The 62,276-nt window shown below is 34.4% G+C and overlaps 7 protein-coding genes across 7 annotated transcripts; 5 read left to right on the top strand and 2 right to left on the bottom strand.

Moving 5' to 3' along the window:
* The first annotated feature begins 2,223 nt into the window (after window positions 1–2,223).
* LOC147277278 (uncharacterized) lies at window positions 2,224–2,764 on the top strand. Its single transcript, XM_086255344.1, has one exon. It carries the CDS (start codon window positions 2,260–2,262, stop codon window positions 2,632–2,634), a length of 375 nt encoding a protein of 124 aa, XP_086111470.1. The 5' UTR covers window positions 2,224–2,259; the 3' UTR covers window positions 2,635–2,764.
* Window positions 2,765–11,743: 8,979 nt separating this feature from the next.
* Window positions 11,744–12,310, top strand: LOC147277277 (uncharacterized). Its single transcript, XM_086255028.1, has one exon. It carries the CDS (start codon window positions 11,778–11,780, stop codon window positions 12,165–12,167), a length of 390 nt encoding a protein of 129 aa, XP_086111154.1. The 5' UTR covers window positions 11,744–11,777; the 3' UTR covers window positions 12,168–12,310.
* A 2,998-nt stretch (window positions 12,311–15,308) lies between these two features.
* LOC147277276 (uncharacterized) lies at window positions 15,309–15,839 on the top strand. The gene has a single exon (XM_086255396.1). The coding sequence runs from the start codon at window positions 15,371–15,373 to the stop codon at window positions 15,743–15,745; it is 375 nt and encodes a 124-aa protein (XP_086111522.1). The 5' UTR covers window positions 15,309–15,370; the 3' UTR covers window positions 15,746–15,839.
* Window positions 15,840–25,630: 9,791 nt separating this feature from the next.
* On the top strand, window positions 25,631–26,192 carry LOC147277275 (uncharacterized). Its single transcript, XM_086255372.1, has one exon. It carries the CDS (start codon window positions 25,659–25,661, stop codon window positions 26,028–26,030), a length of 372 nt encoding a protein of 123 aa, XP_086111498.1. The 5' UTR covers window positions 25,631–25,658; the 3' UTR covers window positions 26,031–26,192.
* Window positions 26,193–29,990: 3,798 nt separating this feature from the next.
* On the bottom strand, window positions 29,991–32,364 carry LOC147277274 (uncharacterized). Its single transcript, XM_086255207.1, has 5 exons — window positions 32,139–32,364; window positions 31,910–31,993; window positions 31,612–31,700; window positions 30,915–31,117; window positions 29,991–30,167 (listed from the first exon to the last, which is right to left on the bottom strand). The coding sequence occupies exons 1-5, from the start codon at window positions 32,333–32,335 to the stop codon at window positions 30,087–30,089; spliced, it is 654 nt and encodes a 217-aa protein (XP_086111333.1). The 5' UTR covers window positions 32,336–32,364; the 3' UTR covers window positions 29,991–30,086.
* A 5,663-nt stretch (window positions 32,365–38,027) lies between these two features.
* Window positions 38,028–39,761, bottom strand: LOC147277273 (uncharacterized). The gene is made up of 5 exons (XM_086255617.1): window positions 39,466–39,761; window positions 39,242–39,325; window positions 38,579–38,661; window positions 38,226–38,428; window positions 38,028–38,120 (listed from the first exon to the last, which is right to left on the bottom strand). Exons 1-5 carry the CDS (start codon window positions 39,759–39,761, stop codon window positions 38,028–38,030), a joined length of 759 nt encoding a protein of 252 aa, XP_086111743.1.
* Window positions 39,762–59,238: 19,477 nt separating this feature from the next.
* LOC147277272 (uncharacterized) lies at window positions 59,239–60,694 on the top strand. The gene has a single exon (XM_086254849.1). It carries the CDS (start codon window positions 59,346–59,348, stop codon window positions 60,492–60,494), a length of 1,149 nt encoding a protein of 382 aa, XP_086110975.1. The 5' UTR covers window positions 59,239–59,345; the 3' UTR covers window positions 60,495–60,694.
* The last annotated feature ends 1,582 nt before the right edge of the window (window positions 60,695–62,276 follow it).

The following is a 62,276-nucleotide window of genomic DNA, read 5'->3' as shown; positions in this document are numbered from 1 at the left end:
GAAGAGATAAGAAAAAAACTGGAGATGGAGAAGTCACGGGGGAAAGGAAAAGGAAGGAAAAAAAAAGGAAAAGAAAAAAGGAGAAAAAAAAAAAAAAAGAAGGAAAAAAAAGAAAAGAAAAAAGGAAAAAAAAAAAGAAGGAAAAAAAAGAAAAGAAAAAAGGAAAAAAAGAAAAAAGAAAAAAGAAAAAAGAAAAAAAAAGGGAAAGAAATAATAAAAAAGAGAAAAAAATTAAAAGGTTTAGGGTTGATTGGGGTTTGAAGCATTTGGGCAATTGTAAAGAAAAAAAATGGTTTTGAATTTTTTTTTGACCATTTTGAAGTTTCGTTTAGTTATTTTTAAACCCTAAATCAATAAACTTTAATATATTTCTATATAAAAAATAATTAAAAATACCATAAAGGGTCTAAATCCTAATATCATATACCATATCCTAAACAATATAGAGTATAGATTATAAAATATATAGGGTTTAATGTATAGATTATAGAGTATAAATAATATACTAATTTCATTTATTCATTATACTAATTTTATTTAACAGTATTTGTCTCCAGCGCACATTATATTCATCTTATATCACATGAAGCCTACTATATATAATTAGTTTCTTCAATGTTTTTTATCAATTTAGTAGATAATATGTTAAATAAACATATGGTAAAGTTTCATTCAAAATTTCCGTATTTTGATAGTAATTTCCATCGTTTCCATCTAATTTTTGTCGAAATTTAAAAATCTTCGAAATTTCCGTCGAAATTTCCATCGAAATTTCCATCGAAATTTCCTCGAAACCCGAAATTTTATTCCTTGCTTATCCTTAATTCAGTCACTCGATTTGAAAAAAAAAAAAAAAAGAATAATTCTAGTTTTTGCTCATTCTTGCACTAGTAGATGTTGGAAAATATGGTGGAGTAATTCATAAATTATTGGGTTATGTTTTTCCAAAGTCTAGTTCTTAAAATAAAAGGATAGATTGTCGTGATAAGTCGATTTATTTTAATGAAAAGCACACAACATAGAACCCATTAAGCACACGTGAACAATAACGAACTCTCAGCACTCCACATCCATCCGCATTAATCAGATATCTACAAATCAGAGCACATGTTGTGCATGTGGAAAGGCATTTCGTTATCTACTTATATTTTTTCAACTTCTTAATTCTTTATCAATTTTCCAATTTTTAATTTTCAATTTCCATAAAGCTGGAGAGAACCCGTTTGCTTAAATTTGTCTCTTATTCACCAACTTTAAGAAAAAATAAATTAAAAAAAAAAAAGCAGAAGAATCTGCCAGATCAGCTGTTATGTGCGCTGTAAGAAAACTAACCGTTATACGCTTTACTTTACATCCGGGCATTTTAACCGTGCACCGCCAATTGGCCGAACCGCACCGGTAAAACACCGTAAAAAACCGTGTTGACAAAAAAAAGCCAACCCCGCAAAGAAAACCGAATCGCACCGGTTCCAGTTCCACACTTCATTTAACCAAACCGCACCGCATAAATAAAACAAATATATATTTTTATATTTTATACCATTTTTATACATATATATACTATTTTTATATACTTTTTATACATATTTATACCATTTTTATATACTTTTATACATATTTTTATGTTCATTAACTTGTAGTTGTAGTCACTGATTATATAATTGTATTTATTTTTAACTTTTAAGTTTTAAGCACTAAAACAAAGTTTAATGTGTGAGCCTTTTTGGTTAAATTTATTGAATCAACTTGTAAACTTGTTTTTTTTTTTGCCAAAACTTGTTAATTAGGTTGGGTTTGCATCATTAAAATAATTGAGCTTAGGCTTAAAAAAATAAAGTTGAACCCCAAAAGTGCTAAAATGAATAATAACTCATTAAACCCAAAATCGTAGTGGAGAACCGCACCGCACCGCACTTCGAATGGTTTGGTTTGATTTTGTTTTTCTTCTCCCTTTCCGATTTTTAGCACCAAACTACACCGTATAGGAATGTCCGACGCGGCGCACGGTTTCGAGAGTGACCCGGGCCGAACCGCACCGCGCCCACCCCTACATCCAACGGCCAGACAACCAAGCCCACTACCAAAACCACGTTTTTCCAGAGTCGGTAACACGCTTTTTAACCCAGTCTTCTAAGCTACCTCCCTCTACAAAATAATAAAAACCCCCCCTCTCTTCTCCTTAAACCCATCCTTCGCTCGCTCTCTCTCTCTCTCTCTCTCTCTCTCTCTCTCTCTCTCTCTCAACTTTCTCTCTCTAAAATGGCTCGCTCCAGCGCTGTCCTTGTGGTTCTAATGGCCGCATTCTTGGTGGCCTCATCAAGAGCGCAATCACCGGCATCTTCACCAGCCAAGTCGCCGTCAGCGGTTAAATCTCCTACGCCGACTCCTGCACATGCTTCTGCGCCTTCTCCATTGAAGACTCCTCCTGCAGCTTCTCCTTCTCCACTGAGCACTCCACCAACTGATGCTCCTTCAACGGCCCCCGTTGTCGACTCTCCGGCCACTCCTCCCTCTTCCCTCTCTACATCTCCTTCGGAGGCTCCTGCACCAGCCAATAACGGTGCCGTTTTGAGTAGGTTCACCGTCGCCGGATCTCTGGCCGTTGGGGTTGTGGCTGCTGTCCTGGTCATGTAGAGTAGACTCAGATCGACTTCTAATTATTTATTCATTCCATTAATTTAATTAATTAATTAAATTATGTAGTATTTATTATTTATTGAATTATTACATTTAAATTTGTAGCAAACTGATATGGGAATATAAAGAGGAGAGAGTATTTCAATAGTTATTAGTTTGCCCTGCATCTTTCCTTTGAGAAATTTCTGTTGCAAATCTGAATACTAGGAACACAATACAAGGATTAGAAAACTCAAAATTAATCTCAATAGAACAACTTATCAGATGGTGGCTGAAGCACGGTAGTCCGTTGTCCTTAAAACCGATTTCGCCCCCTCAGGTTCTTGAACCGATGCAGCAGGGTGATGGCGTCCGGTCTCCAGGATTCGACAGCCCACTCTTAGATAAGGGTGCACACCCAATATCTAGTCGAGTCGAACTTAGCTTGAGCAACTACACACCAAATCTGAATGAAAGTAATGTAGAGGATAGGAAGAAAAGAAACTCTCTGTTTTTTTTTTTTTTTTTTTTTATGAGTAGCTCAACCAGAATATATAGAAGTCAGCCAAAGAGTTTTCCCGTTGGATTGAAATCAGTCACATCCACTAACCCCCAAAAATAGCAACTGATGGCTTGATAATATCTTAGTTAGTGGCCCTTAAAAGTAGCAACCAATAACTTTGTAGATAATGGATAAAGAAGTGGTATAACAGAAACTTAGAATCAGTCAACAATACTGAATATAGGAAAGCAACGACTAGACCAATACAACTGAGATTAAAAGAAATATATTGCTGGAAATTAATTTGAATCAACCCAACAATATTCAACAATCCCCCACATGATTCAAATTTGATGTGAATTGAATAACTAAATTTATGTGCATTAATGTTGATGTCTTTTGGACTTGAATCAACACTTAGTGTAAGCAGACAGGATCTACAGAAAATGGGTGAAATAAATTTCTTGAACCCAATTTCTTTTGAGGTAAACCACTAATCATACCACACACACAATAAATTTAAAACTCAGCTAAGTTCTCGGTTTGATGCGTTTAGGCCATGCATCTTATCCTGGATTTTCACAAGTGCTCTAGAGAATTAGCCAATTTCTCATAGAAGGCGGCCCCACCTTCACACTTGAATAGGTGGATTCCATCAAGTGTGTACTGCAACATCACACACCACCAAAAAAAGGCTATGGATCCATTAAGAGTATATTACTCAACCTTACACATATTGCAGTTAGCACTATCTTTATATATATCATATACACCATAGGAAGGGACAAATAAGTAGTGCATATACTTACCATTTAAGTGACTTGTTAGTACCCATTGAACCTAATTCATGGGATCTCCATTCACAAAGGTTGGGTTGCTGCCACAGATGGTTCATTCTAGTGGCTTAAGTACCATTCCCCTCGATGTCTCTTCAATTAGCTTCCTTGCAAGTCCCTTTGTTAAAGGGTCAGCTAGATTCTCTTTTGACCTCACAAAGTCTAGAGAAATCACACCATCTTTAAGCAGCTGCCTTATTAATTTATGCCTCAAGCGTATATGTCTGCTCTTCCCATTATAGATCTTGTTTTTTGCTACTGATATAGCAGCTTGGTTATCACAATGAAGAGCAATTGCTGGACAAGGTTTAGTCCATATGGGTATGTCTACTAAAAGACTTCTTAACCAATCTGCTTCACTTCCTGCCATATCCATAGCAATAAACTCGGCTTCCATAGTAGACCGAGCTTTAATAGTTTGCTTAACTGATCTCCAAGATACAACTCCACCACCTAAAGAAAACACATAGCCACTTGTGGAATTTAGTTCATCACTATCAGAGATCCAGTTAGCATCACAAAAACTCTCCAACACAGGAGGATAACCAGGAAAAGTAAGACCAAAATTAATTGTCCCTTTAAGGTATCTAAACACCCTACACACAGCAGCCCAATGATCCCCACTAGGATTATGAGTATATCTACTTAATCTGTGGACTGCATAGGCAATGTCAGGTCTTGTGCAATTCATTAAATATAATAGACTCCCTATGGCCTTAGCATATTCAGATTGAGATATACTTTCACCCCTATTCTTTTTCAATTGTATACTAGAGTCATAAGGAGTTCTTAGAGGTTCACTTTCAAGATGACCGAATTTCTTTAAAATTGCCTCTACATAATGTGATTGGGACAAAGCAATGCCTTCATTTAGCCTTACTATTTTAATTCCCAAAATTACATTTGCCTCACCAAGGTCTTTCATATTGAACTTAGAAGATAAAAATTGTTTAGTCGAAATCACAACATCCAAATTAGTTCCCATGATTAAAATATCATCAACATATAAACACAAAATAACATATGCATTATCACATGTTTTACTATACACACATGTATCACCATTATTCACAATAAAGCCATCAGAGAGAAGAACTGAATTAAACTTTTCATTCCATTGCTTAGGTGCTTGTTTCAGCCCATATAAAGATTTAACTAATTTACAAACTTTATTATCCCTTCTAGGAATATCATACCCTTCAGGTATCTCCATATAAATTTCTTCATCTAACTCACCATTTAAAAAAGCTGTTTTAACATCCATTTGGTGAATTATAAGTTTATGTACAGATGCAATAGCTAGCAGCACTCTTATTGTGGTAATTCTTGACACAGGTGAAAAAGTATCAAAATAATCTATGTCTTTCTTTTGAGTAAACCCCTTTGCCACTAGTCTAGCCTTATATTTATCTATGGAGCCATCAGGTTTTAATTTCCTTTTAAAAACCCATTTACTACCAATAGGTTTTGCACCAAGGGGTAAACTAACAATTTCCCAAACTTTGCAAGAATTGATAGAGTCTAATTCATCTTTTATTGCTTCTCTCCACAAATTAGCATCACTGGACGAAATAGCTTCTTGAAAAGTTTTTGGGTCATCTTCAACCAAGAAAGCAGTAAGAAAATCATCCCCAAAACTTTTTCCTTTCCTGGCCCTTTTACTCTGTCTAATTTCAGGTTCTTTGTTTTGGTCACAACTTTGACTAGTTGAACCTTCAACTAATTTTTCCTTATTGTCAAGTTTAGTTTTCATTGGAAAAATATTTTCAAAAAATTCGGCATCTCGAGACTCTACAATTGTATTAGAATCATATACCTCTGATTTAATAACTAAAAATCTATAAGCAGCACTATTAATAGCATAACCTATAAACACACAATCACTAGTTTTAGAGCCAATTCTTTTCCTTTTAATCTCAGGTATTCTAACCTTTGCAAGACACTCCCACACTTTTAAATATTTTAGACCAGGTGTGTAACCTTTCCACAGCTCATAGGGTGTTATATTTGATTTTTTACTTATCAATCTATTTAAGATATGACAAGCACTTAGAATAGCTTCCCCCCACAAGTTTGTTGGTAAACCTGAACCAATCAACAAAGAATTCATCATTTCTTTAAGTGTTCTATTTTTCCGTTCAGCTATTCCATTTTGTTCAGGTGAATAAGGTGCAGTAGTTTCATGTATTATTCCATTATCTTCACAAAATTTTGTAAAAATTGCAGATTCATATTCCCCACCTCTATCGGACCTTAACCTTTTAATTTTTTTATCTAATTGATTTTCTACTTCAGTTTTATATTTGATGAACATCTCAAATGCTTCATCCTTTGATCTTAAAAGATACAGTTTGGTGTATCTAGAAAAATCATCTACAAAGGTGATATAATATTTTTTTCCTCCTCTTGTTATATTACTTTTAAAATCACCCAAATCAGAATGAATTAAACTCAATAAAACAGATTCTCTCTCTATAGCTTTGAAAGGCTTTTTAATAATTTTTGATTCAACACAAGTTTCACATTTACCAAAACTAGAATCAGAAAAGTCAGAGATTAGGCCTACATTATGCATCCTTTTAATTGTCTGTGCATTTGCATGTCCTAATCTATTATGCCACATGCTTAAAGATTCAGTCAAGTAAGCAGAAGAAGTACTGGCATTTTTATTCATAACAGAGAGAACATTCAGTACAAACAAACCATCACTACAATAGCCCTTACCCACAAATTCCCCATTTTTTGTGAGTACAATTTTGTCAGATTCAAATACCAATTTAAGACCCACCTTATTAAGCAAAGAACCAGAAATCAAATTCCTCCTAATTTCAGGCACATGATGAACATCATTGAGTTGGAGGATCTTACAGGAGGTGAGCTTCAACATAACTTTACCCTTACCAGCCACTGGTGAGGTTTGAGAATTCCCCATGAAGATGTGCTCTCCATTTTTCATTGGTTCATAGGAAGAGAATAGACTCTGATCAGCACAAATATGTTTGGTAGCTCCAGTGTCCACCACCCAATCCTTGCCATTGGAAACCAAATTGACCTCTGAAACAACAGCTGCAATTACTTCTTCTTCAGACTCTACAATGTTAACTTGTGGCTTTGTATAATCTCGGGTCTTCCGATGTCGGCACTCACTTGCATGGTGACCTGCTTTTCCACATACAAAACAGTTTCCTTTCTTTTTTTGTTTGAAATCAAAGGTTCCTTGTTTCTTGAATTTTGGCTCAAATTTCTTGTTGGGACCATTTCTTGAATTGAAAGACTTATTGGTTTTGGATTCCACGAGGTTGGCTTTTGTAGTGTTTTCTTTGGCTTTTTCCTTGATTTCACGAGTTCGGTTGGTTTCCTCAATTCGGATATGGACAATGAGTTCTTGCAGGGTCAATTCTTTCCTTTTATGTTTGAGGGAACTTTTATATTCCTTCCAAGATGGGGGTAATTTTTTGATGAGGCCCCAGCCTGAAAGGTTTCATCTATAGTAGAACCTTCAGATAATATATCATTGACAAGACGCTGATACTCAAGGATTTGGGCAGAAACAGATTTTTCATCAACCATATTAAAATCCAAAAAATTATCAATAGCAAATTTCTTGGTGCCAGCGTCTTCAACAATATATTTCTTTTTAAGAGCATCCCATATATCTTTAGCAGAAGAGTAATTATAATAAAGATCATAGAACTCATTGGCCATACCGTTGAGAATATAGTTCTTACAGAGATGTTCAGCCTTGTGCCATTTTTCAGCACCATATTCCTCATCATCTGGCTTTGGTTGTGTCAGCACAAAATCAACATTCATTGTTTGAAGGATGAACAATAGCTTGCCACTCCATCTTTTGTAGTTGGTTCCATCAAATGCTTCCAATTTGGTGATGTCAGGAACTTGAGTTATGATGTTGCGTTCCATAGTCGAAATCGGTTTTAAGATTGTTGCAAATCTGAATACTAGGAACACAATACAAGGATCAGAAAACTCAAAATTAATCTCAATAGAACAACTTATCAGATGGTGGCTGAAGCACGGTAGTCCGTTGTCCTTAAAACCGATTTCGCCCCCTCAGGTTCTTGAACCGATGCAGCAGGGTGATGGCGTCCGGTCTCCAGGATTCGACAGCCCACTCTTAGATAAGGGTGCACACCCAATATCTAGTCGAGTCGAACTTAGCTTGAGCAACTACACACCAAATCTGAATGAAAGTAATGTAGAGGATAGGAAGAAAAGAAACTCTCTGTTTTTTTTTTTTTTTTTTTTTAATGAGTAGCTCAACCAGAATATATAGAAGTCAGCCAAAGAGTTTTCCCGTTGGATTGAAATCAGTCACATCCACTAACCCCCAAAAATAGCAACTGATGGCTTGATAATATCTTAGTTAGTGGCCCTTAAAAGTAGCAACCAATAACTTTGTAGATAATGGATAAAGAAGTGGTATAACAGAAACTTAAAATCAGTCAACAATACTGAATATAGGAAAGCAACGACTAGACCAATACAACTGAGATTAAAAGAAATATATTGCTGGAAATTAATTTGAATCAACCCAACAATATTCAACAATTTCCATCTAATTAAGTGGTCATTACGCTTTACCCAACCAGTACTAGCTATTGCTACCTTTGTCATTTGGTACGTTGAACCTTTTACTCGCTTTAAAGAAGCTATGCTGCTATTTATACCCTTAATTTCCTCACCTTATATCCTTACTCTTTACACATCCATGTTACTTTTAATTTTATACAATTTCTCTATACACACTTCCTAATATTCTAAAAATTCCCTTAATGTCTCTTAATCAAAGCCAAAAACTCGATTGTTCGGCCAAAAAAAACTCTATATGAACTTAGCTTGAACCTGATAAAGTCCATGGCCGTTCAAACATGAAATATTTTAAATGTGCATTGGGCCTAATACTTTTTTAACAAATCCAGCCCAAAGCCCATTCAAAAATTCAACTTTTTTTTTCGATCATTTTTATTTACAATAGTTTTTTAACCATATTATAAAAGTAAAAAATAATTATTTTTTAATCCAATATTTACAAAAGTCAATAAGAATTGTTTTTAAAAAATATATTTTCCTTGTTGTTTTTATTATTATTATAATTTTTGTGTTAACTATGCATCGACAAATTAATAAAGCATGGTCGGCCCAAAACCAGAACCTAAAATTTTGGGCTTGATCCGGCCCGGCCCAACCCATATTACATCCCTAAACCCCCAACCCCAAAATCATGTGCCACAACCTTGATTGGTAGAACAAATGTTGTCATAGTTGATGGACTTGTCGAACTTGCTGTAATCAACAGTTGTTGGATCAAAGTTCTCTCAGTTGGAGCTCTCACGCATTTGTCATTGATAGTGCTACTCGCACTTCCATATTTAATAGAGTCCATTAATTACAAGGTACTGACAATCTTTTAAATTAACTAAAAACACCCAAACAAAAATAATTACTCAAACCCCACCTTCTACTTACTTGTAGCCCACCCTCTATAAAGCTCAACAGAAAACACGTGACACAAAGATAAAAAAGGACACAAAAATGCATAAGCCTACAAAAATTAACTTCCAGGTAATATATATTAACCCAAATTTCAACTTTAAAATTGAATCTAGTCAACCATAACAACAGAAAGTGATGAACACTACATACAAGCTAATGACACATGCAAACAAATTCGTTAGAGTGCACGCCCAAATCTAAAAACATTAAAAGGATGACTATATATTTCAGAACATTATTAGATATGTAAACAAAAAAAATGAAAAAAAAAAAAAAAAAAAACACACACACACACACAATAAGAAAGCCTTTATGAAACTGTTACAGTGACGAAGAATTTAAGAATTATGAGACTCCAAATTCAAACTGGTACATCAAATTTTAAAAATTTCATAAATGAAATTATAATTGAAACTGAAACTACAATTGAGATTTCAACTGAAACTGCAAACTGAAACTGTGAACTGAAACTGCAAACTACAACTATGAACTAAAATTGAAACTGCGAACTGAAAAATCGATTTCAATACAATCAACTACAGATCTAAAACTGAAACCGCAAATTGAAACTTCAAACTACAACTACGAACTAAAATTGAAACTGTGAACTAAAAAATCGATTTCAATGCAATCAACTACAGATCTGAAACTGAAACCGTAAACTGAAACTGCAAACTGCAAACTACAACTACGAACTAAAACTGAAACTGCGAACTGAAAAATCGATTTCAATGCAATCAACTATATATCTGAGCTCAAAATAAAGGCAAATATGGATCTGCAATCAAATCAAACAAACTATAAAATTGAAAACGAAAGTTGCTATGAAACCAAAAGGACAGCCATAGTCTCTGACACATTTATAGGAAGAGCATTATTTCACAGAGAGAGAGAGAGTGGGACTTGGTTGCTGGTTTGGTTTTTTTTTTTTTTCTTCTTGCTTATGCTGCTTTTTCTCTCTCCACTGACTCTCGATCTCTCTGTGTGTAAACTGAAGCTCAACTCAAAAAGTACTCGGCAAGCTAATATTAATGCTTCAATCCATTAATTCAACATTCTTTATTATTAAATTATTAAATATTGTATGGTTGAAGTCAAAGGCAACCACTAAATTTTCCACCCAGAGATAACAAGACAAAATGACACGTTAAATGATTGCACATGAATGGTATGACCATTTGCTATGTGACTAATACTTACAAAAGTCTCCTTATTGTTAAATTTGAACAATAAGTGCAATTGTAGTTAAATAAAATTTTGTCATGTATCCTACATTAATTAATTCTATTTAATACTATAGGTAGCCCTAACTTAAAATATTGTGTTTCATTTGTAAATCTAAGGGTTTTTTTGTATTATTTTAGTTGTTTGATGTGTTAAAACATTATATATTAGTGGTCCAGCTCTTAAATCTAATGAAAAAAAAAATACCTTTATGATCAAGACTCAAGATTGCATTGTGGAATTGAAAAATATAAAAGAATAAAAAGGAGAGATTGCATATTTGCATGTGTAATTGAGTGACAACTTACTGTGGGACCATAAATTGTCACATTTCATTATAAGTAAATTAGCTAAAAGCCACACAAAAAAAATTATAAGTTTCACTCATAAAACCATGTAAAAAATCTATTTATTTTTAAGCCACAATGAGTGCCTTAAAACTAAAATTTTTTTCTAATGCAGTATATAACCCTCACAAAGTTACATTTTATTTTGTTATAATGCAGTATGTAAAGAATTACACTTTATTTTGTTATGATTAAAAGTGTTTTTTTATGACTTTGTATATTGTGGCTTATTAATAAATAACTTTTTTATTATTTGCTTATATATACTTGTTTTTTTTTTTTCTAATTGTTCAACCATTTGTCAATTTTCCGTAAAGCCTGAGAGAATGCGTTTGCTTAAAAACACAACCTGTATTTACCAAATCCAAAAAAAAAGCAGAATCTGCCAGATCAAGTCTCTTGTTTTTTTTTTTTTTTTCCCGGTCAAGACTCAAGAGCCGGATCAAGTCTCATGTGGCGCCGTAAAAAAGAACCGTGACACGCTTGAGTTTGACTTTTCAAAACGGCCAGACACCCAGCAGCACAACCCAAACCGCGTTTTGCCTGAGTCGGTAACACGCTTTTTAACCACGTCCTTGTATTTTTGGCCAGTAACCACGTATTTCGAAAGCAAAATTTCCCTATAAAACCCCCTCTATCTTCTCCTTAAACCCATCAATCGCTAGCTCTCTGCCTCTTCAAAACTCTGTCTCCCTCTCTCTCTCTAAACTTTCTCTTTCAAGTTTCAAGAGTCTAACAATGGCTCGCTCCAGCGCTGTACTTGTGGTTCTAATGGCTGCACTCTTGGTGGCCTCAACAAGAGCACAATCTCCGGTACCGTCACCAGCCAAGTCGCCATCGGCGGCTAAATCTCCGGCGCCAACTCCTGCACATGCTTCTGCGCCTTCTCCACTGAGCACTCCACCGGCAGCTGCGCCTTCCCCACTGAGCACTCCACCGACTTATGCTCCTTCAACGGCGCCCGATGTCGACTCTCCACCTTCTCCTCCTTCTTCTTCCCCAATCTCTCCGGCCACTTCTCCCTCTTCGGAGGCTCCTGCACCGGCCAATGACGGTGCCGTTTTGAGCAGGTTCACCGTCGCCGGATCTCTGGCCGTTGGGGTTGTCGCTGCTGTCTTTGTTATGTAGAGCAGGGGGGTTTATGGACTTTTAATTATCAATTGATTGTATTCATATGATTGATTTATTTATTTTAAAAAATTATAACATTTAAATTTGTAGCACACTGTTGATATGAGAATATATATAAAGAGACCCACTTTTTTATTTTACTCTATTTGCAATTTTAGTGATGCGTCTTTGATCTTTCAATTCAGAATTAATTTCCATCCTCTGGTGGAACTCGTCTGTACTCTTTTAGCCACGTCTCTGCCTTTGGGTACCTTTGAACCTTTTACTTTTACTTTTACTTTAATGAATAATCAAGAAATTGAAGTTCAACCTTATGCTTCATTTACATGCATTTGCTTTCACGGTAAAAATTTATTTATTTTTGTTTTTGCTGGACAGACAAGTTAAAAATAAAACAGCTACACCCGATACATCAAATAAAACGCCATATTCTCATCCACCAATCATATTTTACACCCCCTTTTTAAAACGTTTAATCCAATTTTACTTTTTTATAAAATTACAAAATAAACTCAAGGTTTTCAATTTTTCATGGCTGCAGCCATGATAGTCCATCTTTCATGGAAACTCACCTGATGGTACATCGGTAGATCTCATCTAATTATGAGAGCATTAGATTCAAACAAAATCATATTTCTAATGCAGGAAGTTAAAGCAGTTATGACTTATGACAAATCAAAAGAAAAATACTCATGGAGATCATCGATCCATTCAATAGTTCAGCAGGTACAAGTAGGTTACTGGGAGTGGTTTTAGGAAACATTCCTAAATTAACCTAATTTGGGTAAATATTTTACCCTTAGGTTTCCACAAGCCTTTGATTGACAACTAACATTATGTCATGACTATCCAGATTAATCGAAAGAGAGAAGAACTTATTCAGTTTTAATTGCAACACAATACAATCTCTCTATCATTCTATGTTTTAAATCATGATTGAGTATGGAATTCCATCAACCCTAAAATGATGCTTGGGGTTCAACACTTATGTATAGATTTCATTCAATCAAAGAAGCTTGTTCTATGACTAAGTACTCTAGCCAGAGATTCTTGAATCTAAACTTTTGTTGCATCTTGGAACATCTCTCCTATTACCTGAAGTGACAGATCCTTTTTTGAACACACACATTTTCTCGTACGTCAGTGACTATGCTCAATTTGTACCTTTAACTAAATCGTAGAAGTCTAGCCTTGTAATCCAGTTAAAGCATAGCGATTGAGCGCAGAAGACAACCGTACGTGGCGTCTCAAGTCTTAGGAACTAATTGTATTATCAAGACTTAATGAATTCATGTTGACTGATGAGTAATACTCCATAACAGGTAATCATTATGTTGGTCATGTTTAGTGAACCATTTATTGGCACATATGATCTTCTCCTGGTGTCTTTACACCTATAATCTAAGACCAATTATCCTATACCTTAAGCAGAGATAAATCAATCATATTGGTCTTATCAGATCTGATACTTTCCAGATTTCAATCATATGACAAGGAACAATTTAAATTTGAAGTACCGAGGGATATAAGTTTCACGGTCCTAACTTCTTTAGGATATTATTCCATTAACTTAAAACCATGGACTTCTTTTATGCATACACATATATAAAAATATAATATGCAAATGGAGGATGTTACATAAGAGACAAGTTTGCCCTTGATGTTAGAAATATACGAAAACATATAATATTTTTATCAAAACGATTGGTGTTAGGGCATATTTCAACAATAAGAGTTTTTAGATTAATCCAAAATGACACATATTTAACCTCACACATACTCATTTTATTACCCAATAACCCGTTTTAAATTACTAACCTTTTTATTCCTCGCTTCATTTTTTATCTCATATGTCGACCGGTGCACCATATACTCTTCTAAGGTGTAGAATGAGGCTTGTTGAGACTACATATCTCAGAGAAAAAGCTGACAAACTATGGACCATTTGATTAATCTAAGGGTTCTTATATAAAACTGTCCCTCATATTAGCTGGACTCTAATAGATACGTATGTGTTTTGAATTTTGAATTTGTAATTTCAAATTTTCTCATCATTGATTAAGTGAATTTAGAAATTAAAAAAATAATAATAACTCAAATGTTTTTTTTTTTTTTTTTAACGAGCGTCATACATGAGCTTTGAACTTTGGATGACCTCCAACAGAAAAAGGACTGGGTGCCATTAACTAGACCAAATGGTTACTAGCTAACTCTAAAGTTTTAGATTGATTTATAATTTTACTCTTTGTTGCACCATTAGATGAGGAAAAATATTATTATACAAGTATTAAACTTAAAACACTCATATTCTCTTAGGCTCTATTAGCTTGAAGCCTTTTATTTTTTAAGAAAATTACATAAATACGACATACATAGAGCAGTGTGTGATTTTACGACAAAAAATTACAATTTCACGTCCAAACTTTGCTTTGTGCACGTAGAAGAGCATTTTAGTTAGAGTTATTTATATTTACACCCCCAGAGGTTTATCGTCTTTTCACATACATTCTCATGAGTTTCAAAAATTACACACACCTTTTGAAATTTTAAAACTGTTGCAAATAACCCCCTACAGTGAGACGAAAAATGATGAAAATGTATGCAAAAAAATATGCTAAGGGGGTGGAATGGCTTAATAAGATTACTAAAGGTGTAAGATCCAACCTCAATACAAATATGTTCTTCTTTGTTTATTTATTATTTTCTCTTATAGGAGATCACATGCAAAATTTTTTAAAATCTTAGAAAGTGTATATATAATTTTTAAAACTATAAAAAATATATGTAAAAAAACGATAAACATCAACGATATAAGTATAAATAACTCCTTTGGTTATCTACTTCTATAGTTTTATTCTTTCAGTTTCTTGATTGTCAATTTTGCATAAAGCCAAAAAAGCACATATGTACTCACCGAATCTTCAACGAAAAGAAAGTTCTTGCCAAATAAAAAAACAGCACAACTGCCAGTTCACCTATGATCTGTACCGTAAAAAAACTAACCGTTACACGCTTGACTTTACATCCAACGGCCAGAAAACCAGCCCACTACCCAAACCGCGTTTGGCGTGACTCGGTAACTCGCTTTCTATTCCCTATAAAAAGCCCCCCTCCCTTCTCCTTAAACTCATCCTTCACTCATTTAACTCTCTTTCTCTCTAAACTCCCTCTCTCCAAAGTCTAAACTCCCTCTCTCTAAAATGGCTCGCTCCAGCGCTGTACTTGTAGTTCTGATGGCTGCAATCTTGTTGGCCTCAACAAGAGCACAATCTCCGGCATCATCACCGGCCAAGTCTCCGTCGGCGGCCAAATCTCCGGCGCCGACTCCCACACATGCTTCTGCGCCTTCTCCACTGAGCACTCCACCGGCAGATGCTCCTTCAACGGCGCCCGATGTCGACTCTCCACCTTCTCCTCCTTCATCTTCCCCAATCTCTCCGGCCACTTCTCCCTCTTCGTTCTCTGCTCCGCCTTCCGAAGCTCCTGCACCGGCCAATGACGGTGCCGTTTTGAGCAGATTCACCGTCTTGGGATCTGTGGCCGTTGGCGTTGTCGCTGCTGTCTTTGTTATGTAGATCAGTCTGAATCAGACTTTTAATTATCTATTCATTGTATTAATTTTATTTATTTATTCATTTGTTATTTATGGAAATATAATTTTACTTTTAATTCTTAATTCTTATTTTTCGTGTCTTTTACCCTCTTTGGCCAATTCGGCACCAGCTATTGCCACCTCTGTCATTGAGTACGTTGAACCCTTTTACTTTAATGAATGATGAAGAAATTGAAATTGAAGATTTGGGCCGTGTGATTAGAAAAAGAAGAAAATTAAAAAGAAAAAAGAAAGAGATTGCATTTGTGTAATTTAATGACAGCTGCTTACCCATTATGATTCTATGTAACGGCTATATTGGTGGCAAAATTCAACCTTTGCAACTTTGCAGATCTTTCTGTCTATTATGCAAGCTGATGACACGTGCTCTGACCTATTTCTAATTTCTAATTCTACCTCCTTTGATTAAGTCACTCAATTAACAGATTAAGAAAAATAAAACCTCAAAAGTTCTAGTTTTTTTCTGTGGCATCGTTGGATGTATGCTGGAGTAATACTTTCATGAATTATTCAAAAACATTCAACATAAGCACCAAATTCAAAAGATAAAATTAAGTATTACCCTTCAATTGCAACAATCAATAAAATACATGATCAAATTTTTTGATAAAATTAAAACTACAGAACCAAAATGGAATCTGGACTGAGGACTTGAGGTTGGGGTTGGCCAGTTGGCCAAACAGTTGTGCTGCCCCCACCTCATTGGGTTTCGATTCTCCCCCTTTAGGCCTCTTTCCTTGGTCTTTCTTTGTAATAATAATAATAAAAAAAAAAAAGGAACATGGACCAATTAAATACAGGCACTATATAAAATCATAATTTGGTTGCAATAATAGTTTTATGGTGGAGTAGTTTTATAAATTATTTCTAGGGATCAATTTTTAGTATATGGACATCAACTTATATGCTTGTTCCAAACGAAGATACCACCTTGAAAGTGATCTAAACAAGGACTTAACATTCTTTTTTACTCAAATAAGGATATACCTGTCAATTCCGTTATAATTTCCGTCATTTTTAAAAACATATTTGTCACTTTCATTATTATTTAAAAATAACTATAAAAAAATTAATAAATAACCAAAAGAAGAAAAAAAAAAAACAAAAAAAAGGGGGAGGATGCAAAACCCCCACCCACCTCACTATCCCCTCCAACCAGCAACCCCCCTACCCCGTGCTGGTGAACCCCCTACCCTCTCTCTCTCTCTCTCTCTCTCTCTCTCTCTCTCTCTCTCTTTCTTTTTCTTTTTCTCTTTCTCTTTCTCTCTATCTAACGTGAGCCTCGCCGGACCCAAAGGGTGCCGGAGGCTTCACAGACCTCCAAGCTATTGTTAAAAATTTGTCAAATTTCCAACACCCCCTCAAGTTGGCCGGACATAGGTATCTATGTCTATGTCTAGACCAAGCAGCCACGATCAACTTATGTCCATACCTATACCAAGTAGCGGCATGTCTAGACCAAGAAATTATTCTATATAACCGAAACACTGCCACTTGTTATAACCAACCTATATGTTATAATATGGGTGAATGTTATTAATACTATACCCTACAAATATAAACATGTCGTCTAATAATACCCTTACATATTAGATTGGTTACACTACATGCTAGTATATCGATTATACCCAATAATTTTCGTCTAGACCAAGTAACAATTTTTTATTTTTTTCCTTTTATCTTTTTCCTCTTGTTTTTATTTTTTCTTTTTCCTTCTCTCTCTCTCTCTCTCTCTCTCTCTCTCTCTCTCTCTCTCTCTCTCTCTCTCTCTCTCTCTCTTTTCCTAATAAAAAATGTAATAAATAAAACATAATCATAATCAAGAAGTAGTGTAAGGGATCTCAACTTTTATTCTCAATTTATGTATCATTACTTTATTAAACATCATACTACTTTTTCTTTTTTAGATTTTACTTTTTTAGTATCTCATGTATAAATGTCATGTAAGTTGAGAAAGAAAAGTTGAAATACCGCACTATTGTAATTAAGAAATTGAAATAGCTAACTTAACGAGAGATAACAAATGCCCAATCCAAATTTGCTTTTTTTTGTCTGTTTTTTTGTTTCTATTTTTCTTTCTAACTAAACCAGGTTGAGACCACCAAAAAGTAATCGATCAGATCAACCCACCAAGTTGCTGGTTTTTCGATCCATCAAGATCACAAACAACAATATATCAATGTCGACAACAAGGAATAATGGTATCCATGGCTTTTCTTCCTTCAAAGCAACGACAACCATGGAGTTGCTCTTTCACTGGGTAAGTTAGATGTCGAAGGCAGGTCAGATTATGGAATTTTTTTTTTTTTTTTTGTTAAGGTAATTGGAAATATTTACATAAGAAATTTTTAGGTTCTCTAAGGCATTTATGGCTGTAAAAAGAAATAAGACGACTAAATTAAGGAAGCATAGGAAAGGCAGGGGCAAAAGCCGTGCCTAAACTTTATCTAGAGAACATGCTCTGATATCATGTCAAAATTTTCATCTCTGTTGTCTATTGTTCTCCAACTTAGAGAAATTTATAGTTGTAAAAAACTATACAAAACTAGGAAAACAAACCTATTACATATCAACTTGGAAAGTAAACATATTCCATAACCAACTAGGAATCTAATTCCTTAATCAACTCCTAATAATGAAACGGACACCTAATCAAACCCTAATCCCAAAAACTCGTAGATCAATTATAGATTATAATATGTCAATTTTCCAACACGTGTTAGGTCCAACGGCTAATTATACAAGAATGATCGTTTAAATTTTCAATTATATATATACCACACCTTTGCCTTTTTACGAAGGATCCAGATCCTCTGTTTGTATGAAATCCTTTCTTGGCGACTATATGGTCCTTGCATTTACACCACACACACTATATATTGACTTATCAAAAAGTTCTAATGCTTCATCATTTCTAGCCTCAGCTAAAACTAGCAAGAAGTATGCACTAAAGAGAAATTTTGGAACAGATAGCAATTAAGTAAAGACTGCATGCATATCTAGCTAGTTGATCAGCTTCCGTAGTTGATTAACTATAGCTAAAAAATCCTGCATTGGGAGTAAGGAGGAGGTAATCTGCATCCCAAGGGCTAGATACAACAAATAGGAGCTGATCTAAACCTCAGGATGCAGATTACCCGATCCTTACCCAATATCAATTAATTCTACAAAGATATATACTAATCAATTAAGATATTATAATAGAAGGAAGAAGCTAGCTAGACAACTAATTAACGATGTATATTACTACTTGATAATTACAAGGTTTGTAGCAGGTGATGGTCTGAGGCCAATCTGCATGGTGGTAGTCGTTATTTATAATGGTTCTTAAAGTTCAATGATATATATATTCTCTTATAAGTGCATATAGACTGATGATATAGTGTAGGGTTAAGGAGGCTGCATGCATATGGTATAGAATAACGAGCGCAGAATCAACAAGATTTTGTTCCTTGCAGAACCAATGATATAAGACAGTAACAAGGAATATTGTTATCCAAAGACATTGATGTTTTCTGGTTTAATTGACTGCTTTTTCAAAGAAAATTATGGTAGGAACTATTTGATCTGTATATAAAGATCCTCTCCAAAAATGGTTTCAATTAATGTTGAATTTAAATACTTCAAATTAAAGAAGGGGAAAAGAGATTACAAAAACACATACACATAAATTAGTAATAGGAGGAGAGGTCCAAGACCCTTATAATAAGCACTTTCACAATGTGTTGTGGCCACTTGGCCTAACACATACACCTGAGTGAACCTGTTCTGCTACTATGAAGAAAATTAATTGGCAATAGTAGGAGAGGCCCAATACCCTTATAAGTACTTACACAATGCTATTATTTTCTAATGTGACAAAAATCCACACTCTCTTACATAATTGAGGAATCTTCTATACGCATATATTCTCTTGGTAGCAATCTCTTTCAAAAATGATTAACTGAGTAGGAAAGGGCTGCCACATTTAGATGTATCTGGTTTCATTCATGGTCGTAATCAGCTAGGCATGTGAATGCAGTATGTAGCATATGCTCTATTCCCTTGGCTAGCTAGCTATTGAAAGGGACCGTAGTATCCTGCAGCTCAGAGCCTTAGATCGTGTTTGTTTGGTTGGAGGAACAACAGCTCGATCAATCCATTAATCAATTAATAATGGTTAATTGATCCATTATGAATTTATGATTAACTTTGGCCTACAAGTTAGCTAGTACCTTATTGAACTAATGCCGTAGGGTAAAGCTAGTTTTGATTTTCTTTTAGTGTAAACAACTTTATTAATTTCCTTATTTCCATTTGAAGCATTTTCAAGCAGAAAACATGGTATAGATATATTTATAATGCATGTATATGTTATAAGCGGTAGTGATAGACTGATAGTATGGCATATCACGTATGCATTCACTAATTGGCACAAAGTAGTGTTTAATGGGCTCCTGGATGCACATTGCTTGAGTGGAAAATAGCTAGGATGGACCATGCATTATGCCTAGCCATAGGCCAAAACAAAGAAATGATGGCATTGTACATTATCTAGATGTGCAAAACGGTTAATGTGTACTCGATCTCTCGTATAATGATATAATATATATATGTATATATATATATACATAAATTATCTCGTCCGTTCTTTAATTAAAGAATGTACACATATGTTTTATAGTTTTTTTTTTTTTTTTTCACCATTTGATCTTAAACTAGGCATGATTTAATTATTTAGGATATAAATAATAAATCGAGACCTATTCCTTAATTTTAACTCTTATGATTTTGAGTTTTCGTTCCTCGGTTAGAATTTAGGTTTTAACTCCTAAGTTTTGGGCTACTGCCTAAAACTCAAGAGTTAAAACTTAAAATATAACCTCGAACAATAATTTTATACCCTAAAATATAGAATCTTATACCCTAACATGTTGAACCCTGTAAAAAATAACCTAAAAATTACAAAATATCATAAAAATACTAATATCCGTTCTTTAACTATGTCCTGTAGAGAGAATTTGTGTACATATATATATCCCTCTTGTAAATTGTAATGTGAACTCTTCCAACATTTAATATTAGAATATATAGATGCCATAAAAAAACTTTCCACTGGGACAAGTAACTTACCATATATGGGAGCCTTCCTTGAAACTCTTGCTGATCATGATATGAATATGGATTTAGGCATTTAGTGAGGGTTGAAGTTTTATATGTATTGCATATATGTAATATATGTTGTAGTCGGTGCAACTTTTAGTCTGTGTATCCTACATATATATTCCTATCATTGATTGCCTCTTCTTAGGACCACGAAAATGACACCGAACACACTTTCATTTGAAGCTAGTGAAACAGATTATTATATTCCAATCGTAGTTGCCTCAAGAACTCTCTAGCTCGGACCATGAAAATGATATCGAACACTTTATTTTCACAAGTGAAATAGATTATATTCTAATTTTAATATTGTCGATGCTTAGAACAGTCAAAAGAAATGTTGAAGATATTATCAGTCCTCAAGAGTTGATCGATATTGCATTATAAGCATCATGCAAGAGCTACCTAGCTCATATATCTCTCTTATTCTTTACTAGTATTCATGGTAAGGATGTGAATCTACACTGAGAGAATATACCATATATTTAATTAACTTTAAGAACTATTATAAATACAGACTACCTACCATGCATATTGGCCTCAGACCCATCTGCTTTAGAACTTCTAATAATCATCAAATATTGGGTAGGGAGTGGGTAATCTGCATCCTGAGGTTTAGATCATCAGCTTAAATGCTTAATTATATTTGTTGTATCTAGGCCTTGGGATGCAGATTACCTCCTCCTCTCTGCCAATGTAACACTTTCTTAGATATGCGAGAGAGCTGCGTTTTATAATTTTTTACAGGGATAACCCTTAAGAAGGAACTTAAGAAATGGATGGTTCCGATCATAGAATTCATCGCTCTGTAATTCCTGGGTGGTTAGGTAAGCGTGGAATTCCCCACTCTCTGGTGAACGAAGGATTATTTCTGTATGTATATTCTCATTGAGCTGAAGTATTAAATATATCTTGGTAGATTGAATAGTAATGATGATATTGGGTAAGGATAAGGTAATCTGCATCCTGAGGTTTAGATCGATCAGCTGCTTATATCTGTCAGTATCTAGCCCTTGGGATGCAGATTACCTCATCCTCACAGGCAATGCAAAACTTGTTACAGCTAGTTAATAAAACTGATGAAGCTTGTTTACCGATTGGTATAGAGCCTGAATTTTGAATCTGAGTTAAGATTGGCTCTATTGCTACATCACCTATGACTCCATGAGCACTATAAATAGAGTTGGGGAGAAACATTACAACTCGCTCCAGAATTTCTAGAAACTAAAGGAAGCTTTTTTTTTTAGCCAATCCCTTCACTCCGAAGGCTCGAGAATGCACACGTACGAGAACTTACTCTTAGCTGCTAAAGGTACGTGGATTGTGAGGCTAGTATACGTACTCTACAAGTTGGTAAACATATTTTTGTGTTCATTCTGCTAGTTAAGTCTTAAACGCAATCTAGTTTGTGTGGTATTTTCGTTTCTAATATTTATTAACAAAGCTGAACAAGGTATGCTTGGTTTTGCTTGTGCAAGTGGCATATAGGACATTATATTGACAAGAAAATGGTTTCATAAAAAGGTTAATTAACGTGTTGTAGTAGCTAGTAATTAATGTATATGCCTCAAAGACGTTTGTCCACATGACGAATGAATACGAGGCCACGTACGTGAATGGCCAAATTAACGATTTGTGGATGTGACCTAGGGCCAGTGCTTCCAGTAAAGAGGAAAAGGGAAAAGAGGAGAGAGAGAGAGAGAGAGAGAGAGAGAGAGAGAGAGAGAGAGAGAGAGAGAGAGAGAGAGAGAGAGAGAGAGAGAGAGGAGGGGAGGGGAGGAGGGCCAATGCGGGTGGGAGGTGAGTCGCTGGAGAGGGCGAGGGGCGCTATCGGGGCAGGTGCCTTGGTTGGGATTTGGTTTTCCTTTTTTAATTTGATATTTTAATAAGGGAAAAAGACGAAATTTTGGGTAAAAAGTTTGAGTGGAGGGTATATTAATTTAGCATTTTTTAGGGTAAAAATAAAATTTCCAATGAGAAAAAGGGTGCTTTAATTTTCAAGGCAAAACTACTAAAATCCTTAACCACAAGGACATCAGACCTAAATGTTAAGTTGCAAGCAAAAATTTAAAACATGTGTTAGTGTTTTGTAACACTTAGGCAACCTAGAAAGGTTAGTGTATCATGGTGCATCCACGTGAAGACCTCAAGCGCCTATGACATGATACCTATGAAGAGCTACTAGTTTTTCCTTTCTCGGCAGGTGTACTATCATGCATCTACATATCATCTGTGTGTGATTGCATGAGAATATGTGATAAATTTACTGGATATCTTTTATCCAGTCTTAATATGTTTAGAAGCTTACCCTTTAAAATAATTTGAATGACAGATGTTTTCAAATGTTATATATATCTCAAATGTGATCGTTCATATTTGAATTTAGAATGTTAGCTTTTCAAAATTAAAAAAAATAACACTCACAAATACTTGAACATTATAATTTTCAGTTGTAAAGTTGGTATTAATTCTGGTTTTGATAGATCGATTACTATTTATCAATAACGATTTACTAAAATCAAGATATCGCTGGCGATAGATTGATCCCCTAGTGTCACACGTATGAAGTGTCAGCTACTACAGTACAATCCCCAAATGTGTGGGAGTGAGTGTCAAGTTGAGAAACCTTAGTATAAATATCCCACTTTCCCCTTTCGGATAGTAGTTCTGCTCATTGTGTCTTTTGTGCTTTATTGAATATCTCAGTTGTGTTCCTAAGCTCATCGATTGTATTTTTTGAGAACGTTGCGAATGCTTGATTATATGTACATATCATGTCACACGTACACTTCACAGTATTTAAGCTTGGTATTTTTCTCTGATAACATCTATTGGAGTATGTTGTACGTGTTCTTGAATATCTCACACTCAAAGGTTTTGCTCTGGATATAGTGTTGTGTAGAGATGCCTTCATTGGACTAGGCTCCACCACTTACTCTTATCACAGTATTTTGTTCTTTGATATAACATTTCTCTTAGCATGATTTTCTGATTAGGATTACTCTAAATTAATTAAGGACACAAGTTTGATTTGTTACTAAAAAAGATTGTGACAACTAAATAGCATAACAATAAGGACATTTTCTCGCACACGTCATCGGATGCATAAGTGGATCTATAGTTTCTTATTGCTCGGCTAAGATGCTGATAGCTCAGGTACTGTAGATGTGATCAATTGATAGGGAACTGATATGCATCTGTAGCGCAACTAGCTGTAGTTGCAGTTGCAAATCAATTATCTTAGTCTTCAGACCAAAATATATATATATTAGTCCATGATTGTGAGACCAGAAATAGAAATAATGGGAAGAATATGAGATGGAGCTGACCGGACCGGAGGAGACAGTTTTTGAGTGGGGAAAGATGAAAAAGATGAAGGAACGAGAAAAATGGTAAAATTTGAAAAAAAAATAATAATAATAAATAAATATGAAAAAGAATAATAAAATAGGATGAGTGTAAACGGAGAAAATGGAGTGTGAAAATCGCTTTCCTTAATTTATTTTTGGCTTAACTACATTTACATCCATCAACTATTAGGTCAATTTCAAGTTGGTTAACAAACTATAAAACATTTCAAATTCCTCCATTAACTAACAAAAAACATACAGAATAGTTTATCCATTAAGGATTTCGTTAAAATGACTGTTAAGTGTCATACTGGATGTAGTCCACTATGTTTCCTTAAACACTAATTCTCATAATATGTAACAAAATATCAACCTTTGCATTGTATAAGATTCAATTTGTAGTGAAAATCGTGGACAAAACCCTTTTTTGCCCCTACCAATCAATGTCACCTCATTAAAAATGCCAAGTGGGCTATGTCCAATGTGGCATTTAATGGTCCCTTTGACGGAATTTCTAACAGATGAACTATTTCGTATGTTCTTGTTAGTTAATGAGAAAATTTGAAATATTTTATAGTTCTTGGACTAACTTAAAATGAGCCTTATAATTAATAAATGTAAATGTATTTAAGCTTTTATTTTTAATTAAGAATTAATTATTCTAGACTATATACTAATTATTATTTTTAACCAGTAATACCATGATCGTAGGTCCCTTTATTAAGAATTAACAACTAATACCTGTTGGTTACCTGTTAGTCCCTTTTTTTGTTAAATGGGGGGGAGGGAGGGGTCAATATGCTCTTTCCTTTTTGACTCGGAAAATTACTCGGCTATTGCAGCATTAATTGTTAGTATGTATTACAAATTCAAAAGCATTTAACGTGTCCATGATGTTTCCAAGTCAGTGATCCCACCACAGATTTCCATTTCTCCTGAGTGGAACCCCACAATCCCATTCTTCAATCCAGACCAACTTTCCCAAAGAACATCGTACGGTCTACCGTCTACATTCAATTCCAAACCGCAACTCCAATCCACGTGTACGACCGATGTTCACCGACAACTGTACCTTAGTGGATGACCACCAAAACGGAAAAAAAAAAGAAAGAAAAGAAGAACAAAGGTCTGAACTTTGAACCAGCGAGGACATCGTGTCTTTAGCGTCAATACTGGGCTGGCTACTCATAATGACATCACGCTACCTTCTCTATCCACCGTTGGATCTTCTTTATGATGATCCAATGGTGGATCACACAAAGAAGAACGTACTCTTCGGGACTCGTAAATATTTGTCTGCAAGTCTTAGCTACACTCCACTATATATACTCTCTCTATCTTTCACAGACTCACTCCCTTCAATTTCTTCAATTTCTCTCTGCGATGGCTCAATCACGCTCAATTCTCGTGACTCTCATGCTCATTGCATTGCTCGTGAACTCCACCGTGGCACAATCTCCGGCGACGTCACCGGCATTTTCTCCGACCAAATCGACGCCTGTGGCTACTCCACCGAAGTCCCCTCCGAAGGCAAATGCACCTTCTCCGTCGCCGGCCGCTCCATCTCCGCCGACGGTGAGCTCTCCCCCGAGTCCTCCTCTGTCAACCGCTCAATCTCCGGCGAGTCCTCCGTCGTCGATCGCTGCTCCTCCATCCGAAGCCCCCGCGCCGACCGAGAACGCTGCCGTTTTGAACAGATTTGCTTTCTCTGGATCTGTGGTAGTTGGTCTGTGCGCCGTCGTTTTGGTCATGTAGAGTTGCGAATTGGATGATTCAGCTTTTGTTATTATGATGAGTGTGTCGTTTGTCTTTCCTTTTTTTTTCTTTTTTCTCTTTTGTTTTTGTTGAAAGAAAAAGTTGATACAGTACTGTGTTTTGTTCTGCGGTGGGCTGTTAATCGCGTTGTGTTGTTATTTACATTATGCTTACAGTGAATGTTATAAATTTATAAGGCTTTTTTACTCAAATAACACTTGAAGGATAGAAGTTGTGCTCAAATTCTACTCAAATTTTTTTTTTTTGTTAATTTATCACCTAAACTTTCACATATAGGCCAATGAACCACATACCGTCACTTTAGTTAAATTTTTTATTTATTTCAAGGATATTTTTGTCAATTTATATAATAAAAGCATTTTAAATATTAAAACAAAAACTAAGTAAACCCCCTAAAAAAAAAAGGTATTTTCATTTTCTATTTTTTATTTTTTAAGTTCTTTTATAATTATATTTTTAAAAAAGGTTTTAAAATAATATTATTTTTTTATTGTATTCAAGGACAAAATGGGAAGTTTAGGAAATTTTTTAATGATTTAACAGAAAAATGGATGTTAGGTAGTAAATTAGCACATATTGATAATTTCAGGTGGTAAATTGATAAGAAAAAAAGTTTGGGTGGTATGAGAGCACACCCTCTATAGTTCAGGTGATATTTGAGTAAAAAAGCCAATTTATAATAAATCTTTTGGCCAAAATAAAAATGTTATAAGCTTATAATATATGATTTTTGAAAAAAGAAAACAAAAATTCTAATTTCCCTTTTTTTTTGTCCTTTTTAATTTTGACAAACAAAATTATGTTGAATATGTTTGAAAGTCTGTAACGTGTACTAGGGGCTATGATTTGGATTGGAAAATCCGAATCCGACTGATTTTAATTCGAAAATTTTTCAATTTTGAAACGTCCAAATCAAATTCGAAATTCAAAAATGCTGAATTCTGAAAAAAAAAAAAAAAAAAAAAGGATTGAAATTGGAATGTTTCTGTAAATTCTGATCCAATTCGAATTTCGATTCGAAAAATTTCAAAATTTTCCAAAGACATTCCGAATCGATATTTTCAAAATTATGCTAATTTATTATGTATTTATATTAATATTATATCATTTATTTAGTTTTCTATTATATGTGTCATAAATTTATTATTTGTTTCAAACATACACATACATATATATTAAAAAACAAATAACTAATACTACTAATATAAACATACATATATTATAAATATATGTATATCATAATAACATAAATGCTAACAAAAACACCCACATTTTTAGTACGTGTAATTACTAAATATTTGAGTTTATTATATTTAAAATTTCAGACATGATATATATATACAGGCTCATTTTGTTGAGGTATACCTCAACTTATTTATGTTGAGATATGACCTTGTTGGGGCCCACACGAGTCGTTTTGTGTCGATCCGAACCGTTCACAAGGATCATCTTCATTGATAGATCATCCTTGCAAAAAATTAGCTAAATCGGAAATCATTTGCCTATCTAACTTTGATAAAACAAATGGACGGTTTCATCGAAAATACTTGGTTCGTCCATTTATTTGATCAAAGTTAAATAGGCAAATGATTTCCGATTTGGCTAATTTTTTGTAAGGATGATCTATCTATGGAAATGTAAAGATTGAACGGTTCGGATCGACACAAAACGACTCGTGTGGGCCCCAACAGGGTATACCTCAACATAAATAAGTTGAAGTATACATCAACAGAAGGAGCCTATGTATATATAAATATATCATATGTGTGTGTGTGTGTGTGTGTGTATCTAGTAGTGACATTTATTCTCATCATGTTGGATGAGGTCCAAAGATTAGTTGCCTCCTCTAAATATTAGATATGGGCTATTATACTAAAAAAAAAAAAAAAAAAGTACCGTGAAGATTTCGATTTTTTATTTGAAAATTTTGAATTTTTTTTATCCCAAAGTTCTAAAATGTGATATTCCGAAAAATCCAAAAATTCCGAATTGGAATGAGATGTTGAAATTCCGATTTTTTGGAATAGAAATTTCATTCCGAAATTTTTTGGATAGGAATTGAAACACCCTATTTTTGATCCGATTCGTCCAAAACACACCGCCAACATGTACACTCAAGTAAAAAAAACTTTGGCCTCAGTTTGTACCCTCCCAAAATGGTATTTTATATATGAAGGAAGTTAATTATATATGCACGTAAGATTTGGTCTTGTCCATGTGGAGTGACATTGCACGTAATTAAAGGAACGTGTTAAGAAAATATCTCACAATGGAAATGTAAAGTTTTGTATAATTATATATACATACATATAAATGGGCCTTCTAATAAGACATTTTTCATTTAGTGTTAAATGAGGGATTTCCCTGTGGGGTCCACACGAGTTGTTTAGTGTCGATTGGAATCGTCTATTTTTTACTTCTTCATTGATAAATTATCTCTGTAAAAAATCAGCCAAATTGGAGACAGTTAAGATATCTAATTTGGATCAAACATCTAAACTTTGACCGCTTAATTAAACGGGTAAACGGTTTCTGATTTGGTTGATTTTTTGTATGGATGATCTATCAATGGAGATGTAAAAAATAGATGATTCAGATCGACACAAAACCACCCATGTGGGCCCCACAGGGGGATCGCTCAATTAATACTAAATGAGGGATCCCTTATTGGAACGCCCTTGCATATATATATATATATACATATAATACATGGAGTTTCAAGTGTAGGATTTCACATTTAATGTTAAATATGGACTGGGGCGAATGGGCCCATTTCATGTAGTTTTTCAATAATCCGAACCGTCTATTTTTAGGCCTCTATTAATAGATCATCCTTACAAAAAATTAGTCAAATCGGAAATTATTTGCCTATCTGACTTCGATCAAACAAATAGATGGTTTCATTAAAAATATTTGATTCGTCTAATTGTTTGATCAAAGTTAGATAAGCAAATGATTTCTGATTTGACTAATTTTTTACAAGGATGATATGTGAATAGAGGCCTAAAAAATAGACGGTTTAGATTGCTGAAAAACTATTTGGAGTGAGCTCATCCGCCTCATCCCACATTTAACACTAAACGTGGGATCTCACACCTGAAGGGGCATGTATATATATATATATATAAACATATTAAAACTAATTGGTTAATAAGATAATACGTGCAAACAACTCTTTTGGGCCTATAATATGAATTAATGTTGTTAATACTATACCTTACAAGTATAAACTTATCGTTTACTCATTTTATAACACGTAAATTGATTACACCACGTGATTGTATGTTTAAATTAGAGTTAATTACACTTACACCCCTTGAGGTTTATCGTTTTTTCACATGCACCCCCTGAGATTTCAACAATTACACATACACCCCCTGAGGTTTCAAAACTGTCGCATATAACCCCCTATAGTGAGACGAAAAAGGATAAGAAATTATGCAAAAAGGCATGCTAAGGGGTGAAATGGCCTAATAAAATTACTCAAGGTGTAAGATCTAATCTCAATACAAATATTATTTATTTATTATTATTTTTTCTCTTGTAGCGGGTTATATGTAATAGTTTTGAAATCTCAGGGGATGTATATGTAATTTTTGAAACCCCAGAGGGTATATGTGAAAAGACGATAAACCTCAGGAAGTGTAAGTATAATTAACTCGTTTAAATTACATAATTGTCATCTAATACTCTTTCTATTTCGAATGGGGAATTGGGGAATCTGAGTTTTTTGGAATTTTTAATATAACTCCTTAGTTTGACTTTTCAACTTATGATCTAAAATTAAATGAAAATTTTTCTTGACCAATTCCAGATTTTGAAAATATTTTTTTAGCTAAAACAAAATGCTCCATAAATTAAAATATATTTATATCATAATATTATATAAATTTACTAAGCAACATCAAATCATCAATCCACTTGATTGAGTTTCATCGATCCCATTTCGAACTTTCTAATTTCATCAGTTACATGTACAAGAATGAATAGCATGGACGTTTCCCTTTCCTCCTTTAATTAGAATTACTTTCCTTATCATTCATGCTTTGAAATCTTCTCAATGGCGGGCTCGACCAGTGTTTCCAAGTCTCCCATATCATGCTTCAATGCATCCACCTATGTTTTACCAGATCCACATCAGTCAACGAGAATTACCAATTAGTTTAATTTGCTACTTTAATTCTTTTTTGCTTGTTGTATTTTTTATATTATTCAAATTCTAATATGAAGAAACGTCTTAACTCAGAAAAAGAGAACAATGGAATTGAGTTTTTTAAGCAAATTAATTAATAAAATTCTAAATATATACTAAACCTAAACTCTACAATGACATCAATACCTGGTCATAAATAGATGACCTATTTCTAGATGAATTAGTTAAAATAGGTAAATTAATGTAGAATAAAAGACAAAAAAGAAGAAATGATGTTAAAAATTAACCAATTAAAAAGAGTATCTATATATATATATCTAGGATGATGATATTTTTCCCGACACTTTCTTTTGATTATTCTTTTCCAGGTTACTGACATTTGTATATTAGATTCCAAAAAAAAAGAAAAAAAATTAAGAAAGAACAAAATAAACCCTATAGAATGAAATTTATGCCTCTTATATCAATTATATATATATATATAATTAGAAAGGGAGAGAAGTTGGGGTATTGTGAAATGTTTGTAATTTCTAAAGACACCTTAAATTTGTAAAAAAAAAAAAAAAAAAACAGTATACATGTTAGAAGAATACAATTCCATTTAAGAGTGTAAAATGATATAATAAAAAAAAATAAAAAGCAAAAAAAGGGAATGAACTCTCTGTTTGGAAAAATAAATTTTTTTTTGAAATGGAATGACATTACGAGACCTTGTGAATGAAGTCTTTTGTTAGTTGAGCATCTTTAGCAGCCACTTTGGATATTCTCTCTACCAACAGAACTGTTTCCTTTAGCTTGCCGTTATCTCGAAGTTCATCTGCTACGTCCTCTGACACCTTCTCTGCCATATTTGCCACTCTTTCTACAACCCCTGCTACATTTTCAACCTCTTCCATAACCCTTTCTGCCTCTCCTGAAATATCCAAAATTTCCGGCTCATCAATTCTTACCATTTCTATTCGGCATTAATTAGATCAAGTTTATAGAAATATATATATATATATGTATATATATTTTTGTAGTATTTGATATGGTAACACCACACGATATACTGATCGAGTGTTACGAATTCATTCAAATTATAGCACATGATGCAATTATCGATCTAAACTTGAAATTATAAATATTTAATCTTAAAGATTTTAAACATGAAAAAATTATTATATATATTGTAACACTGTCTGATCGTCATATAATATAATCAATATACGTATTATAATATGAATGGTTACACATAGTAGTGTTGCGATCATACATAATAATTTTTCGTAGATATTATATTTTGAGTTTGAGTGAATTCGTAGCACCATATTAACATGTCACTTGGTGTAATATTCACACACAATAATATTTAGAGTATATCTATTGATATAGTATATATTATAAAGATTTTGCATATATATATACCTTCAATCCTTTGCAGTCTCCCCCAATTCTGCTTCCAAAAAGGCAGCAACGTCGACAGTGACAATATGGAGCCCAAAATCCATGTTAGCCTGCGTATATATGTCAAGCGATTAATTTCACCAGATTATCAATTATACCAAACTAGCAAATATATTAACAAAAGTCAACAACAAATTTTTTTTTTTAAAAAAAAAAAAGTGGGAAAGGAACTCCCATGGTGTGTCTCATCAATTCATAACTTTCATTTTTGTTCATCTTCATTCAATGAAAATATGAGTGATGATCAGTTCTTGCATACCAGCTAGCGATCGCGTGCCTCAGAGTAGTAGTAGTAGCTGGTAGTGGTTGCTGAACCTTGTCCTTTCCACCACCATTTTGTACCCTACAATTAATCAATATATAAGAGTACGTACAAAATTATCAAGCAGAAAGAATTCTTTTCTTTTATTTTCTTTCATTCTGAAGAGAAATTCAACGGATCAAAGAGATAGTATTACTATTGAAGATGATGAAGTCGACGTTCTTACGATTTGGCATCGAGTTTTGTCCATGGTTTGCTGCTGGTGCTGAAAAACCGCAGACCTTGCTGCATCGAATAATCATGCCCAACCCTACATACTGTCGAAGCAGCTGGCCACTGTCCCTGAGATCTTATATTGCGATGAAGTAGTAGTTCAAGAATGCTTCGCGATTTGTAAGAAGCCCAAAAATCTTTCTTAGACATACTGAAAATTTTCACCCTTATATTGTTGAGAAATATTAATCTTTGAATATATATGGTTCAAGGAGGATGAATCACGAATCAGAATCCATGTGTATAAATGCATATATAGTTTTGATGATCGACTAGTATGGAGGATGATGAAGTTAAGCTGAATTGTGCCTACTTTCTTGGCATTTGCGTGTGGGGGAATATTCACCCGGAATGTGCTACACATTTTAAATATTGTCCCACCACGCCAAGGGATCGATGCCGTGGGTTTTTGCTTATTTGGTTACTCCGTTACTTCAAGCTAAGGTTCCGTACAAACATATATAAGCGTGTTGCCTGTACTTGTTGCTTGCAAGTAAAGACATCATTCTCGTTCAAGCCTTGGAGCCTTGGAAGGCCATACGTAATTCTAATTAATTTTTTATTTTTTATAATTTTTTGTCTGAATTATTTACTTTTTTATTTAACCATTCTATGTTCCATTTTTAATTTAAAGTCCACTTAATAAAAATTGACCCAAAGTATATATAGACCAAAACTGAAATAGACATGCGCAGCCCAATTAAGATAGTGGCCCATTAAGACAGTGCTAGTCCATAATGATAATCCTAACACCCACCCAGCATAACAGAACGATCTGGGTCGGAGTTTCCTAATACCCTCATGATTCTGTAGGGGTGGGCGTCGGGCGTCGAGAGGGGTGAGTCGGGTGGGAGCCCAAACCATCTCCGACTAAACGGCTCGGGTCTTAGTCGGGGATGGGTCAGAATACAGATTGGCCAAGAAGGAGAAGGAGAAGGAGAAGAGTGAGGCGATTGAAGAGAGAAGATGCCATGAAGAGAGAAGAGAGAAGATGCCGAGAAGGAGAAGGTGGCTTGCCAGAGAAAATGGTGGTTGGTGGAGGTGGTTCTTGTGCTGCAATGGTGGACGGTGACGAAAATGGAGGTAGTTGGTGGCAGAAATGGAGGTGGTTGGTGGCGGAAATAGAGGTGGTTGCAGACTTATAGTGCCTGAGAAAATGGTGGCTACTGGCTTGCTTGAAAAGATGGTGGCTGAAAGCTTGGTGGACGGTCGGCTTCGACGCTCGGTGGAAGGGGGCGGGCCGACACCGGCCCGTTAGTGATTGGATGGGTCGACTTGCAGCTTGGCGGGTCGGTAGAGGCGGGCGGGCCGGGTTTAGACGGGTTGATGCCCAGTCCTACTCATGAAAAGGTTTCCTTGTGTTGCAAATTTCTTCTTCATTTACTTCTTATAAATATAAGAATTAATTACTATAGGGTGCATGTTATGCATCCTATTTAATCTCTAGTGTATCAATTAATTTTATTTAACAACAAGGTAACTATCAATTGCATCCAGCTGGCTTATTTTGAATTATGGTCAATTGCCATTTATTTCTTATTTTTTGTCTTTCTGTTTCCTCTTCTTTTTTTTTTTTTAATTTTTAAATTATATATGAACTAAAATTGTGAATTGAAATTGCAAAATGAAAATGCAAACTGAAGCTGTGAACTGAATTGTGACTTTTTGAGTTTGTTAACTGTGTCAAACAACTAAAACTACCACTTTATAAGAGTATTCTTCATAACTGAAACTGCAAGTGAAAACTAAAACTGCGGTGAAAACTGAAACTGCAGATGAAAATTGAAAGTTTTTACAATTAAATTAGTTTGCATAGTGCTGAAGCTATTTTGGGTTGTGGGTGAGTTTATATTACTTGAAAATTAAATTTGTGGTTCTAGATAGGTTGAAATTATCTGAAAATTCAATTTATGGTAGTTGGTAAATTGATGTTACCTTAAAATTAAATTTGTGAGATTGGGTGCTTTTGGTTAGCTTTTTGCACTCTAAATATAATGGTTCGGGACATTAATGCTATATCTGATTTTGTTGTAAATATTTTGGCAGCTGACGCCGGACACCCAAAATATGAGTTTTGATGGTCGCAAAACACTGGAAAGCTTCAGCCCATGGAGACGCAGCAGACGACCTAAAATTCCCAGTGGGTAAAAAATTGATTTCGTAAACATTTCCTTTTAATGATTTATGTATTCTTTTTGTTTTGATTTTTCAATAATGTTAGGCACGGGTGGCTACCTAATTACTATTAATTCTTTTCATGAGGAGTTTGATTACCATATATATGCTAATATGGACTTAAGTATTGATGTGAAGAGACTAAGAGAGCTGCTATGAAAGCTTCTGCATATGCATGGCATGAAGTTCGGTAGCAAGGACAGAAAAAGAAATTCTAAATTTTAGAAAAGGGTAAGGAGTGTGTTGACAAAAAAATAGAGAAAAAGGTATGCCAAAAGAAAAAAGAGAATGTGCAAATAACAGCAATCATTCAATAGAAAATAAGACCGGATAAATCAGGGGTTATGATTTTATACTTTAAAAAAAAAAGAAAATAATTAGTTTGATTGATACCTCAAAATGAATGAGTGAGGCTGCAGAGGCAGAATTGAGGAGATGTCCAAAAGACTATAAGAGGAAAGAGAAGGCTGAGAAATCCCAGTCTCCCCTGCTAGTGCATAGGAAAGAAGCGTCAAAACCCTGACAAGGGACCAAGGGCTTTGCCCCAAAGCAACATCGTGACAAGGGTCCCTTGAAGATACTGTTTGGCTTTTACAAAAGAAATCTCCTATGTCGGTCCTCTCTTTTGGGCCTTTGTCAAATGCTCTCATTCAAGAGCCCCCCTACAATTTAAGTTTATAAATTATACTTAATTATGGTTAATTTATTGAGGATGGTTATTTAAGGTAAGAAGTAAGTTTTATCAATGGCTTTGTAAGAAGGAAAAATAAATTTATGTGTCTTTTTACGTTTAAGTGTAATTAAAATAAGTTAAATCACGCCTTCATGCGTACACGTTTGGGGGTGGGACATCTAGTTTGTTAATTGTTATTTTTTTTATTTTTTTTTTATTTATATGCTTTCTTAAACTTGTGAAGCCACCATCCAAGCCTACGGGATTGCAGTCTTTGCAGATATGACATTTTGGGTCCAGCTAGTCCGCTTAATAATTTTGTACTCTTTTCACTAATACTGCAATTTGCCTTCAATAATAATATTGTTAGTAAGGTGTTTTTACTTACGGGGTCAGTTAGTCATTTGAAATGAGCTATAACATGAAATGCTCCTTTTCATCCTTTATAATTTAAACAAAGTGTGGAAGCGCACACTTTCACCGCAATCAAGGGGATGCTAAACAATTACTTAAATACCCTTATCTTAACAGTCTAACGGGTTTTGTGAGTTGGTATTGACATGACCTGTTATCTTAACGGGTTGTTATTGGGTCAACACGATTTTGACACGACCCAATGACTTTCAATCCAAATCTACAAATTTACGGGTCGTGCCAAGTCTTGTTAATGAGCTGAGTAATGTTTTGCGTGATCTAGTCTTTATCTCATTACCAAGTGTGGATGAAGGATGTTCCATCAAGTTTGTACTCTATCCTTCTTCAGGATAGACCCATTCATTTTTAATTAAAGCTACAAAAAAAGTTAGAATATCCAATGTAAAATTAAATAATAATAAGTAAAAATATGTACTTGATATTATATATAAAAATAATTACTCTATACTACATCTTTGCTATGGCTTTTAACTTTTAATACCATAATTATTAATATATAACAATCAGGTTAGTTTGACTGCATGTTATTCCGTTGACTCCACCTAAGTGGGCTGCAATTACCATTTATTTCTTATTTTTGGTATTTCTCTTTCTTCTCTCTTTATCCTCGAGTCTCTCTTCTCTTTCCTCTGCTCTCTCTCTTCCTGCGATGTCTCTGAAGATTGGATTCTCGCCGTTCGGCGAGAGCAGGCGGCGGTGTGGGTCCCATCCCCTTCCTTTTTCTTCCCTCTCCCTTCCCCAGCCTCTAATGTCTAGCTCCAAGCAGATTTAGTAGATGGTGAGGTTGATTCGATCTTCTCCTTCTGGAGCTTCATTGCGTTTCAATGGCAGCGTCAATTTCTGGCTTGGCCGTGCAAGCAGCTTTGAGAGCCCGAACCTGGTTGTCTTAGCTCTCCACCTCTGAGAGCTTATGGGCAAGGGATTTGCGGTTGGATGGAGGATTGGGCATGATCACAGCTCGAGGTAGACTCCAACTTTGATTTATTATCAGTAGTAGGATCTTGATTTTTTATTTATTTATTTTTTTTTAAGCTCAATTTCTGAAACTGCAAATAAAAATATGAAACTGCAATTTCTAGACTGCAAGTGAACTGAAACTGCAGTTTATTGGAGGTGCAAACTTACAGTTGCAATTACTAACTGCAAGGGAAACTGTAGTTTATTGGAGTTGCAAACTTGCACAGTTACGAACTGCAAGTGATGAAACTGCAAGTGAAACTGCAGTTTCTGAAACTACAAGTGAACTGAAACTGTAGTTTATTTGGAGTTGCAGACTTGCAATTGCAGTTACTAATTGCAAATGAAACTGCAGTTTATTGGAGTTGCAGACTTGCAGTTGAAGTTACTATAGATGGAACTGTAGAATTGAACCTCTTTTTTTCGTTGTTGCTATAGCAGTTGCAGAAGGATGCTTGAGAGTGAAGATGAACAGTTGTCGGTTTGGTAAAGTTGAAGAAAAAGATCGATTTGGCCAAGAAAAGAAGGAGATCAGTTTTGAACTGTTTATGTAGTTGGTTTGGTTGTGATGCGTTGATGTTGGTATTTTGAAAGGTGTCCGCATGTTATGTTTTGAGTTAGTGGAAAGTGTCCGCAAGTTAATAGAAATGGATTGGGTGTTTTTGATTAATGTTTTGTTTTCTCAGTATCTTATAATTAATGGACTCTTATATATATTGTAATGCAAAATTTAAAATTTAAAATGCAAGATTCTACGTACATTCTGAACAGATGAGCGCTAAAATAAATTAGTCAAGCACATCTCTTCTGTACACTTATTATCCACCTAATATCCATGTGAGATAGAAGATCTTCGCACCTAAAAGAAAAATTAAAAACGAAAAAGGACGACCAGAAATTATTTGAAACTCTTTTTTTGGTCTTATATTTGAAACTTTTGAGTGCACGCAAAGAGAAAAAATACCATAACTGAGGAAAGATTGAAGCTTAAAGCTCTAGCCTCTCTTAGACTCTTAATTAGTGGAGGGAAGTTGAGCAAGTAAAACTCATTTGGTCTTGGTGACTTTTCCAACAAAATTGCTGACTTTTCCATAATGGTTTAGTTATATTCGAATTTAAATTTTTAAGGCCATTAACACGCCATACCCTCACACGGTCACACATTTTGCAAGTTAAATTTCTAGCAAACTTGCTGATACGCCTACACAGCCTGATTGCCTGCTTCTTCTATGGCTTGGTAAAAAAGATAAATATATAATTAATTGTTGTAAAGTATGTGGGAGTAGGGTTTGTAGCAGAGAAAAAATATGATCTATCTATTTTATTCATTAGATAAATATCCTTATATAGTGGTAGAGTTTATTAAAATTTTGTATATTTACTAGTATGCCCCTACAACTAATTACAAGAATAGCCACACTTAATAAAATATTTACAACATTAATATATATCATACTCAAATTTCTTAATTATCATCTATATCGAATTCATGAGTTGTATCCAACTCTATAATTTCCTATATTCTGACTAGCTAGTGACATTACTCATTAGTATCACGTACATGTACATGGCATGAAAATCATGCTCCTTTCCCTGTCCGGATTACTTTCCTTCAAATTTATGCTTTGCAATTTTTTTAATAGAGGGCTCCATCATTGTCTCCAAGTGTCCCAGGTCCTGCTTCAATGCATCCACCTATGCATGTTTTATAGCCAATAGCAACAATCAACATGCAGGGAAAGATTTGCAACTTCAATTCTTATTAGCTTATTTGGGTATAGACAAATTTTGCGTAAGTACCTTATGAATGAGATCTATTGTTAGTTGAGCATCTTGAGCAGCCACTTTGGATACACTTTCGACCCACAAAATCGTATCCTTTAGTTTTGATTTATCAGGGAGTCCATCTGCCACTTCCTCCGAGATCTTCTCAGCCACAATTGCCACTCTTTCTACAACCTCTGCTACATTTTCAATCCCTTCAATAACCATTTCTGCCTCTTCTGAAACATCCAAATTTCCCACTTAATTATCACCATTTCAAATCGGCACCATACTTTTAACCTATTTTATTACATATATGGATCTTGTATATATATATCTTGTATCGTAGAGGATCGATCTCAGGACAAAATGAAAAAGACTTTGGATACCTTCAATTCTTTGCAGTTTTCCCCCATTAGGCATCCAAAAAGGCAGCATCAGTGACAATATTGCGCCCAAAAACCATCTTGCCCTGCATATATGGTAATGTTTTTCACCACATATTAGAGTACTACTATTTGTACCATCTCTAGTATCATATTGTGCGTGTACAATATTTTTAATAGAGACTGAACCTATAGAAATAGATCCCAAAAAAATGGGTCAGTTAAAATGATTCAAATAGTTTTATTCTCTGTTTCAATTTGACAATTATACCAAAACAATTAACAAAACAAAAAGAAACCAACTAACTATTAGTTTAATGATATTTCTCTGTACAATTTGGAGAGGTCCAAGTTCACATCTCCCCTATTCTATATATAAAAAAAAAAAAAAAAAAAAGCAAAGAACATTAAAAAAACAAAGAAAAAGAGAGATATATAATAAGTTGAATATTTAATACAAAGAACAATATGCAGGGAAGAGACGAAAACTAAAAGGGAAAACAAAGAAAAAGATCGATCCCCTTGGTTGTCATGCACATCTATTCATAAGTTTCATTTTTTACCAAGAACTGCAAAACATTTCCAAATTCTTTGTATCTAAATTATTGTCATCATTAATTAGAAACAAAAAATTAATGTGACTGAGTTCATGAATATATAACATACCATTGAGCGATGCTGCGCCTGGGAGCAGTAGTAGAACCTGGTAGTGGTTGCTGAACCTTGTCCGTTCCACCAATATTATTTACCCTACAATTAATTAATATATGGAGTACACAAATTAAATTAAATTATAAACTGGCAAGATTTCATTTCTCTTCTTCTTTCTTTCAATGGGACGAGAAAGTAAATGGAAGAGAATTGAAGATCATGGAAAGAATCGTTCTTACATTTTGGTATTAAGATTTGTCCAATTAGGTTTGCTGCTGGTGCATCTTAACAAATGCAGACCTTGCTGTACCGAATAACCATGCCCAAGCAGCCCAACCTTAGATATTGCAGTAGCTGGATACTCGTGTCCTTGAGATACATAGCCATAGGTAGTGCAAGGTCGTTTGCGATAAAGAAGTTGATCAAGAATGCTTCTCAATTTGTAAGAAGCCCAAATATCTTTCTTAGACATATTGATCCCTGGCTTATCACGCATTTGATGGAGATGCTGATCAGTATTGATGACTGGAATCATCTGTAATTAATATATAAGGAGGATTATATGTGATTAAAGTCTATAAGCTAGGAGTTCATGGTTCAATTCATGGTCATTCTTTTATCATTTTATTAATTGTTTCCAAGTCAACTATATGGGTTAGAATAATTAGGATCAGCAGCCACTTTATAATAATTCGAAATTAAAGAAACGATAAACCAAGAAATTAATTAAGGTTTCCACGCCAATTCTATTGTAAGACTTTTTAGAAGATAAATACAAATTAAATTAATGGTCAATAGCGTGATTAAAATTAAGGAATAAGGAGCACATGTAATTAACCACTATGACATGTGATTAAAAAAGAAAAAAAATTCAAAATAAATCAGGTGGTAATACTTCTGTTACCTGATTTTTATCCTTTCAAGTTTGACTAGGTCTTAGTCCTATCTTTTTCCAATCTAGAATTGGTACGCCTTACATATTCTAATGTAGACTTTTTAGAAGATAAATACAAATTAAATTAATGGTCAATAGCGTGATTAAAATTACAGTAATGCTACACTTACCACATTTTTATACCACAATTTCATACTATTTTACATGGCATTCATACATTGGACACTATAAATTAAAAAATAAAACCTAAAAAAGAAAAAAGAAATACCCTTCCAGTAAAGTAATGACACATCAGGTGGGATACAAATGTAAAATTAAGAAATAAGGAGCACATGTAACCACTATGAAATGTGATTAAAAAAAAAAAAATCAGGTGGTAATACTTCTGTTACCTGATCCATTTTTATCTTTTCAAGTTTGACTAGGTCTTAGTCCTAACTGTTTCCAATCTAGAATTGGTAGGCCTTACATATTTTCCACTAGTTGGGACCAATTAAGCTCTTCAATGGACATATTGGGGATTAAAAAATATTGGAATTTAAACAAAATATCGATTTCGGTAAAAAAAAAAAAAAAGGACACAACGGTTGAAATTGTGAAAAAAAAAAAAAAAAAATTTGAATGAAACTTTAAGAAATCTTTATTTAATGTGTTAATTATAATTATACACTTTAAATATACCTCTATTTTTAATTTGGTACCTCTCGTTCAAAAATTTTTATTAAGGTACATCAACTTTAATATTGTGTCAACTGAGTACCTTCGTTACTCTGACCATTAGAAGTGTCGTTATCCGCCTACATGGTGCTAATTAACGTGGCACATGCGGAATCCACCACTAAGTGTTGACTTGGCTAGCTTTCATTAATTTTTTTAGGCTTATTTGTGCAAATGTCCCTTGAAAGTATATTTCATTCACACTTTGTCCATTTGAACTTTAATCTTTTCAGTTTGGCCCCCGAACTTTACAAGCCTCATATTCCGTTAAGTTCGTCAATAGCTCCGTTAAAAAATTCGACATGTCGCTTGCATAGATGAGCCACACGTCAGCTTTTTTAATGGAATATTGACGAACTTAACAAAATATGACTTACTGAAAGGGTTTGTAAAGTTCAGGATGCAAAATGAGAAGATTAAACTTTAAGGGGGCAAAGTGAAAATAAAAGTTACTTTTAAGGGGCATTTTTGCGAATAAGCCATTTTTTATTATTTTTTGTCCATGTGGCAATTTTAAAAGCTAGATCAATGTTTAGTGGCAGGTCTGCGTGTGCCAAGTAAGCGCCATGAGGCAGATAATGGAACTCTTAATGGTCAGAGTACGGAGTTACTCAGTAAACACAATATTAAAGTCGATGTACCTTAATAAAACTTTTTGAACGGAAGATACCAAGTTGAAAATGGAGGCATATTTGAGGTATATAATTGAAATTAACCTAAATATAATATCATACTCAAATTAGTCTATCGATCATCAATTAGTGCTATATCGATACTCAGTGCATATAAATTGTTTTGCTACAACCTAAGTGTCAGACATTAGTGTTTTGATACATCAGTTTACTCTATCAATTGAGAGCAATGTCATCAGATTACTAGATAGGGATCTTGATAAGCAAGTGATACAATACCAAGAATTACAATGAATAATAATTGGTTTGGAAAGACACCAGCATATTTGGCAAGAAACTAAAGATGACTATACACACAAAGCAGTTCAAGAGTGTAGCTTGCGAAATGAACATACTCCATCAATGGTTATCAGGGTTCTATCGATAGTGGAAGTGAAACCAGCTAATCTGCTAATCTTAGCATTTATCAATCAATATAGTATCAGGGACTCTATTAATCGAGCATATAAGCATTTTGAGCTCACTGAGGAAAGACCATTTGTTAATCGAATAGATAACTGGTTCTATTTGATTGAGCATGTACATAGATTATATATATGACTTTGAATGAACCATAGTGGCATGCTAAATGATATGGGATGCATGATATGCAAGAATTACCCTAATTGGTTGTGAGGTTAGCAAGATGATCTTCTTCTTCTTGGCTACAGCTTGAACACTCAAACATAGTACTCATGCTCACATATGCCTATATCGATCCCATAACCCGAGCTCTAGTCTAATTCCATTAGCATAAAGAGCATTTTAGAATAGGGAATTGCTAATCACATATATATGACATTTATAGATTGATTTTGTCAACTTAAGGTGTGAAGAGTAAAGTGACAATAATTGCATTCATACTAAGGTAAATACTTGTTTTTAGATGCAAATTATTTACCATTTAGAGCTTTGTTAGTCTCTTCTTACTCATTTCGTTTTAGGACATTATGATCAAGTTAGGGAAGAGTTGTCATTGGAGAACCTAAATTTGATGATTACTAATTTACTTTCGTTTTACAACAAAATTATGGCACAACAGAAAAAGGATGCATATAGAAAGGATTTAACCATTAATAGGGATGTTAATTTCATCCGTAAGAAATTCTTGTAATTAAATAATATCATGATGGGTAAACAAAAACTGTAGTAGTGCTGTATTAGTGTAATAGTGTTTACCCTGTGTTTACACCCTAATTTGACACTGGGCCGGAGTCATGGCCAAGCCTAAGGTTCTATTAGTGAAGTCCAATGTTAGCCCAATTTGTTAAGATTAAGCTCAATAGCCAAGCCCAAGTTCAATGCAGTTTTCGAAGCCCAATGCATAAGCCCAGACAGAAAGCGGTGCAATTCTAGAAGTGTCTTAGTCAATCTTGAAGAGAGTCCTTGGTGAACTAGGAGTTCTAAATCAAGTAAGAATGACAAGTCTTGAGCATGAAGTAAGAGCATCCTAGAGTCCAAATGCAACAAGGAAAAGGTTTCTTAGGCCCCGTTTGGGATTGCGGTGGAGGACTCAAAAACTGCTGTGGATGACAATTCTCAATCACATACAGCAGTTTTGGTGTTTGGTAAAACAATAAAAAACTGCTTTTCCCCACAATTCTCAACTCCCCACAGCAAAAACAGAAAGCAGGTTTCTAGGTGCTTTTGAAAGCTGCAGTGACTCACATCAACAATGAATATTTTCTTTTACGCATAATACCCTCATTGATTTTTATAATTTTTATTTGTTTATTTTAAATTAAAAAATATGTCCATTGTTAGTTATATTTTATATTGTGATAATTAATTATGATATTTTATTTATACGATTAAAATTATAATATACTTAAAAAAAAATAATAGGCATACTTATTTAATAATGTTGTTCTTAGAAAAATTAATACTAATAAAAATTTGTAGCCAAAAATTTCAAAAACAAGTAAAAAAAACATTTTATTTTTACCAAACAAATAAGTGAAATGCACTTTAGCATCATGTCAATTTTAGTAATTATACACAGTCACAACATTTTTATATTAACATTTACCAAACACTTTGATATTATTTTTTGCACTCACAGCACTTTTGAAAGCATAGTTTACCAAACACTCAACTGCTTTACTTTACAGTTGACTTTACTTCACAGCTGTTTTACTTCACAGTTGTTTTTTCTCACAGTAATACCAAACTGGCCCTTAAAACTCAAGGATTTAATCACTATATAAAAAAGGCGTCAACATTCAGAAAAGCTCGCGTTAACACATTCAACAATCAATCAATACAACAACCTACAAACTTTTCGATCAATTTCCCAGATTTCAAGCATCCTTTGAAGCTCTCAATCTCTCAAGACCTTTTGTTCTTTGTTTTTAGCTCTTCTATGTTTCGATTTACTTAGTATTGATCTTGTTTAGGTTTTTTATTCCTAGATTTCTATGTTTGTTTACCATGAGATTTGTCATTAGAATTACGATTGTTACCCATTTTCATAATAATCAAATTATTCACACCTTTTACATTAAAGTTCATTTTTTTGCAATTCACCCAAGCAACCATTGTTCGTACTTACGAGTTTGAACACACAATCACAGAAACCAACGACAATTAAAGTCCTTGAGGATCAAGGCACGTAGAACCTTCAGCGAGAACTTGTTTCTTGGTCGCTTACAATCGTTTGATTAGAAGTTAGACAGATTCGGCACAAATCATTAAATACAAACGTACCTTTTCTATTACGGCTGCTTGGCCGAGAATAGTGGCACGCTAGCAACTTTACTTGGACTTTAGTGTTCTTACTAAAGTTCTCAGTGATTCTGTCATGAATTTTAGGGGTAACACTCTGTAATTAATAATTATGCTTCTCTTACTGTAGACTTCTAATATATTTCATAAGGATTAAATTGCATGTGTTCTAATTAATTGGGGTTTCATTTTGTTGGACAACTTGTTTTATGTGGAAACTGAATTTTCTCCTAGGATGAGGGGATGTCACGTGCATCCTCAATGGATAGAGTCTCCCTTGCTAGTGGATAGGAAAGAAGCGTCAAAACTCTTGCAAGGGACCAAGGGTTTTGCCCAAAGCAACATCGTGTAGAAGAGGATACTGTTTGGCTTTTACAAAGGAAATCTCCTATGTCGTTCCTCTCTTTTTGGCCAAGGCCCTGCATTTGTGCCTTGGTCTAATGCTCTTATTCAAGAGGCCCCCTACTTAGCCAGGAATGGACAAGTGGGCCTCGAGTTAAAAAATGGAAATATTAACCAACATGGATATTGGGAATAACCTAAGAGGGCCTACAAGGCTGAGGCCTTTACACTTAACTAATCCATAGATCAATTTGAACTAAGAAACTGATTATTCAGAGGAGTTGCCCCATTGTGCAGCTTACTCTGATAACCTCCCAACACCTTTACCAATCTTGAAACCAACTTCAAAAGAAAAAGAGATTGAAATTCTTTCACCATTCTTTTCCCTACACATGGCATTAGACGATTGTCAAATCTTGGGTTAGAGTTGTTGTAGTTTGGGAATTCAATCAAACTTCCACCATCAAGATAAATAATAATCTGATGCAAGATGAAATAATCAAGCTAGTAAATAGGTAAATCAAGCACACAAAGAATACTAAGATTTTTAAAAAGTTCGACAAAATTCATGCCTAGGTCATTGGAAGAGATCTTTGATCTTTATTATGAGAATAAACTAGTACAAGATTATGATTGGACTAAATCACATAACCCAATCCTCAAAACCTTTGTGCACCCTCTCTTTAAGTATCTCCTCAGAACCTTAGCTCTCTCACCCAAGATTAATTACCTAATTCTACTCACACCAATCTTTATTTTGTACTTCTTAAAAACCTGAAGACTTACTTTTTATCCTAACCTGAGAATTCTATAATTTTCCAAACCATGTGAACCTATTTATAATAAACCCATAGGCCTTAAAATACAATCATATATAAAGTAGTAAACAAGTTACCAATGAATAAAGAACAAGGAAACCTTTATTCAGAAGAAAAACCCTAAAATCACACAAAACCTTGCCCAAAACTAAGTCATAAATGCAGTACCAAATGAGTCCAAAACACACCAAGAATCCTCAGGATCGATCCTGGCTTCATGGTATCGATGGCCCCCAGAAACACAAGATCCTTGCTCCATAAATAATGTCAAAAAGATTTTCAAAATATATTTATGTCTTTCCTTAGTACAATGTTGTCCTTATATACACCAAAACCATAATTACAAATGAATGCTATAATTACATATAACAGCTGTAGTATCCTTGCTGATATCGCTAATAAAGGCTCAATTTCAAGCAATCAACTCAATCATCAACAAAACTTCTGATTTCGAATCCCTTAGTTCAAGCAATCAACTCAATCATCTGAAAAACTTCTGATTTCCTCAATTATAGGGTCAATTCCTTGAATTCAGGAAAGCACCATAATCAGCTCTAACACCCCCCCCCCCCTCAAATTGATGCTGGCGAATCCACCAGCAAGAATTTGTTTACCAAAAATTGATGTCGTGTCGTAGGCAAAGCCTTGGTAAAGATATCAGCATGCTGCAAATTCGTCGAAACATGTGGAAGATTAATAACATGATCAGTATATACATCTCGAATGTAGGGACAGTCCACCTCAATGTGCTTAGTTCAGTCATGAAAGATTGGATTTTCTGTGATTCAAATAGCACTAGTATTATCAACATGTAGTGAAGTATGATTCAACTGAGGAAAACCCAACTCAGAAAGAAGACGTCGAAGCCAAACTATTTCAAAACAAGCAGCAAACATGGCTCGATATTCGGCTTCAGTAATAGATTTAGAAACACGTTCTTGTTTCTTGCATTTCCAAGACACAAGAGCATAGCCAAGATACATGCACCAGCCAGTAGTGGACCGTCGAGATTGAGGACAACCTGCCCAATCAGCGTCACTATAGGCTTTAAGTTGGAGAGATGAACCAGATGGGTAAAACAAACCACGTTCTTGTGTGCCAAGTAAATAACAAATTATGCGTTGGACAGCTGCAAGATGAAGATGACGTGGCTGATGCATAAATTGACTCATCAAATTAACGGCGTAGGAAATATCTGGTCTAGTTATTGTCAAGTACACCAAACTCCAACCAGCCGTCGGTAATGCGTAGGATCAGAAAGAATGTTGCCATCATCTGCTCGGTATTTGACATTAATCTCAAGAAGAGTAGCCACTGGAGTATAGTACTCAAGACGCGCTAAAGCAATGAGATCTTTAGTATACTTATGCTGATTGAGAAAAATTCCATGAGGAAATAATGCACTTCAAGACCAAGAAAATATGTGAGTTTCCCAAGATCCTTCATGTGAAAAGAAGAGTGTGAAGAACCTTTTAATTTTTTAATTCCATCTTGATCTGTCCCTGTTATAATAATATCATCCACATAGACTAGAAGAATAGTAATACCGCTAGCACAATTGCGGAGAAACATAGAAGGATCATTATTGCTTTGTTGGAAACCAATATGGTGGAGAGTCTTGTGAAACTTTTCGAACCAAGCCCGTGGAGCCTGTTTAAGGCCATAAAGAGAACGACGTAGATAAAAAACATTAGATAAGGAACAACTAGTGACACCTTGAGGAAGCTTCATATAAACTTTTTCTTTGAGATCAACATGCAAGAAAGCATTTTTCACGTCCATTTGAAAGAGGGGCCAAGATTGTGATGCGGCAACAACAAGAAGTGTACGAACAATTGTCATCTTTGCCACAGGAGCAAATGTCTCCTCATAATTAATACCATACTCTTGCTTGTTTCCAAGAGCCACTAAGCGAGCTTTATAACGATTCAACAATCCATCAGATTTGAGTTTAACTGAGTAAATACATTTGCAACCAATGGGTTTGTGACCAACAGGACAAAGAAAAATATCCCAAGTATGATTTTGTTGGAGTGCATCCAATTCTTCCTGCATAGCTTTCTACCAACATGGATGTTTTATGGCCTGTGAATATGAAGAAAGGATGAAAGTGGATGACAAAGTGGTAAAAAGTGACAAACGATCAGGAGGCTTTGTTTGGCGAGTAGATCGTCGAAGAGGAGGTGCAGAACTTGCATTAGGAGGTGTAGCAATTGGATCAACATGTGAAAAATCTTGATCTAGAGGTGCTGGACTTGGATCAGCAGGTGCAATACTTGGATCAGAAATGGATGATGTTGGATCGGAAAGGTCGTCTTCCGCACGAGTTGTTGATGTACCTTTTCGCTCATAAACCATCCCAGGTTTAAACCTTGTAATAACATTAGATGATGAATCACTGCGAAAGTGGAGGAGATGAAGTCTGGTTAGTTTGAAAATAAAATTGCTTTTCTACAAACACAACATTACGAGAGACACGAATACGATGAATAGATGGATCATAGCAGAGAAATCCTTTTTGATTAGGAGCATAACCAAGAAAGGCACAACGAGCAGCTTGGGCAGTCAATTTATTCCTTTCAGGGGCAGGAAGATGAACATAACAAAGACAACCAAAAATATGCAGATGATTATAGTCGGGATTAATTTTATGCAAACAAAAATATGGAGATTGATGCTGAAGAATAGGAGAAGGAAATCTATTTATAAGATATACGGCTGTAGAAATAGCTTCCACCCAAAAATGAGCAGGTACAGAGGCATCAAGCAATAGAGTACGTGCAACATCCAAGAGATGCCGATTTTTTCTTTCGGCAACTCTATTTTGTTGCGGAGTATAAGGACAACTCTGCTGGGAAAAATGCCTTCATTTTTAAGATAGTTTTGAAAATCATGAGATGTATATTCACCTCCAGAATCAGAGTGAAGAATTTTTATGGATGTTGAAAACTGAGTTTTAACATAGGCTAAGAAACGTTTGAAGACATCAAAAACTTCTGATTTAGAATGCAAAAAATAAATCCATGTATGGCGACTATAATTATCTATGAATGTGATAAAGAATTTGTGATGAGAATGAGAAGGAACGGGAGAAATGCCCCAAACATCACTATGAATCAGATCAAAACAATTGCTGGAAAGTTTATTGTGAATTGGAAAAGGAAGAGTCATGTTTTTACCCATTTTACAACTGTCACAAGTAGATTGAGAGACATTATGAGCAGAAACTGACTCTTTATTCAAAAGCAAACTAGAATTCAACAAAAACAATTTTGTGGCATTAGGATGACCAAGACGTTTATGCCACAGTTGAGATACAGTATGCGAAGTAGAACAAAATCATGAAAACAAGGATTTATTGCTAGGAAAGCCTGACAAGCGTTGAGGAAACAATCGTCCGCATTTAGGTCCCTTCTCGATCACCTTCCCCGAGTCTTGATCCTGCACAATACAACCAGATTTAGAAAATGAGACTGTACAGTTGTTATCAACTAATTGTCCAACTGAAATCAAATTTGAAGTTAAGCGAGGTGTATGAAAAACATTATTGAATCGCAAAAGATGTGCGATATCACCAACGGATTGAATGGGAAAACGTTCACCATCAACAGTGTGGATTTGTAACTTCCCCAGATAAGGTTTCACATTGGTAAGATTTGTTGAAGAAAAAGTCATGTGATTGGATGCACCAGAGTCAACATACCAAATAGGTGAAGATGGAATCTTACCAGTTAGACCAATTGCAGAAAATGCAGATTGGATCATTTGTTGAACCACCTCAGGAGTTAAGGCATTAGAAAATTGAGATGGTTGCTGAAATGAAGGTCTCTCTGTGGCCACAGCACTCATAGCCTTTGGTTGTCGATTCTGAGGTCGTTTACGGCATTCCGAAAGTACATGTCCAGGCTTCTTACAATAATTGCAGCATTTTTTCTTACATTGGTTAGCAATATGCCCATATTCCTTGCAGCTATAACACTGGATGTTGGTCATATCTCTTCCCTTGGCCTGAGTTGCATAGGCAACATCTAGTGAAACTGAAGAAGTCCCATTTTGTTCAAGAACAGCTTGCGTAAAACCTCGTTGTTCTTCGCGAAGTAAGTCTCCCAAACAAATGTCTAATGATGGGGAAAGACTTCTATTCCTCAGACTGGAATGCAGAGATTCAAACTCCCGTCGCAATTTCATAAGAAACTGGTCTCTCTAAGTAACTTCATGCATTTTTTGAATGGTGGATAGTCCCTCAGATGGAACAGCAGCATAAACGAGTTCCTGATATTCAGCCCAAAGATTCATAAATCTAGAGTAATAATCTTGAATTGACATATTACCTTGTGAATATTCAGCAAGGTCCAATTCGAGTTGAAACCTCATTGCTGAATTGTCTTGATTGTAAATCCTTTTAAGATGATCCCACATCTCCTTAGCAGTGTACGTGAAAGGAACGCAGATTGATAACAAGATGAGGATCCAAGGAGCTTAAGATCCAGCTAATGATTTTGGCATCACGAGACTCCCATTGAGCAATCTGAGTAACACATGTCCCTGCCGTTGGTTTGACAGTAGACCCATCAAGATGGCCCCATAGTTCCTTCCCTTTAACAAACATACGAAATTGAAATTCCCAAGAAAAATAATTCTTGCCATTCAATTTAATAGGCAAAATTTCTGATTTTTCTGACATTGTAAGACAAAAAAAAAAAAAAAAAACTCAAAAGAAATGTCAGAATACACAAATAATCAGAAACTTAAACAAACATCAGACACCACAGATACTACTATGATGTATTCCAACAACGAAAGCCTAGAACCTTCTCTAAATGAGACAAGCTCTGATACCATGTCAAAAAGATTTTCAAAATATATTTCTGTCTTTCCTTAGTACAATGCTGTCCTTATATACACCAAAACCATAATTACAAATGAATGCTATAATTACATATAATAGTTATAGTATCCTTGCTGATATCACTAGTGAAGGCTCAATTTCAAGCAATCAACTCAATCATCTGAAAAACTTCTGATTTCCTCAATTATAGGGTCAATTCCTTGAATTCAGGAAAGCACCATAATCAGCTCTAACAAATAGTCATTCCCGATCTTCATTGCAGGTACATGAAACCTTACTCTCAAGAGCACTATACTTGAGAATCTTCATTGCATAAACCCAAAGGATGTCTCATTGATCTTTATATCTTTTTCCTTGTTCAAAACATTTAATTCATTTCATGTATTTGTGAAAATTTGCTATTAGATTCTGAACTTTAATACCAGCTTAGTTGAAGATTATACTAATAGAGGTTAGTTTTCTTTGTGTTACTTCCTTTCTAGAAAGTTTTTAAACCTCAAATTATAATTGTTACTTTTTGTTTCAATGCTTCATTTTTCTTTCGCAGTAATTGAAGATCTAAAATTATTAGGTGCTACCGAAAAAACACATGTCATGCTGCGAATTAAGATATCTGGCATACATTAGGAATTAATACAAGGAGAATTTATAAAACACAATTTTATGAGCCATTAGGAACAAGTAGTCATTCAATCGACTGCACAGTTGGTTATAATTAAAAGTCGATCATACTCTTTTTAATCATGACTGCATGTATAATAGCTAATGTACGTTATCACGCAATAATTGAGAATAAATATTAGCCCGGCCAAGTTTTAGTCATCCATTTTAATTTATGCAACTATTATGCATAATATATATATATATATATTCTTTTTTCTACTTTGAGAAACATTTCATTGAATCATTGTGTGGTTCAATAGGCACTACACCATGCATCCTTTATCATATACTAAATCCAACCCTCCCCTGCCACACATAGGTACTCTTTTCTATCACTTTGGTTTACTTCCCATATGCACTATGTGATAATGATCATTTTTTGAAGGAGAATTGAGAAATGCACTTCTTCCTAACTATAAATTAAAATTAAAAAGGGTAAAGTTCAAATCTGAGATAACAACTTCCATAATAAGCACGCCCTCCTTCCCTTTCACGGCTATCTTTTGGAAGTTCTTCTTTTGCTACGTTAAGACACTTTTTACATTCTCTGCTATCAAGGTCTTTGGTGCATTGAGCCGCACCATATACTGTATCGAAATTGCTGGATATGCTAAGTTTTAGCTTCCCACGAGCAAAAAATAGTCGACTTATAGGAGCTCGATTACATAATTCGGTTAATAGCTCATTGACTTTCAGAGTAAAATACAATGGATCGAAATGAATGAATTTATTACTCTTCACATAAATCCCATTACTTGTGTCACTTTTACAAAAGAACAGTTCATTTGAGTATTTCAGGAGGCAATTATTGTACCAAATAATAGCTCCTTGACTGTAAGGGCAGCGCCGACGGAGCTCTTCGCTTGCTGACCTGAGGCAGATTCCACAATCTTCTTGAGATATTTTCATCCAACATTGCGCCAGCCCAATTAAGTACAACATTTTTATTTTCTTTATCGAAGCCGCTTGCCCCACTTGCTTGTCCTTTATGTCTGGGAGCTTTTATATATAATCCGATGAGTAACTGATTCACGTATACCTCATATTTCCCTTTGGCTGGAAATTCTAGCCCACTAAAACAGCTATGCTCCAGAACAAGATCTCCAGTTGCATGAAGACATAAGGAGACACATAAGAGACTTAGAGCTGGGATGAGTATTTTTGAGAAAAATACGTTAATCATCAGTACAATTAAACTTTAATTGCATGTATTCAATTTAATAGATCAATCTTAAAACAAACAAACAAACAAACATATATATATATATAATAAAATTGAAATTACAATAATATAAGCTTCAATATATATATGATAGGTATAGTAGACTTAGCATATACACAATGAGAAGCTATTAATGTTAGTCTTGCTATCTGTATTTTTTTTTTCTTGACATTTACGGTCTGTAAGCTTATAAGAGTCATGATAGAAGTATTAATTCATATATATAAAGGATCAAGGGAGCCAGACGATTGATTATATATACTATTTTAATGTTGCTTTCAAAGTGAATAAGACAACTTAAAAATTTAATTTCTCAATATATATATATACACAAATTATCTTTGCAGAACATCTGTTCTTTATACGGACATGAGTATTTCTATGACATTTTATCATTTTTTAAGCCATTTTTTACAGGGTTCAACATGTTTGGATAACTTTTTATGACATGAATTGGGCAAATTAAAGCATATATACATAAGGAATGATTAATCCTCATTTAAGGGTAAAGAAATGGGTCCCTTAAATGATCGGAAGTGTCTTTTTTCTAAGTTTACTCAAAGGTCATTTTTACAAAAAAAATTAAACAAATCATCAATCATTAATTTAACAATTTTATTAAATGGCCATTTCAAGGGTTTACTAAAATAACTATGTTTGCCTATTTATGCATCACAATTAGATTTTATTAATGGTTTCTAATTTGTCTAATTTTTTTTTTTAGTGATGATTCTTAAATGGAGAATTGAAAAATAGATGACTATGATCATTAAACTACAATATTGCGGAGTACTAGTTCCCTCGAAGAATCCCTTATTTACCCTTAAGTAAGGGATCCCTCATTAAAAACTTCATTTGTATAGTAGTATACATATATATATTATTGGAAGCTCTTATTGCTAGTCTAGTATATTTGTTTTGGCCAATTCATGTTAGATTGAGCCATGTTTGACTATATAAATATATAATATATATATGTATATAAGAAACCAAATTTTAAAATCCTCTTGATCACACATTCTTTTGAAAGCAACAACATTAAAATGGTGAAATATATAATCAAAGTAAACTTTTGTATTTTAAGTAGTTCAACATATATATATATGAAAATTTTGTACATTTATCATCCAAACTATAGGGGATGTGTGTATTTACCACTCAAACAAAAAAAATTTACTAATTGTCATACAAACTTTGTTCCGTGTTGCCTTGCAATGTACCACCTACCATTAGATTTTATCTATGTTTCTGTTAAATGTTGACATGGCGTGCGTCATGTGTCACCTCTTTTCTTTTATTTTTGGATTTTTAATATTTTTATATTTTTACAAACTTTGAAAATTAATTAAAAATAGCTCCGAATTCAGAAAAATACACGAAAATTTTTACTGACTCGTCTTGAATGGTACTAATTTACTACAGGGTAAAATTACCAATTTGCCATCTGAGAGTTTCCAGAAAATTTGGGAAGTACAAATTTATTTCCAGAAAATTAAAATACTCTAGACTTTTTGAAAATTCATAGGATAATCTCCGAGTTAATTACACTTACACTCTCTGAGGTTTATCGTCTTTTTCACATACATCCCCTGGGGTTTCAACAATTACACATGCACCCCTTGAGGTTTTAAAACTGTTGCATATAACCCACTATAGTAAGACGAAAAATGATGAGAAATTATGCAAAAAGGCATGCTAAGGGATTAAATGGTCCAATAAGATTACTCAAGGTGTAAGGTCCAACCTCAATACAAATATTTTATTTTTTGTTTATTTATTTTTTTCTCTTGTAGGGGGTTATATGCAATAGTTTTGAAACCTCAGGGGGTGTATGTGTAATTTTTAAAACCCCAGGGGGTGTATGTGAAAAGACGATAAATCTCAGGGGGTATAAATGTAATTAACTCATAATCTCCCGAACTCCAAAAAATACAACGTCTGCACCATTGGTTTTCTGAGTTCGGGAGATTATCCTATGAATTTTCAAAAAGTATAGAGTATTTTAATTTTCTATAAATAAATTTGTACTTTGAAAATTTTCTGGAAACACTCAAATGAAAAATTGGTAATTTTACTCCATAGTAAATTAGTACTAGTCAATACAAGCCTGTAGAAATTTTCCGTGTATTTTTCTGAGTCCGAAGCTATTTTTTATTAGTTTTCAAAGTTTGTAAAAATAAAAAAAAAATAGAAAAAATCCGAAAATAAAAGAAAAAAGAGGTGACACGTGGCGCACATCCAGTACGCCACGTTAGTGTTTAACAGAAAAATAGATGGAATTAACGGTAGATGGTACATTGCTACACAGAACAAAGTCAGTATGACAATTAGTAAAAAAAATTTGTTTGGGTAGTAAATGCACACACTCTCTATAATCTGGGTGGTAAATGTGCAAATTTCTCTATATATATATATATATTTACTATCACACTTTGCCATCTATTGAATCAACCCTCCACCCTTACCCTTTGCTATCTTAACAACCTAAAGAAATTAAAGTTGATTTTGTAGCAATTGAAAGAATTGATTTCGTACCATGAATTTGAATTTGAGATAAATGTGCCCTTAATCAATTTTGTATCATTATTTTTGTAATGACACTTTTTACTTCTTAATGGGCATTGAATTAAGGGATAATTAGAGTTGAGTTCTTTAGAAAAACAGTTTTTAGATGGAGACAGGAGGTGTTTTAAAATTTTTAAAAAAATCATTTTAATTCATAATAAAGTTATTTTAATTTATAAGAAAATTATTTTAATTCATAATAAAGTCTTCCCCGATTTGAAAGGTATTTTCCTTCCAAGAGTGTTGAGTGGGCTTTGTAGAGGCTACATGTTTTAGGTTTTATCCAAAATTTCAAAGTTAAAACCTAACATAAAGCTGATAAAGAAGAAAAATAAAAAAGACTTGATTAAAAACCTTAAATCACTACTGGTAGTTTAAGAAATACTCATAAAATTGACTGAATTCTAAGTCTCCCTTAAATAAATTCGACTTCCATCCAAACAGGCCCTAAACAACTGGGACCAAATCCAATCTCCCGTTAACAAGTTCAAATACCAATTAGAAAATAATTAATTGCTAACTGGTATTTCTTTGTGGGCTGGGGCCTTGAGTGAAACCAAATTTGAATTGGGCTGCCATTAATTCGATGCCTTTGCAACTGTTGCTGGCCAATATCACTTGCAACAAGGTGGGCACAAAGAGACAACCCCTCTTTTGTCTTTTGCTTTCTCTTTAATGTTGGCTTGCCAATTTCATCTTGCAGACTTGGCGGGGCAAAACTCCTTTGTTTTTTCTGTGTTCTTGTGGGCTTATAACTTGAAATAAGGCAGCAGTCCTTTGCCTTTCATGGTGTCGTTGCTGCTCTTTTTCTTTGTACAAGACAAGTGACGCCTTCATTGGAGATCATACTCGTGGGTATTGCTTGTGAGGCAATAACCTCAATCCTTATTTGCAGCTGGACCTGGCATGTGAAGCTAAGATAAAAGCTTTTTTTCCTCTTAATATGAAATGGAGGTCTGGCCCTTTCTTTTACAAATCTTTTGCTCACTGTATCTTGTAGCAAGGAGTCAAGGATTATTAATTGGTGGCAACAAAGTATCAAAGGGCTGAAATGCACCAAACTTAGGAGGCAGTATTTCTTGCATCTTTGTTGAAGCCTAGCTCATGACTTGATTCATGGGAGCTTTTCTTTGATGGCCTTCTTAGCTTTTAAACAACAACTTGTCTCTGTTAATGAAAGAAAACTTAATTCTGTTGCTTCTAGCTCGTTCTGATATTTTCTTCATTACCATGGGCTTCAATTTTTTTCTTGCATCTGACTTTAGGAAAGAGAACAATCATCAATTAAGGAGCCTTTCCATTTGATTTCCTTGTGATGCCGTCTCTATTGTGTGGGCTTTTCTTTCGGTTGCTTCTATCAAACTGTAAGCAAATCCATGCTTGCTTTAAATTGACTCAAAATCTGGTATGGCATTGAGATTTAAATCAATTTTGTTTGCAGCCTCCCTGTGACCTCTGCGTTCATTTTTGGTGAGTTACAATGGCTTTGGTCCCCATACCATGCCTACTTTGGCTTTCCATGAGTTAAAAGGCAAAAGATCCTCTTTTAATGGCTGAATTCAAAACCGAAAAGAGGCTTTTTTTTATTTTTATTTTTTGTTCTTTCTCTTATATGTGATTTGGGTTTAGGATTTTGGATAAGAGTACAGAACTCTACGTTTGCTTTGTTGACAGCAGGAACCAAGGCAGAGAGGCATCATATTTGTTGTGAGCTTCAAATCCACAGTTTAATTGACCTTTATTTTCATCCAACGTTCTCTTTATCTATATATATACTTAGGTCTCTCAAGATTAGATCAAAATCTCATGGTTGCAAGCTTGCAGATGAAGAAGATGGACCCTGCCTTTCTCTTTCTTAGGGCTCACTTTCAAAAAAATGTTTAATTCAAATTTATTGCTTTTCCATGTCATTGCCAAATCATTTAATAGTACAGTGAAAAATCATCTAAACTTTTCTAAGCCTTTTTTTTTTTTTTTAATAGTACTTGAGTCACCCTTGGGTACCCCAAGGTCACCCTACCTTTTCAAATTCTGATTTTGACAATGCCGATACATGATCGAAACCGTTCACATTTTAAATAACTTATTAAAGATCATCTCTGCAAAAAATCAAATCAATTGAAATTCGTTCGGTTGTATAACTGTTGTCAATTAAATAGAAAGAATCGATGGTTTTCGATTAAAGAGTAATTTTTTTACTAAACCGTTAATTTTTTCTATTTAATCGATAACAGTTATATAATCAAACGATTTCCGATTAAGTTGATTTTTTGCATAGATGATATATAATAAATAATCTAAAAAGTGAACAATTCTGATCATGCGCCGGCATTACCAAAATTGTGATTTTGGGAGGTGGGGGTACCCCCAAAGGGTGACCCAAGTATTGTCTTTTTTTTTTTTTTTTGGGTAATATTAAGGGGATCATGTCATTGTATCACATTTGTAGTACCACATAATGTGGCTCCCTAGCCACCCTTAATCTCTTCCTCTCTCTCTCTTTCTCTTAAGGATGGCTAGAAAGTCACGTTATATAATACAATGACATGATCCCTCTAACATTATCCTATTTTTTTGCCGCCAAAAACTTTTCTAAGCCTTTGAATATAGCTAAATCTAATAGTTTAAAAACATTGTAAAACTATTTTTTAAACTATTTATCCCATAATCCTAACTCATGGAATATATATTTTAATGTACTCTATCCTTTCCCAAGGAGTAAAATTTCGGATTTCGCAAAAATTTCGATGAAAATTTCGACGAAAATTTCGATGAAAATTTCGACAAAAATTAGACAGAAATGACGGAAATTACTATTAAAATACGGAAATTTTGAATGAAACTTTCCTATATGTTTATTTAACATATTATCTACTATATTTATAAAAAATAATTGAAGAAACCTAATTATATAATAAATTTCATGTTATATAAGATGAATATAAGGCACGCTGGAGGCAAATACTGTTAAATAACATTAGTATATTCTTTATACTCTATAATCTATACATTAAATCCTATATACTATATATACCCTAATATTCTTTATACTCTGTAATCTATATACTAAACTCTATATACTCTATAATCTATACTTCATATTATTTATGATATGATATAAGATATTAAGGTTTAGGTTCTTTAGGGTATTTTTAATTAATTTTTTATATAAAAATATAATAGAGTTTAGAATTTAAAATTACTAAACGAAGCCTCAAAAGAGCTAGACGAAACCCCAAACTTTTTTTTTCTTTCCAAGATAAGGAATATTACTATTCGTTTGTGTTACTATATATTTTTATTAATGTACAAGCATTTAATAGTTATATTAATCTGGGTTTTCTTTCTTGTTACTTTTAGATTAATTTCTATTATTTTTTGTTTTTGGCATCTGATTTTCTGGGTGTTGTTAAATTAATCTTTAATTTAGTCTCATAATTTTAAGAAATTACTAATTAGTTGGTGAAGAGGTTTTTTAAATTAATGTTGACCAAATATGGCCATAAGCCCATAAGTTCATAATCTATGTGCTGGCCAAACTACTAAAGATCAACACCCACCAATATCACCTCTAGTAGATTAACACGTATCCACCAACTTTTGGCATCTGAAGGGTACTAAGTCTAAGTCTAAGTGTCTAACTTTATCTTTATCTTTTTTTTTTCTCTTTTCTTTTTTTCCTTCCTTTCTTTTCTTTTTCTTTCCTTCACTTTCTTTCCTTTCCCGTGACTTTTCTTCCTTCTTTTCTACGTCTGCTGGGACACTCTTCTCTCTCTACTAGTCCCAGCCCATCTCTCTTCTTCCCTCTCATTTCTCTCTCCCAGCCCAACCGCGCGCATCTCTTTCTTTTTCCTCCTTCTTCCTTCTCCTCTTCTTCCTCTCCTTCCCGATCTCTTCTCCCTCCCTCCTCGTTGGCTGAGTTTTATTTTGGACTGTTTTTTACAGGTTTGCTGGGTTTATTTGGCTGGGTTTGAACGATTTTTTAGAGTGTTGCTGGGTTTGGACTTTGGACAGAGAAGGAGAAGATCGACGGATAGAGAAGCGATGAGCGAAATTTCGACAAATTTCAGCGAAATTTCCGAAATTTCGAAAATTTTGTCCAAATTTCCATGAAATTTGAACGAATACTTGTTAAAATTTCCTTACCTCTAAAAAACGAAATTTTATTCCTTCGACACAACCTCCAATTTAATGCGACTTGAAAACTACAACCCTTTGACCAAAAAAGAAAAGAAAAGAAAATAAACTACTGTTGGAAAAAAAAATCACTACTTTATTTTATATCAATTAAAAAATTTAAAACTACTACTCTATTCTCATAAGAAAAAGAAAAAAAAAAAACACGAAACCACCACTCTATTACTTTTTAAAAACTGATTGTTTTTTTTTTTTTTTTTCATTACAATTAAATAAGTCTTTTGAAATAACAACCAAACAGGGCTTAACCGCCTTCAGTCTTCTCGTTCCCATTCATTCAAAGATCAACTTTTAACAATACAAATTGTCTTAAAATTCAACCCTTACATCTTCCACGTCTCTTCCCTTCACCAACCACAAACCTCTCTCTCTCTCTCTCTCTCTCTCTCTCTCTCCTGCTGTGGTTTTTCATGGTTTTTTCCTTTGCTCAGCCACCTCTCTGTCTCAGTTATAGTTATGGGATTGCACCATAGAAAGCTGATACTAGGAGCAACCAACTCAACCCTAACACGGTCTGAACTGGTATGCGCATCATTCTGTGAACCTGAGTCAGAGTTAAACGCATCTGGTCGTTGTCCCTCAGAATGTTTGAGTCTCTGTTCTACCATCTGCCGTACATCAAACAAACCCCATAAATCCTACACCTTCTTGATTGTTTCGTTGTCGCTTGTTGCAGCAGCTTTGCTTCTTGGTTTTGGCTACTTTTTCTATGTAAAGTACTATTCAAGGAGAAGATCACAGCCACAATCCGATCAGGGCACTCATGATAACGTTGATCATGAGTTTATTGATGAAGATCTTCATGGGCCAGTGCTTGACCACCCCATCTGGTACATCAACACCGTCGGTCTCCAACAGTCGATTATCAGCTCCATCACGGTGTGCCAGTACAAGAAAGGTGATGGTCTGGTTGAAGGTACAGAGTGTGCTGTGTGCTTGAGTGAGTTTCAAGAAGATGAGACTCTGAGACTCTTGCCAAAGTGTAATCATGCTTTTCATGTTCCTTGTGTTGATACTTGGCTCAGATCACATACCAACTGCCCCATGTGCCGCGCGCCCATTGTTAAGGCCGTGGGGACTCCTACACCCGAACCAAATCTCAATTCAATCCCAGAGGAAGAAACCCAGGTGGAGACTATGGAAAATAGTGGTGAATCCAGTGGAGGAATGGAAACTGAAATTTGCGAGATTGGGGTTGGAACAGAGGAATTGCATGATGAAGCAGAGGTTGAGAGTCCAAAACAGAGAGGTGAGATCTCAACTGAAGTGGTGGATGGAGTAGAGCCGAGAAGAAGGTCTGTTTCCATGGATTCGTCATCAGCTTCGAAGATTAATCTTGCGCTTTCTAATGTTCATGCAGTGGAATCTAATGGGAATTCAAATACCCAACTGGTTATTGCTGTCAATAAATCAAACAGGGGAACTGGTCCCAAGAGAATTGGTGGGAATCAGAAATTGCAAAGACAGAAAGGTAGTTCTTCAAAAGGGAGATCTCTGCAAAGTGGACCTCTTATCATGAAGAGGTCATCTTCTAGCGATGGGAAATTCCCATTCTGCAGGGATGTCCAGAACTCTGACTCAGTTTTTCCTCTGCGAAGCTTTTGACCTTTTTTTTTTTTTTTTTTTTTTAATATATATTTCTCATCTTTGACTACTCTGTGTTGGAGAGAGGAGACATCTAAAAACCTGAGATGTCTCTGAACTCTCAGAAAGATGAGAGTTCTCAAACTTTATAGTCAATTTACATACTTCAATAAAGTCATGTTTGTACCAAAGTGTATGTCAGAACTGGAAAATTGCCAAAATAGGATCTAGCTCATAGTGCAGTCTATGAAAAGAATCAAGCAATTGTAGATGAAGGTTTTGTTTTTTCTTGAACTACAGATGATGCTATTTTATGGTTTATAAGACAACTATTGCAGTAGAGCAAAATGATTTGATCAATATGATGATCATCATGTCTTTATCTTTCCATTGACCAAGCTATGCCATTGCATATGGATTGTTGCCATTGCTGTTTCCCTAAATCTGCACTTCAAAATTTCCTTGCATATTGGGTGGATCTATGTAGGGGCGAACGGGGTCTATCGCTCCCACATAACAAAATTTCCCACATTAATTTTTCCAACAATTTAGTTTATCCATTCATTTCTTTCTTCATGTGGAGGCAAAGTTCTGTATGAAATTATATTAGGTGATAAGAAACACATGTGGCTAGTGAACCATACATTGGAATTGGCTGCTCTAATATCATATTAAAGTATGAACATTCAACCTAAAACTAATTAGTAATACATGGGGAGATGCTCAAGAGATTATATATTGTGCAAGACGTGAATACTCGAAATGAGATTTATATTCTTAACGTAATAGGAAAGGTGTTTAAACTTTAAAGGACTGTCAAATCAACTTTTACTCCATTTAGATCAAAAGAAAGCACAAAACATGATCGTGATGATCGAATACTGTTCGAAAACTGTATATAATGTAATATGTATATGGATTACAATACAAGGACAGTTTTTTAGTTAACTTTGTAAAACCAATGCAATCTTCTCCAGAGGAAAATCCTTTCACTTTAGGAAGAAACGAGTGCATTACCGAACTAACCGAAATACAACTGCAAATCATTAATAGCTGTAGCATCAAGTGGTATATGTCTTATGAAAAGCGTCTTACTCTATGCACTTAGCAATCGAGACATGAGCGCGTGCAGCAGCAGAAGCTCCAACCACCACTGCTTGAGGCTACATGGGCCTGATCTGTAGGAGACATTGTCAACTTTCATGAAACAACAAAATCTAGCAAAATGAATAGCTTCAAGATCAACTAGTTATCAAACAATTTTCATAAAATAACATACTTTTAAGACTTAATTAGAAAACAAAAATTCATGATAATGAGTGCAACTGGATATATACAATTCACCGTAAAAGGGATCATGAAGAAATTAACCAACAACAAATGGACATGCTCATGAAATTAATGTAGATATTCATGTGACAGTTATTTTCAAGGAATGCAATAGGTATTTAAGTTTCTTTTACTAAAAGTGTTTTACAAGATATTAAAGAAAATCTACCATTTACTATTTACATTTAAGTTATTCGGCATTCTGATTAATGCATGTCAAGTTAATGGAATTGGATACTTCTTGAAAAGAAAAACAGTGTAATATGGAAGCTTTATTGCAGACATTCTATTTCAAGCGCTGTAGAGGTTTTTGCATGGCTTCATTTATATAAGCCTTTCTTCAATCTAAAAGGCATCTTAGTTTTAGGGCATCACTTGATTATACACTCACTTGAGCCTTCTAATTCATTGTTCCTTGAGATTCCTTAACCCAGCTCCACTAGAAAGCCGTTTAAGCACAAGGAGACTCCTCCC

This window comes from Dryas octopetala, chromosome 8 (assembly GCF_963921425.1).
Source record: "Dryas octopetala chromosome 8, drDryOcto1.1, whole genome shotgun sequence".
In the NCBI taxonomy this organism is placed as follows: domain Eukaryota; kingdom Viridiplantae; phylum Streptophyta; class Magnoliopsida; order Rosales; family Rosaceae; genus Dryas; species Dryas octopetala.
This window is presented reverse-complemented; position numbering and strand designations above follow the sequence as displayed.

Coding starts and splice junctions, on each gene's coding strand:
- LOC147277278 (XM_086255344.1), top strand. CDS start 2,260: ATGGCTCGCTCCAGCGCTGTCCTTGTGGTTCTAATGGCCGCATTCTTG.
- LOC147277277 (XM_086255028.1), top strand. CDS start 11,778: ATGGCTCGCTCCAGCGCTGTACTTGTGGTTCTAATGGCTGCACTCTTG.
- LOC147277276 (XM_086255396.1), top strand. CDS start 15,371: ATGGCTCGCTCCAGCGCTGTACTTGTAGTTCTGATGGCTGCAATCTTG.
- LOC147277275 (XM_086255372.1), top strand. CDS start 25,659: ATGGCTCAATCACGCTCAATTCTCGTGACTCTCATGCTCATTGCATTG.
- LOC147277274 (XM_086255207.1), bottom strand. CDS start 32,335: ATGTCTAAGAAAGATTTTTGGGCTTCTTACAAATCGCGAAGCATTCTT. Junction 31,701..31,909: donor AGGCACGCGATCGCTAGCTG/GTATGCAAGAAC, acceptor ATATATACGCAG/GCTAACATGGATTTTGGGCT. Junction 31,118..31,611: donor GAGACTGCAAAGGATTGAAG/GTATATATATAT, acceptor TGGATATTTCAG/GAGAGGCAGAAAGGGTTATG.
- LOC147277273 (XM_086255617.1), bottom strand. CDS start 39,761: ATGATTCCAGTCATCAATACTGATCAGCATCTCCATCAAATGCGTGAT. Junction 39,326..39,465: donor ACAAATCTTAATACCAAAAT/GTAAGAACGATT, acceptor AATTAATTGTAG/GGTAAATAATATTGGTGGAA. Junction 38,429..38,578: donor AAAACTGCAAAGAATTGAAG/GTATCCAAAGTC, acceptor TGGATGTTTCAG/AAGAGGCAGAAATGGTTATT.
- LOC147277272 (XM_086254849.1), top strand. CDS start 59,346: ATGGGATTGCACCATAGAAAGCTGATACTAGGAGCAACCAACTCAACC.